Source organism: Camellia sinensis, chromosome 10, assembly GCF_055761805.1.
Source record: "Camellia sinensis isolate YWXY chromosome 10, ASM5576180v1, whole genome shotgun sequence".
NCBI lineage: Eukaryota > Viridiplantae > Streptophyta > Magnoliopsida > Ericales > Theaceae > Camellia > Camellia sinensis.
In genome coordinates, this window is record NC_138970.1 from 143,180,056 (window position 1) to 143,252,144 (window position 72,089).

Consider the following 72,089-nt stretch of genomic DNA (forward strand, 5'->3'; position numbering starts at 1 on the left):
ACGCTCGAGCATGGGAGTTCACACTCGAGCGACTAATCTGAGTGCGTGCACTCCGCTCGAGCGACCAAAAGTCTGCTCGAGCTTGAATTGCAAGCTCCCAGAAGTTTCATGTCTTTTACAAATCGCTCGAGCGTAGGAATGTGCGCTCGAGCGACCATTCACATTTTGCATGTCCGCTCGAGCGAGGAAAGCTACGCTCGAGCGTTGACCTCATTTTCTGAAATTTTGACTAAGTGTTCCAATTCATGTTTTGGCATCCTCATTGCATCTTAGGCATTCCTAAGACCTAATTAATCTTTGATAATGAGGTTATGGGTTAGAAACACACTAAGGAAAGAATGTACTAAGTCAAGGAATTTCAAGTATGTGTGTGTGTGTGTGTGTGTGTGTGTGTGTTTAAGCATTGTGATAAGAAAGAATAAGAACCAATGTAATGAGAGCTAAGCCTTACTGGCCACTTGAATGTGTAATGATAAGACATGCTTGTGTTATGTATTTTGTGATTGTAGGTCAAGACTCGAGGGCTGATTGACCATTGCTGGAACCACTGCGAGTAACGTTATTGTAAAGATACGTTCATATGAATTACGTTCCAAATGAAATATGATAAGTTCTGATTTTTGAAATGATATCTGTTTTCGTGAACGAATATTCCAAGTTTGAAATCTATTATGGCATCCATAGATAGTCCCAAGTCATGGGGGACGGCATGAAAATGCGGGTCCATGACATACAAGTTTACGAGATCTCGTTAGCCACTTCATTGTGGTGATACGTGTTTAATCGGTATCCGGAACTGATTACTCTAGTCGGAAGACATTCTGTGATGTGTTCTATGGGATGTACCATTATTATGTTATGATATGAGAATGATTATGCTCTGGTCTGTTTTCTGCTTATGATATATTCGGATTTCATTCACTAACCTCTTTACCTTAATGTTATTCATTGGGCTTTAACTCATTGTGTGTATATATATGTATAGGTGAGCATTTTGGAGCCCGAGCCTGAAGGCTTTTGTCTGGATCTGTGTTCTGTTGTTAGCCAACCATTGTGCCTCACGTAGAGGTTCCCAAAGCGTCCTGTGTTTAAGTTCTGTGGTTTCTGCTTATTTAAGACTTGATTTGATGTCGTTAGCTGCACTTAAAATACTGTAATGTGTGTGGGTATAATGTATGGTTAACAACCGGTTATTGTATATAAAGTTTTTAAATATTCTGTTTCATATAAGTCAGCACAACTCATTGGACAAATATATTTATGTATTAGCTTCCGCTAGCCCCTTAATCTTGTTAATCTGTTCAGAGGCCTTCGGTAATCCAAAGATTACTGGCCGGTTACGATGTTAAACCTACATGGGCGGGTTTGGGTCGTGACAGAGTGGTATCAAAGCACGAGTTATATCGCACACACATGTCCATATGAGCTATAGGATGTCCTAGAAATGAAATAGGAGCATTGCATTATCATGTGTAAGTATGTGAACTGTTATGAACACGTCCTTATTGAAAATACATTGAAATGAAATCTTCTGCATGATCAAAGAAGTTAAGTGGAATAACATGTAATGTTAATTGCAATATCGAATGTGGAATCTATGCGAACATGAGCGTATGAAAGTAAGGGATCATGTGATTGTATCTGAATTGAAATGAAAGTATAAACGCGTCTGATATGAAATGAAATGTGAGAACAGTGAGAACTTTCCTTATATTAATAAGCACCCTGTTTGTGTGTAGCCAATGGAAAGGACAAGGAATATAGACGAATCTGAATCTTCTGACGCTAGAATTAGCCGGTTAGAAAGAATGGTTGAAGCCTTAACCGAAAATCTGAAACAACAGCAACAAGGGCAAATACATGTACCTGAACCAACTAATTATGATATGATAACACTGGCACAGAAATACAATAAGATGAAACCACCATAATTTCAGGGGGGTATTGAACCGTTGGAAGCTAAGGCTTGGGTCTTAGAAACTGAGAAAATATTTGAGGTATTTCCATTTACTGAGGCACATAAGGTTTTGTTGGCAACATTCACACTTAAAGAAGAAGCTAGGAGATGGTGGATGTTAGTGAGAAATGATAATGAAGGTGTGACGTGGGAGAGGTTTAAAGAAATTTTCTTGGAAAAATACTTTCCCCAATGCATCCGGGATAGGAAGGTATCCAAATTTGAACAACTAAAAAAAGGCAAAATGACTGTGGCTGAATATGAAACAAAATTTACTGAGTTAGCCCGTTATGCACCCCACATGATAGACACTGACTACAAAAAGGCTAGAAAATTTGAAGGTGGGCTTGACTTAGATGTGTTTGACCGAGTTGGCATTTTAAAATTGCCAAAGTACGTAGATGTTCTTGATAGGGCCTTAATGTCCGAGGCAAACATAGCAGCCTTGAAAATATCAAAATCAACATCATCAACTGAATCTGAAAGAACGAAACAGAAGAAACAGAAAGTCGAAATGACTAGTAATTCGATAACTTCTGCAAATGAAAAATCTAGAGCGAAAACTGTGAACAAAGAAAGCCGGGGAAGCAATGTGAACAATGGTATACCTAGTTGTAAAGAATGTGGGAAACAACATTGGGGCGTTTGTCGCCGCCTGTCAGGGGCCTGTTTTAGATGTGGTCAGAAAGGGCACTTGGCTAAATCTTGCTCACGAATTCATCCGAACAACACCTAGAGGCAAGGAAGGGTTTACACCCTAGTTCCAGAAAATGCTCGGAACACTGAAACAACTGACGCAGGTATTACCATAACTAAGTGCAATTGTTTATATGGGAATTTGTGTGGAAGTGTACATTCCTTAACTTGATATAGATTGTGGACATGTTAATTGAACCAATTGAATTATTAGAATTATGAACCCCTAGTTATTGACTGCCTCGAAAACTTGCCACTTTTATATGAGATGCCCGAAGCCCTATAACGAATTACCTGAGCTTTGGGAATTGTTGAGACTTATGGACAACGAGAACTTATTGGGTTAAATTCTTGTACCGTATTGCAAAATTTAATATGAACTGTTAAGTATGACCTTTGAACTATGCTAGAACTACTAAACATGGGAACACATCATGATTGACTATAGTTTGGGAAATCTGTACGACCATGACTTGAACTGAACTGTTATATATTGACTGACATCATCGAATGAGTAGACCTGTGACCTCGAATTATATACATGAATCAGCCACGTGCGGAACTTCTGAAATTGAGAACCTATGTCAGTCTGGAAGAACGAACTTTTGCTTATGAATTGTGAACGAATGCCTAAATGATAATTGCTTTTGGACTCGTATCTGTCTGTATATTTCCATGCTTGTAATACTATTAAAATTGATGGGATTGAACCGTGGTTAATGAACACTTAGAGACTTAGTGGTTGATATGAACTATCGTGACTGACCTGTTGAACTATGCTCAAACTGTTAAATATGGAGACACACTATTATTGACCGGATATGGAACATGCTTGGACTTACATATGCCTATACCTTTGCGTGGGATGTTAATTAATTGAACTCGACACACTCTTTGTGTCTGCTGCATTTGTATCTAGACTGGGTAGACTTATGACTTGTTGCCTTAACTATTGTATATGGGGAAACTGTTTTGTGTTCATCTGTACATAGACCTCGTGAATCTGTATTGGGAAGGTTGTTAGACTCTGGACATGTATATATATATGACTATACCGTTGCCTAGAATGATTGATATGATTATTTGTTGATAACTCGACCGTTGGGATTATGACTCTGGGATTGTGTGATTAAGTAAAGACCCCGAGCGATAAACTCTAAATTGTGAACTACGATTGTTGAAAATTGACAAGACTGTTTGACTCGACTAGTGAGCCTATACTTTAGCGACTGTATGACCGATTTGAAACTTCTGTATAAAAATCTGCTATTGTGTACCATTGAGAAACTTTATGTGATACACCGTTGTGTACCTTATGCTTACATGAAAGACTCATTTGGGAAATTGCTATATTGACTGTGATGCTTACCTCTCGATATGAACAACTGCATACCTGTACACTTACATGTAAACTTATTAGGAGAATGTAGCATTGTATAGGACCTGGACTCTTCGATATGAACTATTGTGATACATGACTCTGACGTGACTGTGAGAATTAATAAACTTAGACTAATTGTGGAATTACTAACTATGCACCTAAGCGAATGGAGTATGAACTATAGAATTAATGTACCTCATTTGGAAATAATAAGGCTAGAACCTTTACCTGGCTTAATGTGATAGAACTATGGTTTGATGAGACCTTTGTTTACCTGAGAGAACTTCTGTTTGATGACTCACGCTTGAACCTTGACTTGATATGACCTGGTTGAACTTTCATTGATTTGATCTGAGGAGACCCTTATTGAGAGCTATTATCTGATTGATTACATTATGGGGGATTGTGAATTGCTTATGATTGAATAACAAGGCCATGTTGCTAAGGAAACTAACCGAATGAAAATTAGAATCAATCTTGAACCCTTAGGAAGAATGTGAACCGTCAACAGCAGACTATGTGATTACGAATAGCTTCTTACTATATGCCTATAACCGATTGGGAAAACACGTGAATGAGATTATGAAATTGGTAACTTATACTTGGAGAATATGGGAATACCGTGTATATGACACGTGGTTAATTACTCCGGTATTACTGTTACTACCATGAACTTGTTTGACTAAGAGAATGATTGCTTTTGTGTTACTGTACTTCAAAATTGATGGAATTTATTGATAGCAGACTGGTTCGATTATAAACTCTAATTACTTGGGAGGATATACAATCAGTATGACTGCTTCTGTATTGACACATAGTACGATTGAATCTGTGAAAACTGAGGCTGATAAATAGTATATGAATGATAACTTCAGAATGACCTGGATTAACTGTAATAAGATTACCAGATTGAAAACCAAATCGAACAAGGACCGGATGGATGACTCAGGAGTGAGTAAATCAAGTCTCTGTGACTTAATAATGGGAAACAGTGTGAATCTATGACCCCGATAAGTACTTGATAAGTAATGTGAATAATGACGTAGTAAAGTTGTGTTCAACTGTATTTGTTTTCTGTGTGTCTAAAGGGGATCTGTTTTCTGAAATATTATGTGTTGTGCAATGAATAATTGTCCAATCTCTGATATGTATTTGTGTGACTCTTGGTATTATGTGATATCTGTTGGCTGTTACCCGGTATCGGAGGTTCCTTTATAGAACTTATATCTGTCTGCACTCTGTTACCCATACCGGAGGTCCCGTCATGGGGGCTCAGCTTACCTGTTCTCTATTCCCGAATTCGGAGGTTCCTTTATGGAACTGGTTATTCATAGCCATCACGTGTCTGCATCTGTTCTGTATCTGCTATGTCTACATCTATTCTATATCTGCTCTGTTAGTGCTAATGAATGTATTACGTATGTTTAAGTAAGAATTGTGACATCTGTGTATGATCTGGACAAGAATGTGAATATGAACATGTATATGAATATGTTTCTGATTAAAATCTAAATGCGTATAAGACTCTGTTTTGATACGAACCCTAATCTCTATATATGATTTGTGATTCTGTTTCGGTACGAAGCTAAGGTCGAGATTGGGTTATGAGTATATTTATGAATATGGTTATGCTTCTGTTTTGTAAAGAATTGCAGTTATATTTTCGATGAACATCATTTCCTTTGATATAAGATAACTTGAGTTTGAATGACCAAACTTTTTAAGGTGGAGAGACTGTAACAACCCCTATCCGTAATTAGCTACTAATCCGTATTTAATGATGTTAATGAGTGGATTAAAATAAATTATGTGTTTATTCTGCACTTTGTACGATTTTGGTTTTCTATCTGTTATTTATAGAAATATCTGTTTGGAATTTCACTTTAATATGTAAATTGAAAGCCTTATCGACATCCGAAACCGAAATTGACTACACCGATACGTTATTTGGAATTTTTGGAACCATATGGAAAATTTTATTAAAAATTGATTCAGTCTGATTCGTTAAGTTGCATTTGGCAAGCCTTATGTTCTAATTAATGTATTTTAGCACCATAGCTATATATGTAACCCTTAAGCTCATTTGAGCTCATTTCTTTTATCTCCCTTGAGTGGAAAAATCTGAGAATTCATCTTAGAGAGAGAGAGAGTGCAATTCTAGAGAGAAAAAGGTAGAGATTAAGGAGAAATTGAAGGTTTTGTGTTGAATTCACCAAGATTGTACTAGAACAAGAGTAATTCAAGACTCTAGGTAATATTACAACCTCTGGATTATGTAACTAAGTCATATAATACGAAATTTCTTCAAGATTATGAGTTTGATGTGTATATTGAGCTTAGAATAAAGATTTGAGTTGCAATTCATGCATACATGTACATTTTCATACAAATTGAGCATGAACTCCAAGAATTCTCTTATGCATGTTTGAAATTCATCTTCATTTGGGGAAATCATCAAGTTTCAAGTTTTTTTGTAGTGTTTGATCATGTTTTGAGAAGGTTGATACAAGAAAAATTCATGCATGTTTTGTTCATAAACATTCTTGAAGTTTAAGTTGAAATTGGGAACTTTTAGCAAACCCTTGGGCCATGATTTTATGAAATAATCTGTAATTCTTCATGTTTCACAAGTTTACTATGTTATCTCAAGTTTTGGGGCCCAAGAGATGTATTTTGAAGGTTGGAATTCGAGTTTTGAGCTTAAAAGTGCAATCTGGAAATTCCAGAATTTGCATCTACGCTCGAGCGTGGGAGTTCACGCTTGAGCGACCAATCTGAGTGCGTGCACTCCGCTCAAGCGACCAAAAGTCCGCTCAAGCGTGAATTGCAAGCTCCCAGAAGTTTCATGTCTTTTACAAATCGCTCGAGCGAAGGAATGTGCGCTCGAGCGACCAGTCACATTTTGCATGTCCGCTCGAGCGAGGAAAGTTACGCTCGAGTGTGGACCTCATTTTTTGAAATTTTGACTAAGTGTTCCAATTCATGTTTTGGCATCCTCATTGCATCTTAGGCATTCCTAAGACCTAATTAAGCTTTGATAATGAGGTTATGGGTTAGAAACACACTAAGGAAAGAATGTACTAAGTCAAGGAATTTCAAGTGTGTGTGTGTGTGTGTTTAAGCATTGTGATAAGAAAGAATAAGAACCAATGTAATGAGAGCTAAGCCTTACTGGCCACTTGAATGTGTAATGATAAGACATGCTTGTGTTATGTATTTTGTGATTGTAGGTCAAGACTCGATGGCTGATTGACCATTGCTGGAACCACTGCGAGTAACATTATTGTAAAGATACGTTCATATGAATTACGTTCCAAATGAAATATGATAAGTTCTGATTTCTGAAATGATATCTGTTTTCATGAACGAATATTCCAAGTTTGAAATCTATTATGGCATCCATAGATAGTCCCAAGTCATGGGGGACGACATGAAAATGCGGGTCCATGACATACAAGTTTACGAGATCTCGTTAGCCACTTCATTGTGGTGATATGCGTTTAATCGGTATCCGGAACCGATTACTCTAGTCGGAAGATGTTCTGTGATGTGTTCTATGGGATGTACCATTATTATGTTCTGATATGATAATGATTATGCTCTGGTCGGTTTTCTGCTTATGATATATTCAGATTTCGTTCACTAACCCCTTTACCTTAATGTTATTCATTGAGCTTTAGCTCATTGTGTGCATATATATGTATAGGTGAGCATTCTGGAGCCCAAGCCTGAAGGCTTTTGTCTGGATCTGTGTTCTGTTGTCAGCGAACCATTGTGCCTCACGTGGGGGTTCCCGAAGCGTCCTGTGTTTAAGTTCTGTGATTTCTGTTTATTTAAGACTTGATTTGATGTAGTTGGCTGCACTTAAAATACTGTAATGTGTGTGGATGTAATGTATGGTTGACTACCGGTTATTGTATATAAAGTTTTTAAATATTCAGTTTCATATAAGTCAGCATAGCTCATCGGACAAATATATTTATGTATTAGCTTCCGCTAGCCCCTTAATCTTGTTAATCTGTTCAGAGGCCTTCGGTAATCCAAGGATTACTGGCCAGTTACGATGCTAAACCTACAGGGGCTGGTTTGGGTCGTGACAGTTCTTGACCCATTCAAGCTGGTTAGAACCAGACACTGCATACCCACAACCACTAAAGCTCAGTAAATCTCCAATCAGCGTTGCCGTCGGTAAGGTGGTTGCTGGTTAAGGTTAGAGTTTGGAAGATGAAGAAGATAAGGGTGTGCACACATTTTTTATTAAATAGGTATATTTGAAACGTAGGGTGTGTGGATTGAGATAAATACCTAAAAATCAAATTATTAAGTGAGTGGAGTGAGAAATGATGTGCACAAAGACAATATAGTGTGTGAAAATAAAATTTCTTACTTTTAATCCAGTTCCCAAAATAAGCCTTAATAAGATTTTATTTTGATAATAATTATAATAAATATTAAAATCGTAATCAATTTATCTTATCTCTCTTCTCTTCGCTTTCTTTTTATATCCAGCAATAACAAACAAACTTATAAACCCTTTTATTTTCTTCTTCTCTCTATTTAGAATCAATTCAATTTATTTTGGTTACAAATTCATTGAAAGACAGAGAAGAAGATGATCTTGAATGATTTGTCATCAACAATAATCATACGGTCTCTTCTTTCTCATCATCATTGCCTCTACCTCTACCTCTACCGCTGCCACCGCAAAACCACTAGTTTGATTTTTCAGCAAATTTTTCAACAAGCTTTGCTTTCCAAGAAAGCCCTCTTCGGCAAACCAATGCTGAAATTTCTCATTTTTGTCGGAAATCAACTGTCAAAATTATTATTTTTGTTCATAAATAATTTTTGAATTGAAAAAAATAGTTACATTCAGAAAATCAAGTTTTGAAATTTTAGAAAATTTTCAGAAGTTATCAACCAAAAAAACTAATCAGTGAGTTTGGTTTTAGTTTTCTAAATTTAGTTTTTTGAAAATTAAGTCTTTTGTTTTTTGTGTTTTTTTGTTTTTAGTGAATATTCTTAAAATTTTAAGCAAATTTTTTTTTTTACTTTTTAAAATGCACCTTACTTAGTTATATCTAAATAGTAAAATATTTGTGAAAAACATATTTAAAAAAATTAATAAATACACAAAAATATGAAAAATATACTGATTTTTTTTTTTGTATTTTTGGTATTTAGTGAATTTTTTTAAGACTTTTTTCACAAATATTATACTTTTTAAATGTATTTATGTTAGGTATGTTTAAAAAAAATTGTTTAAAATATTAAAAAAATCATTAAAAATCAAAAATATATGAAAAATAAAAACGTAGAATTTTCTGAAAAGTATTTTCTGAAAACCAAAACCAAACAAACTGAATTCGGTTTGAAAAATCAGTACCAAATTATCAAAACTTAATTCTCTGACTATTGAGAGTTACCTAATATTGATCATTGATGCACCCCATGGAATGGCCTTTCTAAACCATAGAAAAGAAAAAAGATTAGGACAAGTGGGGAAGAGTGCAAACCTTTGATATTTGCTTTTGAGTTGATGTCATAAAGAAAATGCAATTGCAACCTTTACAATGGGGTCTTTTGAGAAGAAGTTTAAAAAGTTAATTTTTTGATTTTTTAACTTTTTTTATATAAAAAAGTCACAAAAAGTCAACATTTTTAGTTAAAAAAGAGTCACCAAAAAAAATAAAAAATAAAAAAACTAAAAAGTTAATTTTTTATCAACTTTTTAAAACACTCCAATATAATACTCACTCATGTTGATCAAACTATCATCCATGTTAAGTGTCAGTACCCATTCCACTTAACAGCAACACGAACACCAATGGCGATGGCTGCACAGAGCAATAGAATTATAACTTTTCTACCTGTTGCAGCAGCTTCTCTTTCATCTTTATCTTCCAATGGCTTTTTTAGTAGCTGTGTGGGTGTGAGTTTGGGTAAAAAATATATGTACAATATTTAGGTTAAGGATTATAATTGAAATATATAGTGTATGAAATGAGACAAATAATACTTAATTAAATTCGTAAATATGTACATTAAAAAATAATATATATTAAGGCTTCGTTTGGAAATAAGCTATTTTAGTAATTTTTTGACTTTTTAGCTAAATTATAAGGTAAAAAAAACTAATATGTTTAGAATGACTTTTTGATTTTTTTACAAAAAGATGTGCAAAAAATAAAGAGAAAATAAAATTTTTGACTTTTTATATATATTATAGACTTTTTAATTTTTTTAATAATTTTTGAACTTTTAAACTAAAACAGACAATTTAGAAACGAGGCCTAAGATAATTAAGTGTGTAAAAATAAAAATTTTCATAACTTAGAGTGCGATTTTTTTTGGTATTAGCAAATGGGGTGGACTCTCATCGAGTAAGGATCGTCGGTCGCTCTTTCCTGCGGCCTTCCCTGCCGCACTCCGCAAAACGACTTCGTTTTGGAGAAAACGACGTCGTTTCATTTAGTTGATTTTTTCTTTTTAAAATTTTTTGTTCCCAAAATTTGAGTTTCCCGCTTGAACTTTGAACTCTTATTTGACTTTCATCTTCGTCCCTCTCTCATCTGTTTAGCCCTAACCACGCAGCTGGATAGAGAGAGAGAGAGAGAGAGAGAGAGAGAGAGAGAGAGAGAGAGAGAAGAGAGGCCGCTGGAGAGTAAGGATCAACAATCGGCGCCATCTGCAAAGACGGAGATAGATGGTAGATGGAGGCGACGGTGATGAAGAGAGGTTGGCCGAGGGACGTGAGTCCGGCTGTGACGCGACGGCAGGAAGGCGACATTGCAGCCATGACGAGGTCTATTTCAGTCTCTGTGTCATTTCTCTATATTTACATTTTTTTTGAATTTAGTGTTATGTATATATGTATTTGCAGCCATGTTCGAATCCTGAAATAAGGCGACATTGCAGTCTCTGTGTTATGTATATATCTATTTCAGTCTCTGTGTCATATGATGAAACAATGTATATATGACACAGAAATTAATTTTTATAGTTCAAATTAATCCTGAAACAGTGTTATGTATATATCTGTTTCAGTCTCTGTGTCATATGCTCAACGGCTATGCTGATATGGTTGAAATTAATCTGTTTCAGTCTCTATTTCAGAAATTAATTTTTATATATGTCAGTGCTATAATTAAGGATTTAGATATAATTGTGATCTAGATGAGTTTGTTAATTCAGAAATTACTAATTTTTAGATATAATTTAGATATAATTTTTATCTATAATTTAGATGAGTTTGTAAGGATTTAGATATAATTTTTATCTATTTCAGTCTCTGTGTTTGTGATCTATGCTGATAATTCAGAAATTAATATATATACATAACACTGTTTCGAAAGTAAGAATTTAGATGAGTTTCGAAACAGAGTAGCAAAGTAAGGATTTAGATATAATTGTGATGTAGATGAGTTTTTAAGCAGTGTTATGTATATATATAATGCAATTACATAATACTGCTTAATTATTTAAAGTAAGGATTTAAATGAATTTGTGTTATGTATATATATAATGCAATTACAGCAGTCTACACATACCCTCATTATGCAATTACAGTAGGCTACACATACCCTCATTATATAATTGGAAGCAAATCTGTGCTTTTATGCATAAGGTCACTTATATTAATTGGGAGATTCCATAAAGGGCCAATATTTTGTCAAATTTAATTATCCTCATTATGAAATTCAAAACATCCCTTTTAATCAACTGTCTTATGAAAATTATATAAATGAGAGAACTCATTAAAAGATCCAAGTAATAAATGAGAGAACAAATTAAAAGATATTGGTAAATGTTGATAATTTAGATAATTGGATGCACAGAGGTACTTTATTAAATTACAAAGATAGAGATAGAAAATTAAACACTGGCATACCTGCCCAAAAAAATCCAAGTCATAGATCGAAGTAATATAAATTGATTCATTGAACCTATAAATCAAATTGTAGGTAATCGAAGAAAATAATGTTGTTGATGAGTTGGCTAATTGTGGTTGGAAGCCGAAATTGGGCATGTCATTTGACTCTGAACAAGCTGCATATGATTTTTACAATACCTATGGCGGAAAGGTGGGCTTTAGTATTAGGAAGCTATATGCACACAAGAACAAACATACTAAGGAAATAACTTCACGGACTTTTGTATGTTACAAAGAGGGAACTCGGGGTATTGACAAGCGAGATCCACTAGTAAAATTTCCGAGACAAGAGGTGAGGTGTGGTTGTGGTGCTCGATTTAGTATCAAGTTAGATAGAAATTTAGGAAAATATGTTGCCATTGATTTTTTTGAACATCATAATCATGATCTTGTGCCTCAAGAGTGCATTCATATGTTGCCATCCCAAAGAAAAATATCTACCTCCTAAGCAATTGAAGTAGAATTGGCTTCAGAATCTGGAATTCCTCTTAGGTCTGCTTATGAGCTATTTGGTAGGGAATCTAGTGGAAGAGCATCACTTGGCTTCACCAAATTGGACCAAAAAAATTACTTGAAATCGAAGAGACAAAAAGATTTGGAATATGGAGAAGTGGGTAGTGTGTTGCAATACTTTCGTAAGAAAACTTTGGAAAATCCATCCTTTTATTATGCAGTCCAATTAGATTGTGAAGAGCAAATAAGTAACATATTTTGGGCCGATGCACAAATGATAATGGACTATGCTCAATTTGGTGATGTAGTGACCTTTGACACTACTTACAAATTAAATAACGAACATAGACCTTTTGGAACCTTTGTTGGATTTAATCATCATCGAGAAACAGTTATATTCGGTGCAACATTGATGTATGATAAGACTGCCGAATCATTCACATGGTTGTTTCAGATTTTTTTGGAGGCAATGTCAAACAAAGCTCCAAAAACTATTTTCACAGATCAAGATGCTGCGATAGCTAAGGCCATTCCAATTGTCATGCCTAGTACAAACCACCGACTTTGTACATGGCATTTGATGCAAAATGCTGTGAAGCATGTGAGTTCCCTCTTTGAAGATGTTAGGGTGAAGGGTGTGTTTTCAAAATTTATGCATCAAATTGATGATGAAGAAGAATTCAAAATACAATGGGACCAAATGCTTGATAGGTATGATGCACACAATAATCATTGGTTGGAGCAAACTTTTGGTGTGAAGGAGAAATGGGGATGGCCATATATTATGAATTCTTGGGCAGCTAGAATGAATAGTACTCAACTAAGTGAATCATTCAACGCATTTTTGAAGGATTATCTCAATTGTGATCATAACTTGATGGAATTTTTCATGCATTTTGAGAGGGTGCTCTATGACAATAGGTATAAAGAATTGGAAGCCGAGTATAATTTGTGTCAAAAATTGCTAAGGGTTTCCATTCCAACTGTGATGTTAAAGCAAATGGCAGATATTTACACCAAAATAATTTTTGAGGAATTCCAAAATGAGTACGTGCAGTCCATTGAAGCGTCCATTGTAGGCACTATTCATGATGGTGAGAGTACCATATTCACAATTCAAACGGATGTAGATGGAAAAAAAAAGATAAGAATGTGATAATGGATAGAGATGGTTTTTTGAGTTGTAGTTGCAAGAAGTTTGAAGTGAAGGGCATAGTGTGTCGACATTGTTTAAAGGTGCTTAGAGAGATAATCAATGCAAAGAACCTTCCTGCACAATACATACTCAAACGATGGACTAAAAAAGCAAGGGCTGAAAGTGTGAAAGATAGGCATGGGTATGATGTCAAGGCTGATGTGAAACTACATCAAAGCGACCGATATAGGTCATTGATGAATATGTTTAGAGCAATAGCAAGTAGAGCCGCCGAAAGTAAAGAAACTTATCATTTGTCACTTACAAAAAGTGAAGAACTGAGTGTCATGGTTGAAGACAAATTAAGTGTGTACACTTGTGGTCAAGTGGAGATCGCTGAATTCAGAAATTCCTTAGCTAACACATGCCCACAGAGTGATGAAGTAGATTGTCCAATCCAAGCCAAGGGACTCAAGAAAAGACAAACAACTAGTAAGGGAAGAAGGAGGATCAAGGGCGGGATGGAAAAATCTATTGCAAAAAAGAAAAGAATGCAATCTAAGCAGGTAATTAATTTTGTTATGTGTGATTGTTATGTGTTATCAATTTTGTGTTATGTGTGTTTGGAAAATAATGAATTAAATAAATTGGTTGTTTGCAGTGTGATGGTTTTTGTACTCCTGAAGGTCAATCTAAGCCTCCTGTCGCCATAGGTAATATTTCTAGTCAGGTAATTTTTAATATTGTGTGCAACCTTATATTAATCTTGTTGGATTGGTTATTCTTGCAACTAGTGGCGTGATATTTATTATTTTTGGTCTTTTGTGATGCATGTAGGGTGGTTCTTTTTCTACTTCTCAAGGTCAATCTCAACCTTCTTCTGCCGTGGGTAATCATTCAATACAGGTAATATTTAATTTTGTATGTAACCTTTGACATGCATAGACCTTAGGGAAATTGAACCTCATACGAAACCAACATATCTTGAATTGGTTCTTCTTGCAATATAGTCATCTGAATTTTTTTTTTTCGTGCATTGGTTGTGTAGGGTGTTACTGTTTACACTCCGCAAAGTTCATATTGTTTGTTTTTTAAAATGAAAATGTATTATTAACTTTTTTTTCTTTACATTGTCTTATTCTTTTCTTTATGTTGGTTTAGTTTAGGGTATTTACACTCCACAAGGCCAATCTCGACCTCCTTTTGCCATGGGTAGTAATTATGTTGAGGTAATATTTCATATTGTTTGTTTTTTAAAATGAAAATGCATTATTAACTTTTTTTCTTCACATTGTCTTATTCTTTGCTTTATGTTGGTTTACTTTAGGGTGTTTACAGTCCACAAGGTCAATCTCGACCTCCTTTTGCCGTGGGTCGTAGTAATTATGTTGAGGTAACATTTCATATTGTCTGTTTTTTAAAATGAAAATGCATTATTACTTTTTTTTCATTTCACTTCTTCTTTTCTTTATGTTGGTTTACTTTAGGGTCATGGTCGTGCAATCTATATTTTTCAATCTCAATCTTGACCTGAATCCGAATCTCAACCTTCTTTTGCCATGGGTCGTAGTAATTATGTTGAGGTAATATTTCATATTGTCTGTTTTTTTAAATGAAAATGTATTATTACTTTTTTTTCATTTCACTTCTTCTTTTCTTTATGTTGGTTTACTTTAGGGTCATGGTCGTGCAATCTATATTTCTCAATCTCAATCCGAATCTCGACCTGAATCCCAATCTCAACCTTCATTTGCAATGGGTCGTATCAGTGTTCATCATGTCATGTATCCTACATATGATGTGAGTTGTAATTGCTTACATACTTTACATTGAAATTGTAGTATAGATTCTATAAATATTTTAATACATGTATCACTATTGTAGGGAAATAACATGCCTCAGTCAATGTCGCCTCATTCAATGCCTTTAGTGTGTCCCACTCCGACATCGTTTCAGGAGTTGCTTCGAGGTACTAGTGCAATCCAACTGTCATAAGCCTCACATAGTCCTACTGACAGTCATGTGGATGGACATCCCTAGAAGGCTTGCACCGAGCGATGATGTTATTATATTTATGGATTTGGGTGCATTTTTTTTATGTTTGATGGGGTTTGGATATTTTTGATGGACATATTTTTTATGTTTTTTTTAATGTTTGGTGGGATTTGGATATTTTTTATGGACATTTTTTTTATGTATTTTTAATGTTTGGTGGGAATTGGATATTTTTGATGGACATCTTTTTATGTATTTTTAATGTTTGGGAAGAATGTTCTTTTTCATGGAATTGTGTGTATGCATATATAAAGTTCTTATTATTTTCATCTAGAATGCCTTTATTGTACAGATGACATTAATGTTTGTTTTAGTCAATATTTTCTAGTGGTTGGTGATTAGGGAAGTTGGACAGGTTAAATTCCTTGTGGCACAGGTTCAATTCAAGTGGCTAGGCATGGTGAGGTGATACAGGATGTTGATTTTGTTGACTCATGGTGAGGTGATACAGGATGTTGGAGTGATCATATTATTTTTAATATTTGGGAAGCTTGCTTTGAGATGCCTCTTTGAGGATTACTTTAAGATGCCTCTTTTATGATTTAACATGCGGATGTTGATTTTGTTGACTCATGGTGAGGTGATGCAGGATGTTGGAGTGATCATATTATTTTTAATATTTGGGAAGCTTGCTTTGAGATGCCTCTTTGAGGATTACTTTGAGATGCCTCTTTTATGATTTAGCATGCTAAAACCCATGGAAGAATTGCAGTACAGTACCCTGTGTAAAGGATTGATCATCCATCATGCAACATCATATTCACTTTGTACTTACATAACATCATATTCACTTTCTTTTCATAGTATCAATCTTCATACATCATATACATAACACTCAATTTCATTAATCAACACAATTGACATAGCATAGTCACTTCATTAATTAAACATTGTTTGGATTTTGCATGCACATATAAAAGTTTCAAAACTAAATACAAGTTCTACAAGTAGTGGTTTACATTCAGTAGAAATACAAGTTCACTTCAGCAGCACCACTAGCATGGTAAAACCAACCATCACTATGGTTGTCAACATCATGAATTTGATAGCTTTAAGTCGTTCTCGTTGGTTTGCCTCAAGTCGTTCCAAGATATTCACAACTTCATTGTTTTTTGCAAAATCATACCCGCTCTTTTGGATATTTGACCCATTCCCAGTAGGAGGCACTCCCCACGCAAAGTAGTCACAAGCCTTATTTGCACACTTAAAATACAACTTCCCTGGATTTTTCTCTGATTCTGATATGTACACTCCTGCTTTTTTCCCACATTTGCATCTTTTATTTTGAAAAAATCCAGCATCATTGTTTGAACTCATTGACATGTCAATCCTAATTACATGTAAACACAAAAGTCAATTTCAAATGCAACATAGATCTAACCACACTTGAAGTTAAGAGATGTAGGTAACAAGTTCATACATCAGACAAGCATACAAGTTCACTACCCATCAGTTTTCATCAGTTTTCAAATCCAGCACACTTGAAGTTACTACCCATCAGTTTTCATCAACATCAGACAAGCATACTCAAATTGTATTTTCATACATCAGACAAGCATACAAGTTCACTTCACCTGTTTACATCTGTTTACAAATTCTGTTCTCAAGTAATTCATCACAAAGATTTTCATTCTTTGTGATTAACTCATCATAAAGGGATTCTAACTCATGACAAAGATTTTCACTCAGTAGGGCATTCTAACTCATGACAAACATATGGGCATTCTATTCTCAAAGGTAATTAACTCATCACAAAGGGAATCCAGCATACACCCAGATTTTACACTCATTTGAAGTCAATTAACTCATCACAAAGATTTTACACCCAGATTTATTCTCAAATGGCATATGGGCATTCTATTCTCACAAATTCAGAATCATTTTTGTACATTCAGAATCACAAATTCAGATTTTACACTTATCACAAATTCAGAATCATTCTTCTACACAAATTCAGAATCATTCTTGTACACAAATTCAGAATGTGGCTGGTCTTCACACAAATTTACATCAGAGAAGCATACTCAAATTGTATTTTCATACATCAGACAAGCATACAAGTTCACTTCATCTGTTTACATCTGGAATTTTCATACATCACCCAAAAATATCTAATTCACTTCATCTGTTTACAAATCAGTTTTCATACATTAGACAAGCATACCAAAGGGAGAGAAACGAACCTCGTCACCCTCCCTTCGTCTCTCGCTAACTCTGTCTGTTCGTCTCTCGCCACTCCAATCGCCTCACCATCGCCTCGCCTCACCTCGCCTTGCCTCGTCTCCGTCGCCTCTCCGTTCGTCGCCTCGCCTCGCTTCCGTCGCCTCTCCGTTCGTCGGCTCAAACTCTCGTCCAGATCGTTGCCTCTTTTCCTTCTTCGTCCAGATTTGTCGCCTCTGTATCTAGGGTTCAAAAAAAGAAAGGGGAAAGTTGAATAAGAAACAAAAGAAGAAAAAAATAAAAAAGATAATATACAAAATAATATACAAAACGACATCATTTTGTAATGCTGCTGAGAGGGCCGCAGGAATGTGTGGCCGAAGATCCTTACTCTCATCATTCAACCTTTTCGTTTCGACTAATGAATGATTAATTAAAATATTCTTTCGAAAATGTGTGCTCTGAGAAAAATTATTATGTAAAAATAGAAGTATTCTTAAAATTACCTTATTTTTAAATTTATTTTTATCTTTAGTAATATTTTTTAATTATGAGTTGGTAAAAGATGATTTTCTAAATTTTATTATATATTATAAACAAAACAAAAAAAGTCCAAAAAACAAATTTAACTTTGTGCCAAAAAAAGCCATATTAATCAATATTAGGCAAAAAGTAAGCTAAAATACTTTTACCTTCTGCTTTTTTATTATTAACTTTGAACTAATAATAAATTCCACCAAATAGATCACTCTCAAGTCTCCAGCAATTACAAGATTCAAGCAAAGAAACACAAATGGTGCAGTGTTTAACATTTCCAGATCTATCAAAGTTGGGGGGGAAAAAAAAAAAAAAAAGACAAGCCCAAATGTCTGAGTAACCTAAACAAGCCATGTCAACAGCTGGCCGAACCAAAAATATCCATGCCAAGACACAAGTGAAATATACAAGTCAAATTTAAGTGCTATTTGGAAATATGGTTTTGAAAACAAAGAACATCCTCAAAATTTACAAGCCCACCCCTTTCATTATATGCACAGGGTGGGCCCTCCCCTCCCCGACAATCCACCTCAAAAAACAGAAACAGAAAATCCCAACACATATCATCTCCAAAAACTTCCGATGCTTGCACAGCCAACATGATCTAAATTATTGATTTTTGCAATTATGGAGAAAGGGTACAAAAGAAAATCAATGAGTAGAACTTTGTGAACCAGATTCCCTGGCAATCTTCTCAGCCTTAGCAATGACCTCTTCAATACCTCCGACCATGTAAAACGAATGTTCAGAAAGATCATCGTATTTTCCATCCAATACGCCCTGTTGAAATCAAGAAAACCATTAAGGAACCAATGCATCAACATCATGAACAACAACAGCAAAGATGAGCTATATATCTTTTCACCTCTAAAAGCATAATAAAGACAAGCATACAACTACTTGTCTAATTTGCATGAACACTTGATTAAGCCAATGTATGATGCAATTGTCATGAAAAGTAGTGACAAAAAAACAGGACAAATTGGCTGTCAGTAGTACACCAAGAAGTATGATTACATTTTTGGTTGGAAGAATCTTAAGCAACATGCAAAAGTTGAGTTGCTACATAACGTCTACCGTATCATAAAGTAGGAAGAAATATTTTGCTGCCTTAATATTTTTTAAGCACACAAAAAATGATATTTACAACATTGCTCCATTTGTTTTGGCAAAAAACAATTTCCAATGGAAAATATTTTGTACAAAAAACTTTTCCACAATTTTTTCCATAGAAGACATTTTCCTATGTTTTGTTGCAACTTTGGAGCTAATGTGCCTGTGATTGTATCAGTGGTGGCGGTGGCAGCAATGGCGCTAGTAGGGTGGTTGTGCGATGGCATTAGTAAGACTTTAATCCGAAAAACATTTTCCACCTTTCAAAAATAAAAAAACATTTACTGTCCAAATAAACTTTGTTTTCCGTTGAGTTGTGTTAGGGAAAATCGATGATTCCCACAAGTAAATCAATCAATTTTTCCTAACAACTGGTATCAGAGTTTACGATTTAATTGGGTTTATTTATTTATGTAAATCAATGTAGGGGAATGTGGATCGTATGTCTAACTTCAATGGAAGTAATTGGGTAACTTGGAAAACTAAAATGAAGAACCTATTATTTTTTAAAGATTTGTATGGGCTTATTGAGGGTGATAGTGGCAAACCCGAAGGTATGAAAGATGATGAGTGGAAGAGGCTTAATCGAAAAGTTGTTGGTGTTATCCGTCAATGGATTGATGACAGTGTGTTTCATCATGTTGCTACTGAAACTTCAACACATGATTTATGGAAAAAATTAGAAAGCCTTTATGATAGGAAACCAGCCACAAATAAAGCTTTTCTGTTTCGTAAGTTGGTTAATTTAAAATATAAAGAGGACAGCCCTATTCCGGAACATCTGAATGAAATAAAGAGTATTGTTAACCAACTTGCTTTTATGAAAATTATTTTTGATGATGAGTTGTAGGCTTTGATGCTACTTAGTTCTTTACCTGAAAGTTTGGAGACTTTGGTTGTAACAGTTAGTAATTCGGCGCCCGATGGAGTTGTCACAATGGACCAAGTCACTAGTAGCTTGTTGAATGAAGAAACTAGAAGAAAATCAGCATGTTTCTCTCATTCGGAAGCATTCGTTATGAGAGGCCGAAGCAAAACAAGGGGGAGGAGTAAGACTCCTCATGGTCGTGATCAAAGCAGTGACAAATCAAAAGATGGTTCTTTTTCAAAGAAAGACATTGAGTGCTGTTATTGCCATGAGAAAGGGCACATGAAGCGAGAATGCCGAAAGCTCAAGAACAAGGAGAAAAGGCGTGACAAAAGTGTGGATAAGAAGCAAGAAGACACGACAGTAGTTACTACCGATGATCTCATGGTCGTTTGTGAAGATGATTGTATCAATTTTGTGGGCTAAGAGAGCAATTGGGTGATTGATTCTGGTGCTTCTTTTCATGTGACTTCCCGGATTGATTTCTTCACTACCTACACCAAAGGAGATTATGGTTCTGTTCGAATGGATAATGAAGGTTTGTCCAACATTATTGGCATAAGTGATGTTTACTTGGAAACAAATTTGGGCTGCAAGTTGTTGCTTAAAGATGTGAGGCATATTCCCGACATTCGCCTCAATTTGATCTCTACTAGGAAGCTAGATGATGAAGGCTTCAACAACAAATTTGGTGATGGAATATGGAAGCTCACAAAAAGTTCTTTGGTGGTGGCTAAGTGCAAGAAGACTCGTACACTTTATTCGATGCAAGGAAAAATTTGTAAAGGTGTTGTCAATGCACTTGAAGATGATACTTCTACCGAATTATAACACAAGCGGCTTGGCCATATGAGTGAAAAGGGGCTACAAATTTTGTTCAAGAAAGAGCTTTTACCCGGTTTGAAAGGTACACATCTCAAAACTTGTGTTCATTGTTTGGCGGGTAAACAACATAGAGTTTTTTTTCATAAAAATTTTGCTTCTAGAAAAGAAAATGTTTTAGAGTTGATTCATTCGGATGTTTGTGGTCCTTTAAAAGTTAGAACACATAGTGGTGCACTTTATTTTGTTACTTTCATTGATGATTATTTAAGAAAAGTTTGGGCTTTTCTACTAAAAACTAAGGATCAAGTTCTAGAAGTATTTTAACATTTTCAGGCCATGGTTGAAAGAGAAACAGGACAGAAATTGAAGCGCATCCGATCAGATAATGGTGGTGAATACATTGGGCCATTTGATGAGTATTGTCGCAGTCAAGGTATTCAGCACCAAAAGACAATTAAGAAGACTCCTCAACAAAATGGCATTGCCAAGAGGATGAACCACACCATTGTGGAAAGAACAAGGTGTTTGCTTTCACAAGCTAAATTGCCAAGATCCTTTTGGGGTGAGGCAATGAGAACAGCGGTTGACGTGATCAATTTGTCTCCTTCCTATCCTTTGAATGGTGATGTTCCTGAAAGAGTTTGGACAGGCAAAGATGTGTCTTATGAGCACTTGAGAGTGTTTGGTTGCCGAACTTTTGTTCACATTCCAAAAGATGAGAGGTCCAAGCTTAATAGCAAGTCAAGACAATGCATTTTCCTTGGCTATGGTCGTGATGAGTTTGGTTATAGATTGTGGGATCCGGTTGACAAGAAAGTTATTCGAAGCCGTGATGTTGTGTTTTTTGAAGACCAAACAATTGAAGACTTTGGCAAAGGTGATCAACCGGAGCCAAAAATTAGTGATCTCATTGACATAGATCCATCTCCTTCATCTTCAGTTGATGATGAAAATGGAGGAGATGTGCAGCCACCTATTGAAGATGTAGATAATGATGCTAATCCTAACGAAGTTGAGCCAGAAATTGATGAAGAGCATCCAACTCAAGAACCGCCACCACAACTTGAGTTGAGGAAATCTACAAGGGACCGACAACCTTCAAGAAAGTATCCTCCCAATGAATTTGTGTTGTTTTCCAATCAAGGGGAGCTTGAGAGTTACCAAGAAGCAATTGAGCATACAAAGAAAGATGATTGGAAAAAGGCAATGGAAGAGGAGATAAATTCTTTACTTGAAAATCACACTTATGATTTAGTGAAGTTGCCTAAGGGGAGGAAAATTTTGAAAAATAAATGGGTCTTCAAATTGAAGAATGATAGCAAGAATCTGAGATACAAAGCACGTGTTGTTGTGAAAGGCTTTGGGCAAAAGAAAGGTATTGACTTTGATGAGATTTTCTCGCCGATTGTGAAGATGTCTTCTATTCGGGTTGTACTTGACATGGTTGCAAGTATGAACCTTGAAGTTGAGCAACTTGATGTGAAGACCGCATTTCTTCATAGTGACCTTGAAGAAGAAATTTACATAGAGCAACCGGAATGTTTTGTGGAAAAAGGGAAAGAGAAATTTGTTTGCAAATTAAAGAAAAATTTGTATGGCCTCAAGCAAGCCCAGTGGCAATGGTACAAAAAAATTTGATTCTTTCATGATGAATAATGATTTTTCTAAAACCACTTCGGACCATTGTGTGTTTGTGAAAAATTTTCCGAATAGTAAATTTATTATTCTTTTGCTTTATGTTGATGACATGTTAATTGTGGGTCAAGATTCTACCATGATAAACAGGTTGAAATTGGAGTTGCGCAAGTCTTTTGCTATGAAAGATTTGGGACCGGCAAAGCAAATTCTTGGTATGAAAATTGTTCGTAATCGCAAAAAGGGGCTGATTTGGTTGTCTCGAGAAAGCTACATTAAGAAAGTTCTTGAGAGGTTCAACAAGAATAAAGCAAAGCCGGTTGGTTGTCCACTTGTGGGTCACTTCAAACTTAGTTCGAATCAATATCCTACAAATGAGAAAGACAAAGGAGATGTTGAAAGTTCCTTATGCTTCAACAGTTGGTTCTTTGATGTACGCCATGGTTTTTATAAGACCGGATATTACTCATGCCGTTGGTGTGGTGAGTCGATTTCTTTCTAATCCGGGTAAAAAACATTGGGCAGCGGTAAAATGGATTCTAAGGTATTTTCGAGGGACTTCGAATGTGTGTTTGTGTTTTGGAGATGATAAGCCGATGCTTGATGGGTTCACAGATTCTGACATGGCCGGTGATGTTGATTCTAGGAAATCTATTTCGAGGTATTTGATGACTTTTGCAGGGGGAACTGTGGCATGGCAATCTAAATTACAAAAATGTGTTGTTCTCTCAACTACCGAAGCTGAATTTATTGCCATTACGGAAACTTGCAAAGAAGAGTTATGGTTGAAGAAATTTTTGCAAAAATTGAGTTTGAAGCAAGAAAGGTATGTGCTTTATTGTGATAGTCAAGTACTATTCATTTAAGTAAAAATTCTACTTTTCATTCGAGATCGAAACACATTGATGTGAGATACAATTGGATTCGTGATGTGTTAGATTCGAAATTGTTACAACTTGAAAAGGTTCACACGGATGATAATATTTCGGATATGTTGACTAAGACTTTGTCGAGGGACAAACATTTGAAGTGTCGAACTTTGGCGGGTATGGTTGATCTTTCCACCTAAGTCGGTAGGGAGAGAATTGTTAGGTATACCTCCTTATTAAAGTTTGAGACCCAATTGGTTTGTTAAAAGAATTTTAATTTGGTTTGGTTTAGGTATAATATATTTTAATATATTATATCTAATTTGTGGATCACAAAAAAAGTTTTCCTTTTAACTTTCATTTTCTGTCGTACTAAACGCCGAAAAACACAAAAAAATGTTTCTGCCAAAACAAACGAAGCGTAAAGAATGGGATTCAATTCTAGAACAAATCCCACAGCAAAAAAAAGGAGCACAGAGAAGTTCAAATTGTTAACAATTGTAATAGAAAAGGAATTATGAAAAATATATGATGTACAGACTTGAGAGTTGGCTCAACCATAGAAAGAAACTATTAACCTCCTCATCAAATTTCATGTTTTTGCACTTTGCACCACGTTTAATAAGAGTTATTGGTCAACGTGGCAAAGCTAAAACAAGTTCTTGACCAATAAAATGGGAGAAGAAGAATTAGGGCAAGATAATGAACAACCAATTGCATGGACAACAGATAATAATTTTACCTGAAAGCTTGCAATGCTCTCCTTCAAATCCACATACTTGCCAGGGGCACCAGTGAACACTTCTGCAACATGGAAGGGCTGACTCAAGAACTTCTGAATTTTACGAGCACGAGCAACAGTCAACTTGTCATCTTCGCTGAGCTCATCCATTCCCAAAATGGCAATGATATCTTGAAGGTTCTTGTAGTTTTGAAGAACTTTCTGTACTCCACGAGCAGTATTGTAGTGTTCCTCTCCCAAGATATGAGGGGAGAGCATACGAGATGTAGAATCAAGAGGATCGACAGCAGGATAGATACCAAGCTCAGAGATCTGCTCAACAACAAAAATCAATTGTTCAAGGTTGACACAGATTTGACTATTTCAATCACATTGTGGCAAGATGAACAGGAAGAGTTATTAAAATCGGGATCCTATGTGGCATCAGGAACTCATGGATCAGATTGTAAAATCGGAATTGAGAATCGTAAGGTTCTACTATCAATGAAAAATAAAATGGAAAAATGATCAATAATAATAATGTATGTTAAATAACTTAAAAACCATTAAAGAAAAATGAAATTTTAACGTAATGCATCTTCTATACTAACATAAATTAGAGAAGACGATTGGGGAGGGAGTTTGTAGTCAAAGATTTTATATAAATATATACATATACATACATATATACGAAATAAAAAAAAATAAAAAATGGTAGGATTGGGATCGTAGTACGATTCTACACGATTTTATGATTAAGATCATAGTCACTTGAAGTTTCAACAAAATTTAAGATCCTAGTTCATTCCAGATCGTTTGACCCAACTAAGATCATAAAATCACGAGATCCTACAATCTGGATCGGGATTCTGATAACCACATGGACGGGGGGAAAAAAAAAACATACCTGTCGCGATAACACAGTTGTGGCATCCAAATGAGCAAAGGTGGTTGCAGGAGCAGGATCCGTCAAGTCATCAGCAGGCACATAAATAGCTTGGACCGATGTAATGGAACCTTTCTTGGTAGTGGTGATACGCTCTTGAAGTCCTCCAAGATCCGTAGCCAAAGTTGGTTGATAGCCGACAGCAGATGGGATACGACCAAGCAAAGCAGAAACCTCTGAATTAGCCTGTACGGTGAAGAGAAAGAAAATGAGAAGATAACGATAAAGGCAAGAAGGGGAAATTTCTGGGCAAAATGAATAAAAAATCATCAAGCTACTCCATTAAGAGCATACCGACCTGGGTAAACCGGAAAATGTTGTCGATGAAGAGCAGCACATCCTGCCCTTCAGCATCTCGGAAGTGTTCTGCCACAGTCAAACCAGTAAGCCCAACACGAGCACGGGCACCAGGGGGCTCATTCATTTGTCCATAAACAAGAGCGCATTTGCTTTCACTCTGATATAATGAATACAAAACAAGGGGCATAGAATGAAAAAAGCCAACCAAAACATGAGTATGAAACATTATGGAGCTACCTAAAGGAAAGAAACATATACACTGCATTAACCTGCTTTTCACCAAGCTTAATAACACCACTCTCCATCATTTCCCTGTACAAATCATTACCCTCTCGAGTACGCTCACCAACACCAGCAAACACAGAGAAACCACCTGATCAAGGGTAATAATTAACCATCAATTAGAGAACATTAAAAAGATCAACGCCTTGTCATGAATATTAGTTTTACTAACCATGGGCTTTCGCGACATTGTTAATAAGTTCCATAATAAGCACTGTTTTTCCTACACCAGCACCACCAAACAGTCCAATTTTTCCACCTCTTTGGTATGGTGCAAGGAGATCAACCACCTGTCGATGAATATATGTGTATTGGCATAAAATCAGGTGGTCAGAATTATATAGGCTTGAGAGCCGGAGGCAGAGAAGATATACATAAACAAAAGGAAATTTGAAAATAATTTCAACAAAGTATGTAATATACTTTATGAAACAAAGGAAAGAGGGAAACCACCAGCATGAAAACTTTTAAATAGATAGATCACCTTGATTCCAGTGACAAGGATCTCTTGTTCAGTTGCTTGATCAACAAAGGCAGGAGCTTCTCGATGAATAGGCAAAAAGTGATCGGTTTCTGTAGCAATAATGAATAAAAATGACAAGCAATTCCAGGTTAATAAGTTGAGACCACATAATAGGGAATGGTAACCCATCATATCTAATTCATAAAAAGGCAGTTGGATTGCTTACTGATTTCGCCTCTCTCATCGATAGGCTCTCCAATAACATTCATGATACGACCAAGGGTGGCCCTGCCCACAGGTACCTACCATGATTAAAAGAGAAATTAACATTATCATTTGAATAAAGAAAAGGACAATGAAAAATATAGAAAACACAACAACATGCACCAAAAATGATACGAGTGTATACTACAGAACCCATGGAAAGAAAAAGGACAAGTTACAATGACCTACCTTAAGGTTTTTGTCAATTACCAAAAGCCCTCTTACATTGTGTTTGGTTGAGAGATTTGAGAAGGGATTTGGAAAAAAAAACAAAGGGAAAATGTGTGTAAAACTAAATGAAATGTGATGAAATGTAGGTATATTTTATTCACATTTCACCTATATTTTTTCTTTCCTTCTCCAAATCTCTTCTCAAATCCCCCAACCAAACACAGCGTTAGTGTGACAAAATTACAACAGCCTCCCCCTCCAGTAACAACCAGCAACAATCAAATAAATAGAGTTAATGATAATTATGAAATTACCTTTTTTGCCCTTGGGTTTGTTGTACACATTAATATCAAATCTAATTTTACTATCAAATTACAAAAATGCCTTGCGTACCAAACTAGCCTCTCTTCTCTCCCTTTCTCGTCTCCCTCGCTCCATTGCCACCACTCTCTATTGCCGCAACCCTCCACTACTACTGCCACAACCCTCCACTGCCACTGCCACTACCACCAGGGGCTGATGTAAGAAGGGCTTAGGGGGGTCACGTGCCCCCTCACTTTTTCATTTTTAGTTTTTTCTTTTTCATAAGTGTATTTTTATTTTAAAGCGAAAGGTCCACTTTGAACCACATCATTCTATATCAAAATTTTGTATGAATTTTTTGTTTATATATTATTTATGTTACTAAAATTAGAGATTTGATTTGTAGTCATTTGTGTTAAAATTAAGAAGTTTGATGTGCTGAAATTAAGAACTTTAATTTAGGGTGATTTGTGTTAAAATTATAAATTTTTGAAGGGGTTTTAGTTTCTTTATTTTTAAACAATCCTGAAGAAATAATTTATTTTTAGTTATGAATACTGTGAAGAATCAATTACGGAATCAAATGGGTGATCAATAGAATGAATAATAGTTTAGTTATATACATTGAAAGTGACAATTTTTTATAGGATTGATAATACATTTTGCCACTTGTGTCGTTGTAATCCTTACAATTTCAATTGACTCAATTTTAAGTCTTAATTTTAGTTTTTTCGTCAATTTGGTCTAATTGATAATGCCATTAAGGTTTTTAATGAAAAATGTCCACTAAGTCGACTGAGATTAAGTCACTGAATTGATCATATTTATAATTTTACTCCTATATGCATGACGCATCCTATTCATGTGAGCATTTGCCATTAACAAAAAATCTAACAATTAGAATCAATCGGACCAATTAGATACAAAGTCAAAATTTCATTTCAAAATCGGGTCAATAGAAATTAAAAGGACCAAAAATGACACAAATGCCAAAATACAAAAACTAGCAGTGTAAGACCGTCTCCAATAATAACTCAAACCTTTCATCAAATTTAAATTTGATGAAAAATGAGTTCTTTTCTTACTCCAACGGTTGTATCAAATAGGTATCAAATTAAGAATTTCACTTTTCTTTCATCAAATTAAGGACAAATGTGTCTTTCAACAAATCACTGCTCATTACCGTTGCTGGATGTCTGCCGAATAACTATCTCAAGGAAAAAATTTGTGAAAAAATTACACTAACCAGCCTCAAGGCAAAAAAAAAATTTACACTGGCCGGCTGACCGGCCAGACATCCGCCCGGTCGACCGGTGTTCTAATGAAGCATTTGATATCAAGGGAAGCTTTCACTCAAATTTGATCAAAAAAATTGATGCAACATTGGAGATGCTCCAATTTACCCGAACATATATTTACTTATGAACAGTACATACAATCAGATTTATCTAAAAAGAAAACATGTAATAAATCCAATCAATAACCAGAACCATATTTCATGACCAAATGAACCAAAATAAATGTAATCTACATCTCTCCATCACCATACCGAAATCCATCAAAACTCACGAATCCCTAAAAATGAACTCTATGACACCAGCAAAATCTTCAACAAATCAAAAACAACAATAAGCTTCACAAAAAGATCAAAGAACAGTGGTAACACTCACAGTGATTGGAGAACCAGTGTTAAGAACTCTCTGACCTCGCACAAGCCCTTCAGTCCCATCCATAGCAATAGTCCTCACCATCTTCCCTCCCAAGTGCTGCGCCACCTCCAAAACCAACCGAATCGAGTTGTCGAGGACCTCCAAAGCCGTCAGTATCGGCGGCAGGCCCTCCTCGAACCTCACGTCCACGACGGCGCCAATGACCTGACAGACGCTGCCGACGGCGCCAGCGCCGGTGAACTCGTCCAAGATCTTTCCGGAGGGGGCGGCGGTGGTCTTGGGCGGTGGAGAATTGGAGGGAGGGGCGGCGGAGGTGGTGGCGTAGTCGAGGGCGCGGTTGAGGAGGAAGGCCTTTGGAGAAGGGCGGTGGTGGGAGGGGCATGGTCTGAAGGTAGGTTTGGAGGGAGAGCGGTGAAGGGAGGATCGGAGGAGAGAAGATAATAGCCTCCGTGAAGCCATGGTCGTGTGGTGTGGATGTCAGAGAGAGAGAGACAGAAAAGGACTCCTAGCTAGGGTTTTGTTTTGTCTGATTCGGTGTGTCTCCACGGAAAAATTGGGATTTTGCTTCTTTTTTTTTTTCGGTTTTGTTATTGATGTCCGAAATGGAATTGACATGACGGCGTTTGATTTGTATAAGAAAAGAAACGTCATCGTTTTCATGATAAAAAAAAAAAAACTGACAATTTTGAGCAATAAGCCTAAATCCTCTCCTATTATCACCTAGTATTTATCTGGAAAAAAATACATAAGAAAGAAACTCCTGAAAGTTAGCGAATGGATTCTTTTTAGTTTTAAGCAATTTTTTAATGATTTTTGAATTATGAAAATACATTTCATAAGTAGTAAATTTTTTATTTTTTGGTAACTTTTTTTAACTTTTAAACTAAAATTCAAACTTACCAAATGTGGCCGAGTAAAACTTTTGCATTCTCCCCTTTATTAAAAATAAAAAATAAAAATAAATTACATTGATCTCTCTTCAGATTTAAAAAATATATAATGAATTTTATAATTTTAGCATAATTATATTAATTTTTTTAAAATTTTAATTTACATAACATTTAATTCTATTTTTGTTAATAATTAGTTAGTCATATGAATGAGAAGAAAAAAAAATGATGTTATCATCCTTATTTATCCTTGTGTTCTTAAATCTTTAGTATTGATTTTAACCATTTTAACCTTACTAAATGGGAAATCAATCTAATTATGTTAATATTGTGGAGTTATTTTTATTTTTTCTAAATCTTAAAAGAGATCATTGTAATTTTCTCAAAATAACATCAGAAGTGCTCGAGACTCAAATTAACCTATAATGATATAACAAGGGTGTTGGACCCTACATAATTGAATGCGTAACAAATTAAAAATTGACATTTAACATGGCACATCATTATAGATCAAATTGAAATTTTTTTATCAAGGGACTCAAACATTTTAAAAAATGGGTAGTAAAGCTTCTCTCCAGTCCACTTTTCCTTTATCTCTAACTTCTCTCATCAATCCATCATTTATTTCCTCTCAACAATTTGATGTATTCATATAGGCCATGTAAGTGGAGAAATTGTGGAAGACAAAGTGAAAGATTAATGGGGTATTTAGGAAAGATAATGGAGCGATAATGGAGCTAATGGAAAACAAAAGTGGAGCATTAGCTTCAATGGATCAAGCAGGATGAGTATACATGCATTTAACGCATGAATGGGTCAAAAAATGAGTTTGGGAAGTGTCCACCTGAACTAACACAAAACCTAGAGGAGAAAAAGCTTGGCTTTGCTCACTTAGCTCGGTTTTGCTCCGGTTTGGTCCAACTTTGCTCCGGGTGTCCAATGAGGCTCAAATACTTTACCAAAATAGGCTTAAAGTTGTGAAGAAAGCTCAAATTCTCTATCTCTTACTGAGGATTCTATGAGAAACACATTCTGAATTTCATCATCGGGTAATAAAAAAAAAAGATATTTATCGATATCAGAGAAAAAAAAGGTGTGGTCGTGGTCGTGATTGTGGTCGTTGCCATAGATATTAGAGAAAGAGAGACAAAGAGAAGAAATGAGGTGTATGGAAGAGAGAAAAAGACAAATGGGTATAGGATTTTTGGGTCTATCTTAAAAGTTTTGAAATTAAATAGAATATATATTTTTCAAAAAAGACTTCTGGGTGATTTGTCCTTATAAAATTAAAGAGCAAATAAATGTATCATAGAAAATGGAAGATTCAAAAAGAGATAAACTAATAGAATAGAATAAAAACTCTGCTAATATATATATATATATATATATATATATATATAATAATCTTACTATTCTACGTATTTCTTTTTGGGATATTTAATTTAACATCCCTCTCCGACTTTTACTAATGAGAGAGGTCCACAATATTTTTTTTTTTATAGCCTAAGGTTCCTCACCTATTTATGAGTCTGTATCCACACCCATATATCACACACACAATCTCATTTTCTTTCTCTCTCTCTCTCTCTCCTTTGAACTTTATCAATGGTGACTTCGATGAAAATTTGCAAGGTGTTTGCGTCAGTGTACTCAGTAATCACCATAATGTTCACCAGCGCCGCCAATTTCGTCGAAAATCATGTTTTCGTCGCCCTGAAATTAGGGGTGAGCATGGTTCGAATTGGACCGGATTTGGATAAAATCAGGACCAATCCGTTATCTACGGTTCCTAAAAAATCGAAACCAATCCGATCCGTTTAAATCTTGGAACCAATCCAAACCAATCCATTTCAACACGGATTGGATCGGTTTAGGACCACGGATTCACATAATTAAATAACAAAGATATATATATATATAACACTTTAATTTTATAAAAATAAAAACATAGCGCTATATTAGTTCTACAATAGCAACATGTTTTTCTATAATAGCGACATAATGTTCTAGAATTTAAACAATCATAAAAAAACTGGTTTCACCATAAGTATTTAGACCATTACAAATTAAAACTAAAAACTAAAAAATAAAAGCAATAAAAGAAGATATTATACGAGATTTAGGTTTGAGTTTAGATTTTATATAGAATAAGAGAAGATACTATGGGCGAGGATGTATAATAAAAATATAGACTATTTGTATACGGTTCGGATCGGTTCCAATCCGGAACCGTGGGGTTCAATCTGGAACCAATCCATGGACTAAGGATTTTTAATTCTTCAATCCGAAACCGAACCACGGATTCAAAAAACCAATCCAAACCTATCGGATTGGACTGGATTGGATCGGATTACGAATTTTACGGATTTCTTGCTCAGCCCTACCTGAAATGCCGTGGTGACAGCATCCTCGGACTTAACAACTTCAACAATTACTACGACTCTTCTTTGAAATTAGCTCAACAAGCTCTTCTTAAATTCACTGGTGTGTTCATTGTTGAAAGAGATATCAATAACATAGCTCTTTTGAAGAAGCTTTTTGAGGTAGTTGCTTTTACTCATGTAATGCATTTGGTTGATCAGGCTGGTGTGAAGTATGCAATGGAAAACCCTAACTCTTATGTTAATAGCAACCTTGATGGTTTAATTAGTTTACTTGAAGTATGTAAATCTGTTGATCACAACCTTCAATTGTTTGGATATCTTCTAACTCTATTTATGAACTTAACACTAGAGTACCCTTTTAAGAAAAATATAGAACGTACCAACCTGCTATCAAATAAGAGAAATTTCAAGGCGGAGAGAATTTGAAAACAGAGAAAATTAGAGAAATTGAGCAAACCAAAGAAATTTCAAAACACAGAGAATTTTGTTTGAAATTTCTTTGTGTTTTGAAATTTCTGTGGATCGAAATTTCTCTAGATCAAAATTTGCAGAGCCAGAAGAAGGTTGCAGAGGAGTTTATTAAGAAGAATAAGAGGAAATTGGTCATGGAAATTTCTCTGGTTTGGTATAAATTGACTGTAAAGAGCAATTGCTAGCGTTTGGGATGAATTTCCTTGTGATTATGTGCTTTTGTATAAACTGACTGTAAATATATTGTATGCTTTTGTCAATTTGTTTATTATATATATTATGATCATGGGAATTTCTTTCTAGGTTAATTGGTTCAAAACATAATTTTTTCTGGTTTGATCAAAACACAAAGAAAATTGTAGATAAACCAGAGAAAATTGATCAAAACACATAGAAAATTGTAAGAAAATTAGGGAAATTCCAACCTAGAGAAATTTCAAAACACTGAGAAAATTTCAAAACACAAAGAAAATTTCAAAACACAAAGAAAATCAGAGAAATTAAGAGAAAATTTGTCAAAATACAGAGAAAATTATGAGCAAACCAAAGAAATTTAAACATAGAGAAATTTCAAAAAATATTGAAAATTTCAAAATATAGAGAAAATCAAAGAAATTGAACAAATTAAAGAAATTTCAAATCAAAAAAATATCAAAATACAAAGAAATTTGTCTGGAATTTCTCAGAGTTTTGAAATTTCTTTGAATCAAATTTTTTCTGAAAAAATATTGAGGACTCAAACCGTTTATGAAAATATTGTGTGTCATTTATCTTATAAAATTTTAATACCAGGGACCTTAAACAAAATTTCCCTTTCTTTTTATGTATTACATTCTCGAAGTGGGTTTATTTATATAGGTAAACAAAAACAATACATGAAAGGGCCTTTTTTAGAAGATGGTTAAAAGTTAATTTTTTATTTTTTTTTTTGATTTTTTAAAAAAAATATATGTATAAAAAATGTGAAAAATGATGTAACTCAAAATCGAGATGGCCAAGCCGCAAGCCACTGTACCAAATGTTGACCTAATAAAGCAAATTTTCTTGGCTGTGAATTTTTTGTTCCATTGCAAAGTGTCCTCCAATAATTATTGTATAACACCATACTTTTATTTATTTATTTTTATTTTTATTTTTAATCTACAGTGTTGAAGCAACACTTTTTTTTTTTTTTTTAACAGATTGCGCAAAGTGAAATTTTAATTGAAAATGATAAACAAGACAATGTCTAAATACAAAAGAGCAATCTTACCATAACAACCCAAAAGAAACAAAAAAAAATGAAATATTGTTCAGCTTGTTTGGTTTTGATTTATAGAAAACACTTTTTAGAAAATTATATTTTTTTATTTTTCATATTTTTTTTGTTTTCAATGAATTTTTTTAATATTTTAATCATTTTTTTTTATTTTAATTTTTAGACACACTTAATATAAATACACTTAAAATGTATATTATTTGTGAAAAAAATCTGTAAAAAATTCACTAAATACCACAAAAATACAAAAAAAGAAAAAGAAAAAAGAAAATTTAGTATATTTTTCATATTTTTATGTGTTTATTAAAATTTTAAAATATTTTTCACAAATATTTTGCTATTTAGATACAACTAAGTAATGTGCATTTAAAAAAGTAAAAAAAAAATTAAATTTTAAAAATATTCACAAAAAATAAAAAATACAAAAAATAAAAACTCAATTTTTAAAAAACCAAAACTAAACACACTGGTTAGATTTTTTTTAAAAAGAAAATTGAAAATTAAGGGTAATATAAGAACTCAAGTGTTACACATCCCTAAGAAATTGGAAATTGGCAATTGGCAATCACAACTTTATTTTATTATTTTGCTCAACATGATATTTCTTTTAGGGATAATTATGTTTTATCAATTGGGCTTATTTACTCATAAGTTTTGAATATTTTTCCTTTTATATATTTACTTCTCATTTTGATAATGAATTTTTTTTGGAACTTTCTATAATTCTTTTTTTTTTTTTCGTAACATGATCATTTGATATTAGTAATAATATTTATAAATTTATCAAAGTGATAAATGGTTGAGACATTTCAACTTTTTGTTCATGAGTTTTATATTAATTTTTAATTTATTTGTGTTAGTCTGTATCGAAATATGATGTAAAAACTGCAAGTGGTTGAATTTATATATTTTTTAAAAAATATTTTTATAGTGATAAATTTATCATTGAAAGTCAAAATATAATTTTTTAATAAATTTATTTGATTCATTGCTTCTCTATTTTATTTTAGGATAAATTACAAATGCACCCTTTGAGATTTGCTTAAAATACAGATTGTCTCCTGTGGTTTGAAAAATTACAAATACCCCCTTATTAAAAAAATTTATTCAATAGAATTAACTAAAAAAATGAAATTCATAATTGTTCTCCTATACAATAATAAAATTACCTAAATTATTAATTGAAACATATTTTTAACATCATTAAAAACTGTTAATTGACTTGATAATTTATTAATAAAAGGGATCATTTGTTATGAAATCAAAAATCTCAAGGAGTAAGATGTAATTTTCAAAACTATAAAGGACAATTCATATTTTGATCAAACTTTAAGAGTGTATTTATAATTTATCCTTTATTTTATTTTGGACATGAATGGACTCTAGTGGTGCATGGTTAAAGAGTGACTGACTGTTATTGTTGTCTTGACATAAGGGAGAATAAGTTGAGTGTAATCTATCCCATATAGGTCCCGTCTGGTAGAGCTGTGGAAAAGTGATTGTAACTTACAGTCTAAAAGCTTATAGCTTATAGCTGTGAACATAAGCTGATTTTTGACTTACAAAAAGCTATAAGCTGTATTGTTAAGCTGAACCAAACATATCAAAATAGTTTAAATTAAGCTAAAAGCTGAAATAAGTTGGAAATAAACCCTACCAAACAGGGTCATAGTAGTGTTAACCGATTGATAACAAATTACAAATGGGTGTAAAGTCTTATCTCCTAATAGTCCAACAACGTTGCGGTGTTTGTTTAGATTTTTTTAAGTCAACTAATAACTTTTAGTTTTTGAAAAATTATTTTAGATTTTTAATTAAATTTATTTCAAATAATTTCTGATTCTAACAATTTATTTAACTCAAAAAAATTAATTCTGAAAAGCTGCTTACCTCTTTTTTCTGATTATCAGCTTCTGCTGTGGATATACTAATTTACAATTATACTCTTATTTTTTATTTTTTTTAAAATAGAAAAAGACCCAAATGGACTATAGATTATTATTATTATTTTTTATGAAAAATATAAACAAGTATTGAATAATGAAAAATAAAAGTTAATTGAAAAAGTTACTTCATAGCTTATTTAACAAACATTACTTAGCAACTTAAATCTATAATCCAACAATTACACCAAACAGATTAACAGTTTCTGATTAAAATAATATTCTATAATCTGTTAAGGTATAATTTATAATTTGTTTTAACAGTTACACCAAATGGAGCTATTATGATCCCTATCATAAATTGAAATTGCTTATTAAATGTAATATTGCCAGATCATATCATTGTTATATCAAATATTTACTCGAGATCATGATATTCATCATATTTTTTTCAATTTCAATGGTGATTTGCCAAATGACTATTTTAATTAAGAGTAAATTGTTGAAAAGTTCAAATTAAGAATGGTATAAGGTATTAAGTCTAATAGATATTTTTTTATTGGTGAGAGGTCCACTATTTGCGAAATAATTTGGTAAAAAGTCCTTTTGTTAATTTTGGAAGTATTTTATTTTCAATTTTACCCATTAATTTATATGTTGACTTTTCGTTAGTTATCTATTCAAATTTATATCTATCTGTTCAAATTATTTCTATCTATTCAAATTTATATCCATCTGTTCAAATTTTTTGACTATTTGCTAAATTTTTCCTCCTTATCTGTTCAAATATATGGCCAAATTTTATTATCTGTTCAAATATATGTCCAAATTTTATTATCTGTTCAATTTTTTTTTCTACTTGTTGAAATACCAAGCAAACCAAATCCTATCTGTCAAAATAAATACCCAAACCAACCCATATATGTCGTAATACCAAGCCAAACCAAAACCTATTTGTTTATTTTCTTATCTATTCAAATTTGTTTAAATTTTATCTATTCAAGTCTTGAACCTATCTTTCAACAATAATAATAAATACTCTCACCTGTTGAAAATAATATATTTGTGTCAATTTTTTTATCTATTGCAATCATCATCATTAACAACCACAACAACAAAGAGTATTATCTGTTGAAATGCTAATCCTCTCCCAAAGAATAAGAACAAGAACAAACACATATCAATCTAAGAAAATATATATAAAAAAAAAATGTAGAAAATAGAACAACACAAAAAACTGAAGATGTTGATGATGATATATTTGATCTGTTTTCTTCAATGTGATTGCAGAGGCGTCTTGTAACAATATGAACTCAAAATCAAATCCCACTCTTATATGAGTGATAAGTAGTACTCATACTAAGTCCAAAAAAGAAGATTACGTACTAGACCAAAACATTCAAATATATATATATATATATATATGTATGTATTTATAGATAGTTCATTGATTTGAGAAGAAAAAAAATAAAAAAACCATTGAAATATGACAGATAGTTTGCAAATCTGCATCGCGGTGAAGAGATTGGCCTCTGATCTGTTCAAGCCTGAATGAGAACACAAATCTCTTCAACAATGCCAAGGTAATGCACCTCCACAACCATCACGACATTCTCGCCAACAATGATAAGGACTCCGCCACTCAAAACCAACAACAGATGTGCGATATGGTTCCTCTGGCCTCCATCGTCATCGCAGAGTACTAGTAGCGGCGGTGAGTGGTAGGAGAAGAGAGAAAGAGAGAGAGAACGGTCTTCAAGGTTGACAATCACATCGGCGCTGCAATCGCCGGACTCATCGTCGCTGTCACTGCCGCCGCCTAGAGTTTTGCTAGCTTTTAAATGCTTGCAACATTATCATTGAGGCTGGAAAACTCAATCCGACTCCACTGAGTGTGTGTGTGTGTGTGTGTGTGTGTGTGTGTGTGTGTGTGTGTGTGTGTGTGTGTGTGTGTGTGTGTGAGAGGGGCCGTGGGTGAGAGCAACATTAGAAGCGACATCGATGGCTAGGGTTTAGATCAAATGAGAGTGAAAATTGAGAGAAAGAGAATACACAGAAAAACAGAAGGAGAGAGAGGGGGTTTGGTTTAGGTTTTAACCCCGTATACGGGAAATTATTCAATGATCCCGGAACTCCACGTCAACAACCTTAGGTGGTACTCCAAACCAACTGCAATGTGCCATTTCAACATAGTATCAGTAGGCTAGCCACGTTAACAAGGAACTAACATGTGGTAAGGATCACTTGCTGAATTTTTGGACCAAGCAACTGGTTCTTGTGCTTTTTTGTTTGTAAATTGATGGCTTTTAAATGGTGTTGTACCTCATCAGTACCAAACAGAATTGGCGGAATTAAGAACCAAAACCTTTTTTGTTTCTTATTGCTATATAAATATGGAAATATTACAAGGACAAAAAAACAAGAGGAAAAAAACAAAGAAAACATTCCTGATATAACTTTATCATTGACGATTATTTGACCCAAACAAAAAGGGTATATCATGTTCAGAAAAAAAAAAAAAAAAACACACACACACACACACAAAAAAGGGTCTATTGATTGCTTATTATACTGATAAGATATTCCTTTGTAGGTTGTTTCCTCTAGACTTAGAAAAGGCATGAGCCGTAGTGAGCCGACTTGGAGGCATTATTGGAACTTTGCCCATGATTATCTAATGGAGCCAATTCCACATCATCTGAAGTTGGTGGTACAAAAACTCACCTGCCAAGAACAATATATAGAGAAAGTAGAGAAGAGGCCCAACTGAGTCTGGCAAAAGAATTGAAGCCAGAGACACTAAAAGAAGCCAACCAAACACCACTATCCCATAGCGAGCATAAGTTTGCGAGCTATGGTGATCTTCATAAGAAGAAGATTTCAGTTTGGCATAGTAAGAAATACCATAGAGAAGCAAACTAGCAATGGAAACACCCAAAGATTTGGGGTATGTGTCGAATGGGGATATGCCGTTCTTCCCTTGATACTTGATTTGCAAAAAGCTGAGGAGCGCTGGAATAATAACAGCCAAAACCGGGTGACAGGAAGCAAAGGAGGAGGAAGTACTCTGTTGTTGCGACAAGTAGTAGAAGTGTGTTGTAATGCTGAGAAATGAGACATTGATCTGTCCAAACAAATATGTTTGCGCGCCTTGCTGAGGCATTCTTCTTCTTGTTGTTGCCATTGATATAATAATAGTAACACACACAGATAGAGAGAGAGAGAGAGAGAGAGAGAGAGAGAGATCTGCATCAAAATAAGGAATTAGTTAGTTATAAAGAAAAAATAGCAAGTAGATAAGATATGAAAAGGAGAAAATGTATTACCTTTGATATACAAAATCAAAGTAGATCTATATCCAAAATCAAGTGTACAGGACTTGAAGAAAGGGATGTTTAAATGTAGAAGATTGAAAGTTTGATGGGAAGTTTAATCACTAAAAGGGGTTGATGTGGCTGATGTTGTATGTTTTAATGTTAATTACCAACAAAAGATGCTAGCTTTTTAATATTTCTTCTTCCTTCCAATTAATTTTATTGATAATTTCTTTTTCTTAATTTGCTAGAAAATGTTTGGTGAGAACCGGTTTTATTTGCTTCTACTATTCATGATTTCTTAGGGGCTTAAATTTTGTTTGAAACATCTCAAAGTAGTTCACAAATAAAAAGTTAATTACTGTCAGAACAAAAGATATTCATGTTTTCTTCCCTGAGCTGAAGTATGGAAGTTGCATGACAAGGCACCACATAATCCAACTACATTCTTTATCAAACCCCTTCTCAATGGTGATCTTCAGCAAATCCATTAATCAAAATCAACTTGGGGAAACAATATTCTTCTTTCCAGCAAAGCAATTGCTATGTGTTTTGACTCCAAAACAATATCAGCTCAGCTCCAAATCTTTTTGACTAGGTAATATTTGAAACCAAGTTTGAGCAATGCATGATTAGCACCGGTGACCAAATCATCAACTGGAAAATACCATCAAATGCCCAGTTGCTTGCCAAAATCAAAGAAATAGTCATCATACAAATAAGAATTGCGTACAAAAAGATTTTATTGTTCCTTTCCTCTCATAAGCATTTTTACAAACAGATGGTGGACATGTGCAATACACGATATAAATGAAAGAAACAACCATATATTTGTTACCGAATTCAAGTAAAATTGAAGCAAACAATATGAGAATGACTTCAGGAATTGCGGGTACAACAAAATTGTTGGTGGACATCGATGATCAAATTGGTTGTAATAACTGGTGAATGGCAGGAGACTCGTAAAGAATAGATGGAGCTCAGTGAGCCGTTATGCTAGCGGGGGCAACCTTACATAGTATTTGTCAAATGGTAGCAATGATGTTGCTGGTAATCGTTGTTTTTTCTCTAACCACAGTGTTGATAAAAATGGAGAGATGACCTGTGAGAAAGAGAGAAAGAAGAAACACAGGCGTTGTTTGGTTTGTTTTTCAAAAAAATTTTTGAAAAAAATTCTCTACAAATAAATTTTAAAGAATAATCAAATCAAACAAATTTTTCTAAAAAAAATCTCAAAATTTTGTTTGGTTACTTATTTTTCAAAATTTCTCTCTTATACACATCAAATCAATCACTTTTTTTAAAACTCTCCCCAAAATAATTTTTCAAAGTCATTTCTGAAAAAAGGCAAACCAAATAAGTTTTCGTACTTTTTATTTCAAAAACTACTCTACAAACATAAACTAAATACACCCACAGTCGTCAAAAATGAAGAGATGAAATGTGAGAAAGAGAGAATCAAACATTAAGAGGAACCACTTTAAAATTCAAACTTCAAAATTTTAAGCGGGAATATGAAATTATTTAATGTTTCCGAACTCCACGCCAACAGCCTTAGATTGTACGCCAACCTAACTGTAGTGTGCCACCACAGGCGGCATCACCTGTCATATAAAACAGTAAAATAACTTTAAAAAGTTAAAAAGTTAATTTTTTATCATCTTTACAAGACACCATTACATAATAAACTATTGTCTAGACTTTTAAATTTTTTTTAATAAAATTGAATGTTGCGTCTAAGACTCTTTAATTAAAATGTTATCAAAAAGGTTAAAAAAAATTAATTCATACAAAAAGTAGTTAAAAATTCATTCTTAAACATTTTAATTTTTGTAATTTTTGTTTAAAAAGTTAAATAATCATTTTTAGTCTTCGTTTCGCATTTGTTTTTTTAGTTAATTTTTTTGTGTTAGAATTTTTTTAACCTAACTTTTTTAGTCTCATTTGATTTGTTTTTTACTTTTGTGAGAAAAAAATATAATGATTATAATTTGAATGTGACATTTTATCTTATTGACTTATGTAACCAAATTTGTCTTTCGCATTTTTTTAGCTAAAAATCTAAAACCAAACGAGCTTTAGGCTCCGTTTGGTAAGCCTCTCAAAATATAATTCTACTCATTGATTTAAGTGTGTTGTCTGTTTGGAGCTTTCAAATCATAATTGTACATTCATTTCTCAAAACTCAATTCAAAACATAATCATTACTATTCAAAACTCATAACCAAACACATAATTCAAAACTCTTTTCAAAACTCAATTCAAATCAATATTTTAATTTTTTAAATATTTTAATATTTTAAAAATATTTTAATTTTGTTAAGATTTTAAATATTTTAATATTTAAATATGTTACATTTTTTTAATTTTTAAATTTTTTGAATATTTTTAAATATTTTAATTTCAAAATATTACGATTTTAATTTTTTAAATTTTAAAATATTTTATAAAAATAAATTCAAACTCTATTTTATAAAAATATTTTTAAATATTTTAATTTTTTTTAATGTATTTGGTTACGATTTGAGTGCAGAGTTGCGAAAGTAGTATGAAGTTTCTAGTTATATGTTTGGTTATGAGTTTTAAAAATAATTTCTTAATTGAGTTTTATTTTATGTGTTTGGTTACGATTTGAGTGTAGTGTTGTTTTTAAATTTAAAATATTAACATTTTAAATTATTTAAAATTTTTGAATATTTAAATTATTTAAATTTTTACGATTTAAATTTTTTGAATATTTATTTTAATTTTTTACTTATTAAATTTTTTAGATTATTTAAATATTTATGATTTAAATTTTTTGAATATTTATTTTGAAAAAAAATTATTTCCTTTGTAGTATTTTCAATTAAAAAATTGATTAATGTTATTTTCTGTTAATAATAATTTTTTTGATTGAATTTTAAAAAGAATTTGGTTATGAGTGTTGATCAAAATTTTCAATAGTGTGCAAGTAGTGTGTTTTGTTATGAGTTATAATAATTTGAATTAAGTTTTGAAAACTCTTTTCAAAATTCATAACCAAACAAATTTTCTTATTTCGCATGTCAAATCGAACTTTCAAGACTCAATTCAACATTCTATTAAAAAATCATAACCAAACAAATTTTCTACACTCAAATCATAATTCCACAACTCACAAACTCAAAATACAACTTATACTCTTAAGCCTCCGTTTGGGAAGTGGATTGGCTTTTTGGCTTTTTGACTTTTTTGGCTATTTTAGCCTGGGGCTAAAAAGCCTGGTTTGGGAAGGAATTTTTGGCTTTTTTAACTTTTTGACTTTTTGGTGAGGTGTGTTCCTATTAATTTACCAAAGTGCCCTTCCCAAAACACATCTACCTTAATTGCAAGGGCCATGTCGTCCACGTTAGCAAGCCAACTGTCCGAAATAGGTGTTGTTCTTTTTTATTTGTTTAGTTGTTTATTTTGGATTTTGATTTGACGTATTTTGCTTAATTTTTGTAATTTTTTTAAAATTTATGTTTTTGTCATTTTTATTTTTTTATACATTGAAATTAGTTCTTGTTCTTTAATTTACGTTTTTTGTAATATTTTGTTTAAAATTTTTTATTTTTTTTTCATTTTCTGTGAAATGATAAAAAGTGAGGTTTTATTTTATTGTCCTGTGCAATTTAAATAATTTAATTTAATTTAATTTTAAATATTTAATTTTAATTTTAATGTAATTTTAATTTTAATTTTAATTTTATTTTAAATATTTAAATAATGTAAATAATCTAAAAAATTTAATAAGCAAAAATTTAAAATAAATATTCAAAAAATTTAAAGCGTAAAAATTTAAATAATTTAAATATTTAAAAAATTATTTTAACAAAAAATTTAAATAATTTAAATATTCAAAAAATTTAAATAATTTAAAATGTTAATATTTTAATTTAAAAACAACTCTACACTCAAATCGTAACTAAACACATAAAACAAAACTTAATTAAGAAATTATTTTTAAAACTCATAACCAAACACATAATTTGAAACTCCATACTACTTTCATAACTCTACACTCAAATCATAACCAAATACCTAACAAAAAAATTAAAATATTTAAAAATATTTTTATAAAATAGAGTTTGAATTTTTTTTATAAAAAATTTTAAAATTTAAAAAATTCAAATTGTAATATTTTGAAATTAAAATATTTAAAAATATTAAAAAACGTTTTCCATTTTGCTGTTGACATGACTTGGCTGGTTGAGGTAATACTTTAGTGCAGCTAAGTAGGACACGTGGACGGTAGTGGCTAATTGGTTTAACATTTCCAACGTGGGGCATTTTGGTAATTTAACCCCTTGTTGTATGTGAGCTACCATTCAAATGGAAGCTGATTCATATTTTGTCGCCTTGTGGCTAATTTAGCCAATTTTGTCGTGTTTTGGCTAAATTAGCCCACAACCGGCTTCCCAAACGTACCCTAAATCATATTTACAAAACTCTATCAAACGCAATCTTAATTTTTTTTTTCCGCTTCATATTTCAACTAACAAATAAAACGGTACTACAAGCTATTTTGGGAAAATAGCTTTTAACTCATTTTGAGTGACGTTATTTTTCACATTTTTTTCAAAAAAAAATAAATTAAAAAATTAATTTTTAATCATTTTTCCAAAACAAGTCTATAAAAGTCATTTCTCAAATGGCCTAATTATTGTTTTCCTCTGTGAAATCCAATGCACCAAATTACTAGTTTTGACACAAAACATAGGAACACAATAAATTTAGGGGTTTTTATTTTTTTTATTTATAATGTTTTCTCATTTAATATTTTTAAAAACATAAAAATCGTTCCACAAGCTAAATCAAAAACCCTGTTTTCCATTTTTTTTTAAAAATTTATCCATTTTATATTATGTTTGCTTTTGAAAACTAATTTTCAAGTGAATTAAATATTTTATTTTCTAATTTTTAGGTTAGTTTAAACCATCTCCAATAGTTCATTTTTTTTATATCAAATTTAAATTTGATAAAAAAGTACTTAAAAATCATCACCAATAATTTCGTTAAATGTTCATAAAATCAACAGAGTTATTTTTATATCAAATAAATAACTCATCAAATCTTTTATCAAATTTAAATTTGATAAAAATTTTAAAAAAGAAACATTTTATTTTGAACTGAAATTTTTTCATTAAACATTGAAGATAAAAAAAAAATTCATTAAATTTGATGAAAAGGGAAATTTAAAATAAGAATTTTTTCAATAAAAATTTTGATAAAATTTAATGAAAAAAATGCTCTTACAATACAATTACATATATTAGGCCTTGTTTGCAAAATTAGTTATTTTAGTTAACTTTTTGACTTTTTAGCTATTTTAACTTGACTAAAAAAAGTAATGTTTGGGAAGTTTATTAATTTTTTTCTAATTAATTTAATAATTGTGAAAAAAAAACTTATAATTTAAATAAAACATTTTTTTTAAAGAAAATTTACCTATAAATCCCATATTGAGGAATGGTGATCCATTTAGTCCTAAAAATTTTCTTATAAACCAATTACTTCCATTGATTTTGGAAAGATAGATTTAGTATATTTTTAAAAAATTAAATTTACGGTTATACCCTTATTTCTATTATACTCCCTTTTTTTTTTTGGGTGCTAAAAAGGTAAGGTATACAATATATGGGAATTTTATTTGGAATGAATTTTTATATAAAAATCTTTTTTATTTGGAAAACATTTCAAAACAAAAATGACTTAAAATATGAGATTTTTCAAACATTTCAAAATGATATGAGATTTTTCAAACATTTCAAAATGAGTACAAAAACTACTTGGTAAGTTTTGGCAAAATGTATAATTTCAAACTGTAATATTCTAATGTAACACTCAAATGTAACACTAAAAAAAAAAAACACTTAGTGTAATACCTTAATGTAACACATAAAAAAACTCTTTACTATATTTTTTTCAAACGTAACACTCTAAAAAAATACTTAGTGTAACACTCTAATGTAACACACATAAATTTTTTTATTGTAACACTCTAATGTAACACATAAAAAAACTTCTTAGTATATTTTTTCCACATGTAACACTCTAATATAATATTTCAAAAAAACTCCTTAGTGTAACACTCTAATGTAACACACAAAGAAACTTCTTAGTGTACTTTTGCCAAATGTAACACTCTAATATAATATTTTTAAAAAAAATTCTTAACGTAATACTTTAATGTAACACACGAAAACTCTTTAGTGTAACATTATAATGTAACAGACACAAAAAAACTCATTGGTATATTTTTTTCAAACATAAGACTTCAATATAACACTCCAAAAAAAAATTTTAGCGCAACACTGCAATGTAACACACAAAAAAACTCTTTAGTGTACTTTTTCCAAACGTAGCGCTCCAATATAATACAAAAAAAAAACTTCTTAGTGTATTTTTCCTAAACGTAACACTAAAAACAAAAAAGAATGTGAGATTTTTTAAACCATTCCAAAAGGAGTACAAATATTTCTTAGTAAGTTTTGAGCAAATGTATAATTTCAAACTGTGAGCTTTATGTTTAGAAAAAATATATTAAAGAGTTTTTTTTTAGTATTTTTGTGTGTTACAGTAAAGTATGTTATATTGGAGTGTTACGTTTGGGATTATAATAATTAGAGTGTCATTTTTGGGAAAAATACAGTAAAGAAATTTTTTTTTGGTATTACATTGGAGCGTTACGTTTAGGAAAAGTATACACAAAAGTTTTTTTTAAGTGTTACGTTATTACGTTTAGGAAAAGTATGTCAATGAGTTTTTTAGTGTGTTAAATTGAAGTGTTATGTTATTGAAGTGTTATATTAGAGTGTTAGGTTTTTGTTCGTAATGTATGATTTGTTCTAGAATGAAAGAAAATCCAAAACTTCTATATTGCAAATTGACCAAACAAAGCAGATTCATAACTTTAAAAAACAGAGCACTAACCAGCTCTAATGAGCTGGAAATTTAACAAAAAAAAAAAAAAAAGGCGCAGCCATCACATCAATGGGGGCCAGCTCATTAGAGTTCCCCTAGTACTCCATTTTTAGTGCTCCCAAGCATTTTTTATTGACCAAATATGTAATTTTATATTTTGAGAAGCCCTACTTTTATCGTTAAAAAATTAAATCCAAATATGTAAGTAACTATCATTTTATATAATTTTCACTTTAATAGGACTTTTGGATTCATAAAAGAAAATAAAAGACTAAACGATTCGTAAGATCATATTTTAAAATTTATTGACATTCTACCCATTATTTTATTAATTATTTTAACTTATTTTATCTTTTAAGTGCTTATTTTAATCCAACATCCTTCGCAAACACTCCTGTACTTAGGTCTGGGCGGTTTCACTGTGAACAAGAAGTGTAAAAAAATCCCGCCAAATCGCGTTATCCCTTAATTCCCTCCACCGTAACCACCGGCTATTGCTGGTAAACTGTATATATACATACATTTTTCTTTGAGTGCTACTATTAGCACCTACCTTTCTTCTTTGCCCCCCCCAATTTCTTTGAACCCCCACCCAACAAAATGAAACCTCTCACTTTTTTCTTTAAACCCCCACTTTAATACCAATTATACCCCTCATCTTTTTGACTCCAAACTGTTTTTCTGTTATTTTCCTACCACCACTGGCAGTCTCACCTCTCCGGTGACCTCTCGATCGGCGACCCCCCCTCTTTTTTTTTTCTTCTCCCCCATATCTAGTCTATCTCTCTCTCTCTCTCTCTCTATATATATATATATATATATATATCGATTCAAGGTTTTGAATCTCTTCAATCAATCTGTTGCAGCTGTTCTGATCATTCCTTTGTGTGTTACGATCATTTCAATTCTTCTATTACTTGATTTTGATGCGAAGATTAGCATTAAAAAAAAATCTTTTATGATTTTTTTTTATAAAAGTTTTCTTATATCGGATTTCAAGTTGTTCATCATTCTAATTAAATTCAATAAAAATTACCTATTTCTGTCTTGAATCTCTCTCTCTCTCTCTCTCTCTCTCTCTCTCTCTCTCGCTATGATTGGAATCATCTATCACGTATATACGTGATTCGATCAGATCCGAATCGGTACTCAAAAATCGTTCCGAATCGAGTAAAGTTGATGATAGGTCAACTCTGATCTCGAATCTTGTAATGAACTCAGACAAAGCACGCGAATCGTTGAAGAGGAAAAAGAAGAAGAAAGTCCAAGCCACCAGAGATCAAGCTCAGAATCCTAACACCTCAATGCCGTGGAGTCGCGGGAGGCGGTGGTGGTGGTGGTGGTGTCAGAGGAGGAGGATGAGGTGCTGGAGAAGGAGATAAGGAGGGTGCAGACCATGGAGAGGCGGGGGGAGAGGGGTTGGGGGAGGAGTTGGCCTTGTAAAAGAGCTCGTTGGTGGGGCAGAGGTGGGTTTGGAAAATTAGGGTTAGGGTTAGAAAGTTAGGAATGAGGGTAAAAATGTAACTTCATATTTGGACAAAATTGGAATAAAAAAAATAAAAAAAAATAGAGGGGTCCAAAGAAGAAAGGTAGGTGCTAATAGCAACACTCTTTTCCTTTCTTTTTTATCAGCATATATACATACACATGGATGTATATATATACTTTTGGTGTCTGTTGTGTTTGTATTTGCCTCAAATTCTCTGCTTTCGTTTCAAATTCGTTTTCGACTTTGGTGAAGGTTCTAGAATCTAGAGTTTCGATTGACTCTTGTATTGGTCATCTCATCGGAGAAGATGAGCGCAGTCAACATCACTAACGTCACCGTATTAGACAACCTAGCTTCGTTCCTAAACCCTTTTCAATTCAAAATCTCTTACGAGTGCTTAACCCCCCTCAAAGACGGTACATATATATGCTTGTATCAATCTCTTTCATGTCTATTTTTGATTCGATTGTGCTTGATCATCAATTTGATTTTAAAATTTTTGTTGGGTTTTTACTATTTCAATATGATTTGAGGTTAATCTAGGGTTTATACAATAAGAGGCTTTAAGACTGTGTTTGGTTGAGGATTTGAAGAGAAAAATGGAATGGGAAAGAGAGATAGAAAAAAAAGTAGAAAAAAAAATGATAGGATTTGAATTCCAAATTATATTTGGTTGAGTTTGGAAATGGAGAAAGAAAATAATGTAAGTAAATTCTAAAAGACAAAATGTGGGATTATATTTTTCTCTCATTTTATTTTTTCTTGTGTTTTCATTATAACCAAATAAAAAATGGAATTGTATTTCCTTCTCTCTTTCCATTTCTCTAATCAAATCCTCCAACTAAATACAACGTAAGTGATAGCTATTTGGATTATTTTATGAACTGTGATACATTTTGTCATTGATCATGCAAGTATTTAATTGTTGGGGAAATAAATGGTTTCAAATTGCTAGGGTTCTGGTTGCCTGGTGTAGATGTCCCCGAACGTACCGGGGGGGAATCCCCCCCCCCCGGTTTTGTTCATTTGGGCTCACTACAGTTCAGGACTCAATGTGTGTCACGGTCCTGTATCAAATCTCGCAGAGTGCAATGCAAGACTGATGAATCATCAAAGAGTCCAAATTCGACAAATCGTGTTTGAAAACAGATTTTTTGAAAGAAGTGCCAAACATGGACTGCTTTTCCAGATACAAAGTCGCCACCTAAATATTTTATTTTTGGAAAATTTAGGAAACCCTGACTCGTTGCCTAAGGCCACGTGTCCGTCATCACCAAAGTTGCCTCGGCTCGGGAACTTGGGTACGATTGGGGAAGGTCACTTCGTGAGCACCCCCGCTCGCCCGATCAAAGATCGACCTCTACTAACCATGATATCTAGTTTTGAAAACATTATGCGTTCTTATTCCGGTTATTAGCCTAGATTTACTATGTGATGCGCACAGCATATAAGTATAGACTGGATCGCCTGAATTGGAACGAAACATCTCATGTTTATTTTGAAAACGGCTTGCTACTCGCAAGTAGGCTAAAATGTGGATTTGCCACCCTCAGGTGGGCTTAGAAAACAAGATGATTTGCCACTATCTAGTGGGCTTAAAACTCACAATTGATGGATTGTTCCAATCCAAATAACCCAACCTTCACCCACAGGCATTCAGGCATGTATATCACATAAGCACATAGCCTCATAGTAAGCATGCTATCATGGCAGTCACTCACACGCATACAAGGATGCTAAAGCATAAAACTTACCGAGTACTCCAAACCAAAACAGAAACTAGTTAGTGAACATGCATGAACCCTAACTATGCTGAAATGCCTAATGCAACACATGCAAAATGCAACTAAGATAGGCTCGGCTATTCTAAAGATGACATGTGAAATGCTACAACTAGCAAGTATTCAACTCGAATTTGAAATACAAATGCAGTTAGTATGATATGCCGAGGCCGGTGCATGCAATACAAATGAATGATGCAAACATGCTATCATAAGTATGCTATTTGAAACATGCCCTAATCTAACCATCATAAGCTGGTAAATAAAAGGGAGAAAGACGTGGGATTGGAAGACATACATCACACTCACGCACACTTATTACAATTGTGCCCTCACTCGGAGGGTCCGAAAGAATAATACAGTCTGAATGAATAATACAGTCTGAAATGAATAATACAAAATCCTAATTAATAACAAATTAATCTAGGAAAGCAGGTAAATTGGCACGCAAATCCATGGACCACCTCAGCTCTGTTCCGAATGATGAATGATGCATGCTTGAGTTGCCTTGCGCGGAAATCCATTGCGATGCCCCGATTTGCCTCTGTTTGCAATTGTTCTTGGAATATTGTGCAACGCTCCAGAAGGTCGCTGATTTTTGATTTACTGCAACAGAGAGCAACAAAGGGACATGGCAAAGTATTTTCACATATGTATGCATGACTACTCTTCAAGGAGTGTAGTCCTCGATCCTCGTGCCACCAATCGTGCATATCGATGCATGATGGCCGAGGGGTCGAATTGCACGACTCAATATGAAATGAATGCACATGAAAACACAACAAGACCTAAACTCCATCATGGGTAATCCGGAGTGTCGGGGACAGGGAATTGAGACACGTTCCGTCACTCGGAGTACGAAACGTCCCTCGTTTCCCGTGCTTGGGGTAACTCCTATCCCAAACATAATGCAAATGAGATGGCATTGTCACGACCCCAAACCGCCCTTAGTAGTTTGGTGCCGTGATGGCCAGTAAATCCGTAATTACCGAAGGCCAGCTTTCAAAAACTTAACACAATCAGAGTATGGATATAGGGGCTCACAAATGTGGAAGCAATAATCTAAAATACAAGTGGTCCTTAAGAGCTGTGCATAGATCAAATGCAATGTCATTCATCTTACAACTTGAATACAACAAAACAAAATGCGTATTACATCTTGATCAAAAGGCTTCTTGAGCCGACATATACAAAATACAGTAAATACAAGCCAAGAAGCATGATTTTCAAGATTCGCCGACATGAGATAAATGGCATCGCCGACGTGAATACAAAAACAAAGCCGACATAATCATGAATCCAAATAAGCTTTCAAAAACAGTCTAGGCGTCGCCGACGTCCTGCTCATCACCTACATATATATAGAGAGGGTGAGCTTGGATACTCAGTGAATGATACTAATAATAAAGGTTTTTGCATGAATATAGCCGGAGTCTTTCAAAACAAACGCATCAAACTTTATCAAGACAAGGGATGAACCGTATTCATCAATCAAATATTACAAGTATCAAGGGATGCTTACTGACATCGGCGAAACAAGGGATGAACCGTATTCATCAATCAAATATTACAAGTATCAAGGGATGCTTACTGACATCGGCGAAATAAGGGATGAACCGTATTCATCAATCAAATATCACAAGTCTCAAGCTTTCCGAACAAACAAAGGATGAACCGTATTCATCTGTCAAGTCATACAAGTCTCAAGGGATGCTTACTGACATCGGCAAAACACATCAAGCTCATCAAAACAAGGACTGTACGATCCGTAATCGTGTATTCAAAGGTACTGCGAAGGTTTATAGTCCTCCAGCACAAAGGACTTGTGTTACTTAGGCCCGTAGCCCGATTTAACAAGGACCGTATCCTTTTATACTTAGTGCTGCGAAAGTTTAGAGTCCTTCAGCACAAGGGACTTTTGCACTTGGTACTGCGAAAGTTTAGAGTCCTCTAGTACAAGGGACTTTTCAAGGATGACATCGAAACAAAGCTTATACTTGATACATCAAAACAAGGCTATTCATTCATGCTTATCAAATACTTTCGTCAAGATAAAACAAGCAAGATTTATCAAAACAAGTGTAACATAGCTTTATCAAAAATACCACTCACATAGTTTTCCTCGGGTGTAGGCTCAAAGCAAAGCTCAAGGTCCTACAAATCACATGGCAATCACATTCTCAAAACAAGCCTCATAAGTATGCAGATGATCTTGGCATTCTCACCAGATCCAAGTCAATAACAAAGCAAAACATGCTGGGAGTTCAAACACTGCTCCCGTCCCATGAAAACACACTGGGTACCAACCAGGTCTTTGCCGAGGTCCCACACATCCTTGCCGAGGTGTGGTCCCGCTGGCCTTATTCAAAAGCAAAGTCGGGAAAACCTGGGTTCCCCTTTGAAGCACATAAAGAACAGGATGAACATGATCACGAGAAAGATGAATGCAAGTTCAAAACTCGTTACAAAGATCTGAGGTTTCATGCCAAGAGTTCAAAACATGGACCAGGGTACCCATACAAGAAGGTCATGCAAGAACAAACACAAAAACATGGCTTTCGTTCCAAACTTTCGGATCAAAACGAGACTTTCTTCAAGAACACATGAACACCATTTTCTCTTTTCAAAACCAACTTCAGATCGATGCATGACATGCAAAACAAATCCGATCATGCAATGCAGCTAGATGATCAACAACAACAACCAAAGTAGATCAAGATTCTAACCTCAAAACTCAAATCCAACGGATCAAACCACGAAGATCAAGCTTGGAAGACTTGCTCTCACTCAAGAACTTCTCCTCCTTCTCTCTAGAGCTTCTCTCTCTAAAACAAAGATTTGAGACCAAAATGATTTGTTTCTAGGTCTGCCGGCTATCTTAACAATCAGCTCGGACACGTGGCGCTGCTGGGTTGGTTCAACTCAAAAAGGTGATTGATAGATAAGACAAGTCTCTGACAAAGCGTATGCAGCAAGCTGGGTAAGACACATCGGCAAGAAATGACATCGGCTCAAATCAAGGATCCGGCAACAGGATAACAAAGACGTCGGCTAGGGAGGTCGACACTTGACTAAGCTGTGCCACACCTTGGCCGGGGTGTGCCACATCTCGGCCTAGGCCATACCTGCCTGCGGACAAGGTTCACTAAGTGCAAAATATCTCGGCAATAAATGCCCGAGGTGACGGTGGGGGTCGACCAAGGTCTCCAAACAGTTCTAAGTACGAGGGTTCAAAGGCGAACTAAGCTCAAGATGACCTCGGCCACACACACACCGAACAAGGAACAAAACCACGCAAGCAATACAAACAAAACAAGGCAAGCAAATCCTTTCGATTAACACAACAAGGCAAGATCATGCAGGAATGTTTGCAAGTATGACAAGAGTAAGGTGAGGGTTGTTACATCCTACCCCCTTAAAGAAGTTTGGTTCCCAAACTTAGATTACCTTGTTCCTTGAACAACTCCGGATAACGGATTCTCACATCCTCTTCCTTTTCCCACGTGGCTTCTGTGCCATAATGTTCCTTCCATTCGACCTTTACCATCGGTATTGATTTGTTTTTCAACTGCCTCACTTGTCTGTCAATAATCCTCATTGGCTTCTCCTCGTAGTCCAAATTCTCATTAACCGTGATCTCGGAATGATCAATTACATGTAGTGGATCTCGGATGTACTTCCTCAACATCGAAACATGAAACACATTGTGGACTTGGCTCAAATCTGGCGGCAAAGCAAGTCTGTAGGCAACGGGGTTAATTCTCTCAAGAATTTCAAACGGTCCAATATACCGAGGTGCTAATTTACCTTTCTTTCCAAATCTGGAAACTCCTTTCATTGGTGAAACTTTCAGGAATACATGATTCCCAACTTCGAATTCTAACTCATTCCTTCTCTGATCGGCGTAGCTCTTTTGTCGGCTCTGGGCAGTTTTAATCCTCTGTCGGATAAGTTTAATCTTCTCTGTTGTCACTTGAATCAATTCGGGACCAAGCAGAGCTCTGTCTCCAATTTCGGTCCAACATATCGGCGACCTACATTTTCTTCCGTACAAGGCCTCATACGGCGCCATGCCAATGCTAGTTTGATAACTGTTGTTGTAAGCGAATTCCACTAAGGGCAAATGTGTTCCCCAACTCCCTAGGAAGTCCAATACACAAAGTCTAAGCATATCTTCAAGTGTCTGGATTGTCCTCTCTGTCTGCCCATCCGTCTGGGGATGAAAAGCTGTACTAAATCTCAGCTCGGCTCCGAAAGCTCTCTGAAGACTCTGCCAAAATCTAGAAACAAGTTTAGGATCTCGGTCTGACACAATTGACATCGGCACTCCATGAAGTCTGACAATCTCGTTCACATATAACAAGGCAAGTTGATTGGCGTTGAAGGTAGTCTTAACAGGTAAAAAGTGTGCTGACTTAGTTAATCTATCAACAACAACCCAAATCGAATCCATACCTTTCGATGTCTTCGGCAAACCAATCACAAAGTCCATGGAGATGTGTTCCCATTTCCACTCAGGGATCGGCAAAGGTTGAAGAAGTCCTGCTGGTCTTTGATGTTCTGCTTTCACTTGTTGACAATGTAAACACTGGGACACAAATTCGGCTATCTCTCTTTTTATGTTTGGCCACCAGAAGGTCTGCTTCACATCTTGATACATTTTGGTGTTCCCTGGATGAACAGCAAACTTAGAACCGTGAGCTTCCCGCAAAATTTTCCTTTTCAACTCTGGGATATCGGCCACACATAACCTTCCCTCAAACTTGAGTACTTGTTTTTCGATTGTATGCCCTGATCTCGGCTTTGTACCAATTTCCTCGGCTATTTTCTTGAAGAAGTTATCCTCCATCTGTCTTGTCTTTACCTCATCAACAATAGTCGGCTCTACTGTTGTCATGGTCAAACACGCCAAATTCCCATCTGACTTTCTGCTCAAAGCGTCGGCTACACCGTTAGCTTTACCCGGGTGATATCAAATTTGCATATCATAGTCCTTCAACAACTCAAGCCACCTTCTCTGTCTCAAATTCAATTCCTTCTGTGTGAATAGGTACTTTAAACTCTTATGATCTGTAAAAATCTGACAAGAAGCTCCATACAAATAGTGACACCAAATCTTTAAAGCAAATACTACGGCCGCTAATTCTAAATCATGGGTAGGATAGTTCTTCTCATGGGGTTTCAACTGGCGAGATGCATAAGCTATAACTTTACCCCCTTGCATCAACACACAACCCAAACCCTTATGCGATACATCACTATAGATATGAAACTCTTCAGTACCTGATGGAAGTACGAGTACCGGTGCTGTAACAAACCTCGTCTTCAGTTCCTGGAAGGCTGACTCCCGATCTTTAGTCCATTCATACAGTGTCCCCTTCTTAGTCAGTTGCGTCAATGGAATTGCAATCCTTGAGAAATCTTTCACAAACTTTCTGTAATAACCTGCCAAACCCAGAAAACTACGAATCTCGGATACATTAGTCGGCCTCGGCCAATTTACTACGGCTTCAATTTTGCTAGGATCAACCGAGATACCCTCTTCATTAATCACATGACCCAAGAATGAGATAGTAGAAAGCCAAAATTCACACTTGTTAAACTTAGCATACAATTTCCGTTTTCTCAAAATCTGTAAGGCAAGTCTCAAATGATATTCATATTCAGCTTTACTCTTGGAATAGATCAATATATCATCAATGAAGACAACTACAAACTCATCTAAGTATGGCTTGAAGACTTTGTTCATTAAATCCATAAATGCAGCAGGGGCATTGGTCACTCCAAAGGCATCACTAAAAACTCGTAGTGGCCATATCTTGTCCGAAAAGCAGTCTTCTCAACATCTTCGGCTTTAACTTTAAGCTGATGGTAACCAGACCTAAGGTCGATCTTAGAAAAGACTGGTGCTCCTTGTAATTGGTCAAGCAGATCATCAATCCTAGGTAACGAGTACTTGTTCTTGATAGTGACTCTATTAAGTTCCCTATAGTCAATGCAAAGACGGAGTGTGCCATCCTTCTTCTTAACAAATAAAACAGGTGCTCCCCATGGTAAAGTGCTCGGCCTAATAAATCCCTTATCTAACAACTCTTGCAATTGCAGTTTCAATTCTCTAAGTTCAGCTGAGGCCATCCTATAAGGTGTTTTGGAGATCGGCTGTGTTCCCGACATGATGTCAACAGTAAACTCTATTTCTCTATCGGTCAAGTGGCCAGGCAATTCGTCTGGAAAGACATCAAGGAATTCATTAACCACTGGGATGTCGGCTAGATTAACATTTCCATTCTGATCACTCAGTATACTACACAAGTAGCCTCGACACCCTTTCTGAATTAACTTATAGGCCTTAATGGACGAAATCAAGTAAGGTGGGGGCACTATCCCTTTACCCTGGAAAATAACCTCGGCTAGGTCTGGGGGTCTCAATGTGACACTTTTCGAAACACAATTAATAGATGCATGATTTGCGACTAACCAATCCATTCCCAGTATAACATCAAAATGAATCATGTTCAGAGGCATTAAATCTACCAACAGTTCAACATTCTCAACCACAACAACACACGCTCTATAAATGGACACAACAATCATAGGTCTCCCAGATGGAGTAGACACAGATAATACGAAATCAAGGGGCTCTAGTTCTCTATCAATTTTCTCGGCAAACTTAGTAGATATAAACGAATGCGTAGAACCCGAATCAATCAACACATAAGCATCTTGGGAGCAAATTAGGAGTATACCTGACACCACTGCCTCGGCATTCTGAGTGTCTCCTGGTACTAATGCAAATACTCTGCCCTGTCTCATCTGTCCTTTTCCAGCATTTCCCTTCTGAACAGAACCCGAGGTATTCTCACCTTTCTTGTTGTTATCAGCCTTTGTCTTGGGGCAATCTCTCACATAATGGCCCATCTCACCACATTCATAGCAGGCTCCAGACGTCCGACGACAGATCCCGAAATGTTGCTTCCCACAGTCCGAACACGTCGGCTTAGCACTCCCTTCCTGTCTTAGGTCACTAGTACTGCCCATGTTCGTTCTCTTCTTGGTGCCCAGCTGTCCTCGGCGATTGTCATAGTTCTGCCTTTTTCGCTGGTTCTCTCCCGAGCTCTAGTATCGATTCAAATTAGCTTCGGCCTGAATGGCTTTGTCCAATACTTCGGCATAAGTCGGCATATCGAGCAAATTAACCCGGTCTTGAATCGGTCCACGAAGCCCACACTCGAACTTCCTGGCCTTCATATATTCATCGTTGGCCATGTGAGGTACAAACCTCACCAATTTAGTAAAAGCGCGGTCATATTCCGCCACTGTTCTGTTGCCCTGCGTCAGAGTATGAAATTCGGTAGCCTTGCGGTTTCGAACACTTAGGGGAAAATGTTTCTTGTAGAACAACTCTAAGAATCGGGTCCAGGTCAAATCTGGATTGCTCTCTCTAACCATCATCCACCACCTGTGAGCGTCATCATCTAATGTGAATGCTGCCAACGTCACTTTCTGAGCGTCGATGCTAGGGAAGATCTCGAACAACTTCTTCATTTCTAAAACCCATGCCTCAGCCTTCATCGGCTCTATACCCCCAGAGAATCTCGGCGGTTTCATTTTCTTGAACTCCCGAATCAAAGCTATCGTGCCATCCCCATATAAGGTAGGCTGCGGGGGAACTTGCGGCACTGGAGGAGGTGGAGGCGGAACTACATTTCGGCCGTTGGTCTGCTCGGCCTGAGTCGACGTGGCACTGGCGAACTGCTGTCTTGTTTGCCTCAACTCGCGGGCCAAACCCTCAACTAATCTTTCCAGTCTATCCATTCTGTCTTCGGGCTGATCCCGGCCAATTGGAGGTCTACCTCTCCTCATGATGCTATGAGCATGCAAAGTGTGACTTTAAAACAATTAAGCAAATAACCACGTAGGCAAGCAGCAAATGGGTATATCAAGACAATGCACACCTCGTTCAATTAGCAAACACCATGATGCAACCCTAACATCTTTCTAAAGGAAATCCTATGCTCTTTAGGACTCAAAGTGTGTGAATAACGTACTATAAGGATCTTGTGCTCTGATACCATTCTGTCACGACCCCAAACCACCCCTAGTAGTTTGGTGCCGTGATGGCCAGTAAATCCGTAATTACCGAAGGCCAGCTTTCAAAAACTTAACACAATCAGAGTATGGATATAGGGGCTCACAAATGCGGAAGCAATAATCTAAAATACAAGTGGTCCTTAAGAGCTGTGCATAGATCAAATGCAATGTCATTCATCTTACAACTTGAATACAACAAAACAAAATGCGTATTACATCTTGATCAAAAGGCTTCTTGAGCCGACATATACAAAATACAGCAAATACAAGCCAAGAAGCATGATTTTCAAGATTCGCCGACATGAGATAAATGGCATCGCCGACGTGAATACAAAAACAAAGCCGACATAATCATGAATCCAAATAAGCTTTCAAAAACAGTCTAGGCGTCGCCGACGTCCTGCTCATCACCTACATATATATAGAGAGGGTGAGCTTGGATACTCAGTGAATGGTACTAATAATAAAGGTTTTTGCATGAATATAGCCGGAGTCTTTCAAAACAAACGCATCAAACTTTATCAAGACAAGGGATGAACCGTATTCATCAATCAAATATTACAAGTATCAAGGGATGCTTACTGACATCGGCGAAACAAGGGATGAACCGTATTCATCAATCAAATAGTACAAGTATCAAGGGATGCTTACTGACATCGGCGAAACAAGGGATGAACCGTATTCATCAATCAAATATCATAAGTCTCAAGTTTTCCGAACAAACAAAGGATGAACCGTATTCATCTGTCAAGTCATACAAGTCTCAAGGGATGCTTACTGACATCGGCAAAACACATCAAGCTCATCAAAACAAGGACTGTACGATCCGTAATCGTGTATTCAAAGGTACTGCGAAGGTTTATAGTCCTCCAGCACAAAGGACTTGTGTTACTTAGGCCCGTAGCCCGATTTAACAAGGACCGTATCCTTTTATACTTAGTGCTGCGAAAGTTTAGAGTCCTTCAGCACAAGGGACTTTTGCACTTAGTGCTGCGAAAGTTTAGAGTCCTTCAGCACAAGGGACTTTTGCACTTGGTACTGCGAAAGTTTAGAGTCCTCCAGTACAAGGGACTTTTCAAGGATGACATCGAAACAAGGCTTATACTTGATACATCAAAACAAGGCTATTCATTCATGCTTATCAAATACTTTCGTCAAGATAAAACAAGCAAGATTTATCAAAACAAGTGTAACATAGCTTTATCAAAAATACCACTCACATAGTTTTCCTCAGGTGTAGGCTCAAAGCAAAGCTCAAGGTCCTACAAATCACATGGCAATCACATTCTCAAAACAAGCCTCATAAGTATGCAGATGATCTCGGCATTCTCACCAGATCCAAGTCAATAACAAAGCAAAACATGCTGGGAGTTCAAACACTGCTCCCGTCCCATGAAAACACACTGGGTACCAACCAGGTCTTTGCCGAGGTCCCACACATCCTTGCCGAGGTGTGGTCCCGCTGGCCTTATTCAAAAGCAAAGTCGGGAAAACCTGGGTTCCCCTTTGAAGCACATAAAGAACAGGATGAACATGATCACGAGAAAGATGAATGCAAGTTCAAAACTCGTTACAAAGATCTGAGGTTTCATGCCAAGAGTTCACAACATGGACTTGGGTATCCATACAAGAAGGTCATGCAAGAACAAACACAAAAACATGGCTTTCGTTCCAAACTTTCGGATCAAAACGAGACTTTCTTCAAGAACACATGAACACCATTTTCTCTTTTCAAAACCAACTTCAAATCGATGCATGACATGCAAAACAAATCCGATCATGCAATGCAGCTAGATGATCAACAACAACAACCAAAGTAGATCAAGATTCTAACCTCAAAACTCGAATCCAACGGATCAAACCACGAAGATCAAGCTTAGAAGACTTGCTCTCACTCAAGAACTTCTCCTCCTTCTCTCTAGAGCTTCTCTCTCTAAAACAAAGATTTGAGACCAAAATGATTTGTTTCTAGGTCTGCCGGCTGTCTTAACAATCAGCTCGGACACGTGGCGCTGCCGGGTTGGTTCAACTCAAAAAGGTGATTGATAGTTAAGACAAGTCTCTAACAAAGCGTATGCAGCAAGCTGGGTAAGACACATCGGCAAGAAATGACATCGGCTCAAATCAAGGATCCGACAACAGGATAACAAAGACGTCGGCTAGGGAGGTCGACACTTGACTAAGCTGTGCCACACCTTGGCCGGGGTGTGCCACATCTCGGCCTAGGCCATACCTGCCTGCGGACAAGGTTCACTAAGTGCAAAATATCTCGGCAATAAATGCCCGAGGTGAAGGTGGGGGTCGACCAATGTCTCCAAACAGTTCTAAGTACGAGGGTTCAAAGGCGAACTAAGCTCAAGATGACCTCGGCCACACACACACCGAACAAGGAACAAAACCACGCAAGCAACACAAACAAAACAAGGCAAGCAAATCCTTCCGATTAACACAACAAGGCAAGATCATGCAGGAATGTATGCAAGTATGACAAGAGTAAGGTGAGGGTTGTTACAGGCATACACAATGCAACTAACATACAACCTAGCATACGCAATGCTATGAAATGGCATACACAATGCTCGATGTAACATGGCATACACAATGCACTAACACGCAACCTAGCATACGCAATGCTATGAATTGAAAAGGCATACACAATTCATAATGGACTTACACCAACATGAGTGGACCTCAGTAACACTCACATCAGTAGCCATAAGATGGAAAAGAGACAACCGAAATACGTGCACACGTGCACGCATATCGAGGACCGAACCTAAGGCATAAAATGCCACTCTACCAAAGCATGGCAAGGGATGAAGGATGGCATACAAACATGTAATTTCTAGCACTGAAACATGATGCTAAATGGTCCCGAAACATGGAAATATGGCACCCGATGCATGGAATAAGCCCCGAAACTCAATACTAGACACATGCATTGAACCACAAGTATACAAAGCAAGCATTATTTGATTATGAAGTCTAAAGACAGAACCAAGGCAGTCCCAAAACATGCATATTTCTAGTTTAGAGCATGGCCAAAAGATGCTAAAATGATAGACTAAAATAGCATGTAACATTGACTAGCAAACATGGTTTATATGGCATGTGTATGAATCAAATGAGAACTCATCAAACCAGCCAAAAACAGTGAACAAAACATTCCAAAATACGCCCAAATAATCACTGAAATGCAGCCAATACATGAAAAAATGAGGGGCTTCTTTGGAAGGTCATTCAAGGGGTTGTTAAGCACATATGAGATAGACACTTAGCATGACCAAACCAACTACGGAAATGAGTTATGACAGCCCTAAAACTCACAAAATTGGCCCTGAAATCAGTTTAGGAAACATGCCAAGAAAGGCCCCCTCAAAAGGCCTTGAATGAAATTGTTCTACACATGCGCTATAGACATAAAATATGATCAAAAGGGCCCTGGACAGACCTAAGGCAGACCTTAAAAACCACAAAATTGGGCCCAAAAAGTGACTTCAATACATGCAAAATAGGGTCCTTTTGGAAGGCCCAAAAGATCCCCAAACAAGACAAGGAGAGAGGGGGTCACCCCCCTCTAATTTTGGCCCTCAAAAATGCATCAAAGCTATTGAAAATCTGCTGGATTTCAGTGGCTAAGAGGCCAAACCATGGCCAATGCAAGTGCTCTAATGCATGGCCTTAATCGTGAAGAGATGAAGCATGCATAGGGGGAAGATGACCCCAAACAGAAATGGGACCTTAACCAAAATTGAAGAAGATGTCAAAATAAGACTTTTTCCAGTTTATGAAAAATCTCGAAAATGCTCACAAGTAAGGCTAAAACATGATGCAAGAATGGCCCTAAAAGAGAGATAGGGGGCAAGGGGTAGTGGATGGCCTCAAACAGCAAAGAACCCTTCAACAAAGTTGAAGAGGGGCTCAAAATAAGATACTTTACAGTTTGGATCGAAGCCCAGAAATGCCCAGAAATAAGGCTAATATATCATGCAAAATAAGCCTTAAAAGAGAGATAAAGCACAAAGGTGAGTAGAAGACCTCAAACGGAAAAAAGTTCTTGATCAAACATGAAGATGAGCTCAAAATAAGACTATTTTCAGTTCAGGTTGAAGCCCAAAAAAATAAGCAAAAGGAAGCCCAAAAAAATAAGCAAAAGGAGCTAAGATATAGGGCAAAATAATGCAAAAAAGGGGGAAGTGAGGACTTACCCTTGAAGAGCCGACCTCCAGCAGCTTTTGGACCAAGTTGGTGAGCTTTCAACCTCTGCAAATGGCTTCCAAGGTACTGGAATGGATGATGGAGGTGTGGTGCTAAGGGTTGTAGTGTAAATGGACCAAGAAAGTTAGGGTTTTGGAGCTTGGAATAGTAGCAATAGAGGTGGGAGGTTATGTGCCTTGGCCAAAAATGTCTAACCCTTAGAAAACAAGAGGAGGGCCTCTCTTCTGTATAAGAGAGGCCAAAGCTTCTCTTGGAAGCTTCAAATGGAGGATGCACCAAGTGCCCCCCAGCTGGCACAGCTGTAAAGTACTCAGAAAGGGCAAAAAGCAAGAAGCAGGCCCGCCAGTTCAAGTGACCGGCCGGCCACTCCCCCTGGTCGGGCGACCAGGGGTCAAAAGGTTCAAGCCCTAAAGCTGGTCGTCCATGAAGCCCTTGAAGTTAGCTTTCCAATGCTGTAAACCTTGCATTAAAATTCCTCCTGTGTAAAAAGTTATGCCAGTTTTGGTGAAGCCGCGCAGATTCAGTCCAAACAGACTTCAACCAACCATATCTCCCCCACCCGGACTTGTCCTTAGGAGATTCTTGAGTGAAAAATGAAGCCCTGGAAGTAAGCTTTCCAACGGTGGTGGCTTCATATCTTAATTCCTCTTGTGCAAAGAGTTATGCCAGTTTCGGTGAAGCCACGCAGATGTTTTATCTCCTTCCCGGATTCATGTTGAACCACTTTTGACCAAAAAAGCTGGTCGGCCATCTGATTTTCTGGTTTTCCATGTGGCCACATTGAAGCCCCAGAAGTTAGATTTCCAATGGCGCCAACCTCGCATCAAAATTCCTCCTGTGCAAAGAGTTATGCCCGTTTCGGTGAAGCCGCGTAGATTTGGTCCTACCCGGATTCATGCCGAACTTCTCCCAAACTAGTTTTCCTGTCTCTTCTCCCCTTTTCTTCAACTCCAAACCCTTGGACAAGGTGTTTTGAAAGATTTTTCAAAAATTTCATCTCTCTTTCGTTCATTTCCACTTTGTCCTTGCTCGGTTTACCGAAAAGCGCAACATTTGACAAAATACGAGCCTCGGAACATCGCAAAAACTTTATTTCAAAAACGTTTTGAAAGAGAGGGTTTTAAGGTCTAAAATATTTTGATCAAGATTGTTTTGGTCAAAAAAGGGGTATGAAGTTAAGATTTGACTCTCCTCTTGCCGAAGAAATCGACTCTTTGCACTGCACAACTTCCAAAACCATCAGTCGCATCCAAGTCTTAAAGGCGGTAAAAAATGGGGTGTCTACACCTGGATGTATGGCCTGCATAGATGCAATATGTGTGACATATTTTATTTTTATTTTATTTTATTTTATTTTTTTGTTTTGTTTGTAAAATATTGGGGGGAATTGTGTTGGGTGCATGTGAATGTTTGAAAAAGTAGATATAAAATAGTTTTTAATGATTAAAATGAAAGATTTGTTACTTGAACTTTTATGTCTCAATTTTCATAAACATCTACAAACTCTAGTATATATATTTTTTTATTCATTTCATAGTTGAGGAAAAAAAATGTGTTTTGCTTCTAAATCTTAATGAAAAGAACTTTTTGTTGTGGTTTCTCATGAAGCACATCTGTCACGACCCAAACCCACCCCTGTAGGTTTAGCATCATAATCGGCCGGTAATCCGTGGATTACCAAAGGCCTCTTAACGGATAAGCATATAATAAGGGGCTGCGGAAGCAATTACGCAAAATAGAAAAAGTCCAATGAGCTGTGATAACATACATGGGACAGAAGATTTCCAAACTTATATATATACATAAGCATGTCGGTCGAAGGACATCAATATTTACAAAACATTTACAAAAGTGTAATTCCCAGGACCCGACTTTACAAACAGACACAGACTAGCATAAGTACAAAAACAACCATGTAACTAGACTTCGATCGGAACCTCCTCGGGAGGCACAACGGTTGGCTGACAAAAACAGAAATGAAGGCCGTCAACTCTGGCCCTAATCACGTGCCGGCTCACTTACATACATAATATAAACTGTGAGCGAAAGCTCAGTGAACAATAACAGAGTAAAGGGGTTTCAATGAATGAGTCCGTACAGATTCAGAAATCAATATTCAGTTTCATATCAAATTCATAATTTGTCCAGATCATATACAGAAATCATGAGGTATGCTTAAGTATACATGATACATCCATTAGCATTAACAGAGCAGATACAGAACAGATACAGACACGTGAGGGTTACGAATAACCAGTTCCATAAAGGAACCTCCGAATCCGGGTAATAGAGAATAAACACGTTGAACCCCTTGACGGGCCTCCGGTACGGGTAACATAGTGCAGACAGATTAAGTTCCATGATGGAACCTTCGATACCGGGTAACAGCCAACAGATATCACATGATGCTAAGGATGTCACGAACATATATCAGAAATTGGACAATAATTCATTGTACCAAACATATCATTTCAGAAAACAGATCTTAATTCATCATACAAAAAATAAATAAAGTTGAACATAGCTTTACTATGTTATTACTCACAGTTGGCCTTGAGACAGACAGACGGTGTATATTGGCCAAACGGTACGCAGCACGTGACCTACATAACACATAACAAACACACACTTGAAACACACGTTCTAATTGTACATAACTTACTTCGTTGGCTCTTAGTGTGTTTCTAACCCTTAATCCTTATTATGGAATCTTAAACATGGCCTAAGAATGCCTAGGATAGGATGAGGATACAAGAATGCATTGAAAAATATTTCTTGAAACTTGCTGAAAATGAGGTCCACGCTCGAGCGTGGCTTTCCCCGCTCGAGCGGACACGCAGACAATGAAGCTCCGCTCGAGCGTGACTTTTCCTGCTCGAGCGGACTGTAAATTCTTGAAAAAGTGTTGGATGCATGATTTTCACGCTCGACAGGCGCTCGACCAACGCTCGAGCGTGAGACTCAGAACCTCGCCCGAGCGTGAATTCCCTCGCTCAAGCGAACTATAAAACACACAAACTTCTGGGTATATGCATTTCACGCTCGAGCGTAAATCTCGACGCTCGAGTGGAGTGCATGTACTCGGAGTGCACGCTCGAGCGTAAAGTTCCACGCTCGAGCGTGGATCAAATTTCTGGAATTTCCATATTTGATCACCAAGCTCAAATTCAACCCCAAATGCAACAAACTCAATTTTTTGAGCCCAAAACTTGAGAAAATACATGAAAACTCATAAGACAACATGTTTTGAAGATCATTTTACAAAATCAAAGCCCATAAGTATGCCAATTGAGCAACATTCAACTTGAAACTTGAAATTAATTCATGAACATAACATGCATGTACATTTTTGAGCTAAGGCTCTCCAAAACATGATCAAATGCTACTAAATAACATGAAACTCATTGTGTTTCCAAAATTGGAGTGAACTCAACACATGCATGAAGGAATTCTTGAAAATCAATCTTCAAAATGCTATGAAACATGCATGCATACATGGATCGATCTACTTCCCTACTCCTTAAGCTTGATTCTCACATCTTATAGCTCAAATTACTTGAATTCATGCATGAACAACTTAAATCCACAATTATAAGGATTAATTTCCTACCTTAGATGTTTAATTGGGCTTTAGGTACTAGAATCTTGAACAAGACGAGCAAGCTTCAAATTTTCTTCTAGCAATTCTCTCCTTGAATTCAATTCTTGAGCCTAGAACCCAAATCCCTCAAGTCTCCCTCATTCTCATGTTTTCTCTCTCTGAAGGCTCAAGTGTGATCAAATGAATAAAGGGGGTAAGTGGGGCTCAAAATGGCCTATTAAGTAACAATTGATCAAAAGTAATCAAATAGCATTATTTTAATCGAATTTAATCGCCCCGAACCGAATTTTAATTAAACCTACCATAAAATTTTATAAATCTTAATTAGCACATAAATCAAGTCAATTTCTGATTCGAACGCCGATAAGGCTTTCAATTCGCAAATCGAAACTAAAGCGTGAATAGATCTTCCTACGCCTAACAGATATAAACACAATAATGCAACACACACATGCATTTTAATTCAGAATTTCTCCTCAATTATTAATTAGGCATACATAATCATAGATCAACGTTAATCAGAGGTCGGGGTTGTTACAGCATCCCTCTTTTGATGACCAAAATTTAATCTGAAGTTGAAACTTAAACCTTGTTCATTTACTGTATTTAGATTAGTAAAATCTTCATATGGTTTGTTTTCCTAAGAAGACAGATTACAAATTGACTTGAGTATTACATGAGGTATGCCTTGTGTTGTGGGTCATAAAGTTTTATTTAGGCAGTGCTTGATATTTGGGTTGGAGAAGTTGTTTAAGCCTGAATGAGAACACAGATGTTTTCCACAACGCTACGACAGTACACCTCTGCAGCCATCACGACATCCTCTCCAACAACGATAAAGGCTTCGTCACTCAAAATCGACAGCGTAGGTGCGATATGGTTCCTCTAGCCTCCGCCGTCGTCGCAGAGCTACTAGTGGCGGTGGTGAATGGTAGAATAGAGAGAGAGAGAGAGAGAGAGAGAGAGAGAGAGAACGGTCTTTAAGGTCGATGATCACATCGGCATCGCAATCGTCAGACTCACAGCCGTCGCCACCTAGAGTTTTGCCGTCTTCTAAATGCCTGCAACATCATTATTGGGGCTGGAAAACTCAACCCGACTCCACTGAGAGAGAGAGAGAGAGGGGAGGCGTGAGTGAGAGCAACGTCAGAAGCGACGTCGATGGCTAGGGTTTAGATCGAATAAGAGTGAAAATAGAGAGAGAGAGAGAGAGAGAGAGAGAGAGAGAGAGAGAGAGAATACACGGAAGAGAGGAGGAGAGAGAGGGGGTTTGGTTTGGGTTTCAACCGTGTATACAGCAGGGAAATTATTCAATGATCCCGGAACTCCACGTCAACAGCCTTAGGTGGTACTTCAAACCAACTGTAGTGTGCCATTTTAGCATAGTGTCAGTAGGCTAGCCAGTGATGGAAGTAATGAAGTCCCGGGAGGTCACGTGCCCCCTTACATTTTGGAATTTTTTAATTTTTTTTTTGTAAATATAAAAAAAAATATTTTCAATAAAAAAAATTACAAAAATATTATTAGAGTGAAATGTCAATGACATTTTAAAAATTATGAGAATAATAATGTTTGTTTTAATTGAAAATGAAGAGACTACTATAAACCATATTATCTGTGAAATTTTTTAAATATAACGGTGATGTCATTATTATTAACATGGAAGTATAAGTAATCTCACTATAAAGGTATGCAATTTATTGGATTGTTAGTTACATTTGACATGTGAGGTTCACTCTCTATGTGTTTATGTACTATTAGTTGGTGATATCACATATCAATGATGACGTGGTATAACCATTATATTGAATTTTTAATCAAATTTTGTATACTTTTTTTTATCATTAAGTAATTTATTTTAAAACTTATATCCATATTTTTTTTTGTATACACTAGTTACAAATAACATTATTTTTTTGATATTCCTCTAAATCAATCGTAAAAATTTGCGTGAAATATTTTTGTAAATTTTTTTGATATTGTAATTAATAATTACCCTTTCTAATTTAATTTTTTGGCTCTGCCACTGAGGCTAGCCACATTAACAAGGGACTACTACATGGTAAGGATCACTTGTTGAATTTTTGGACCAAGCAATTGGTTCTTGTGCTTTTTTGTTTGTAAATTGATGGCTTTTGAATGGTGTTCTGCCTCATCAGTACCAAACAAAATTGAGGGAATTAAGAAAATAAATACAACAAAACCCTTTTTGTTTCTTATAGCTATATAAATATGAAAATATTACGAGGAAAAAAAAAACAAGAGGAAAAAAACAAAGAAAACATTCCTGATATAACTTTATCACTGACAATTATTTAACCCAAACAAAAAGGGTCTATCATGTTCACACACAAAAAAAAAAGGTCTATTGATTGCTGATTATATTGATAAGATATTCCTTTGTAGGTTGTTTCCTCTTGAGTTAGAGAAGGCACGAGACGTAGTGAGCCAACTTGGAGGCATTACTGGAACTTTGCCCATGACTATTTGATAGAGCCAGTTCCACAGCATCTGAAGCTGGCAGCGCAGAAACTCACCTGCTAAGAACAATATATAGAGAACATAGAGAAGAGGACCAACTGAGTGTGGTAAAAGAATTGAAGCCAGAGACACGAAAAGAAGCCAACCAAACACCACTGTCCCATAGCGAGCATAAGTTTGTAAGCGGTGGTGATCTTCATAAGAAGAAGGTTTCAATTCGGTATAGTAAGAAATGCCATAGAGAAGCAAACTAGCAATGGAAACACCCAAAGATTTGGGATATGTGTCGAATGGGGATATGTTGCTCTTTCCTTGATACTTGATTTGCAAAAAGCTGAGGAGCGCTGGAATAATAACGGCCAAAACTGGGTGACACAAAGCAGAGGAGGATGAGGTACTCTGTTGTTGCGACAAGTAGTAGGAGTGTGTTGTAATGCTGAGAAATGAGACATTGATCTGTCCAAACAAATTTGTTTGCGCGCCTTGCTGAGGCATTCTTCTTCTTGTTGTTGCCATTGATATAATAACAGTAACACAAAGCAGAGGAGGAGGAGGTACTCTGTTGTTGCGACAAGTAGTAGGAGTGTGTTGTAATGCTGAGAAATGAGACATTGATCTGTCCAAACAAATTTGTTTGCGCGCCTTGCTGAGGCATTCTTCTTCTTGTTGTTGCCATTGATATAATAACAGTAACACACACAGATAGGGAGAGAGAGAGAGAGAGAGATCTGCATCAAAATAAAGAATTAGTTAGTTATAAAGAAAAAATAGCAAGTAGATAAGATATGAAAAAGAGGACTTGAAGAAAGGGATGTTTAAATGTAGAAGATTGAAAGTTTGATGGGAAGTTTAATCACTAAAAGGGGTTGATGTTGCTGATGTTGTATGTTTTAATGTTAATTATCAACAAAAGACGCTAGCTTTTTAATGTTTCTTCTTCCTTCCAATTAATTTTATTGATAATTTCTTTTTCTTAATTTGCTAGAAAAATGTTTGGCGAGAACCGGTTTTATTTGCTTCTATTATTCATGACTTCTTAGGGGCTTAAATTTTCTTTGAAACATCTCAAAGTAGTTCACAAATAAAAAGTTAGTTACTATCAGAACAAAAGATATTCATTATTGATTTCTTAGTTAGCCCCTGAGCTGAAGTATGGAAGTTGCATGACAAGGCACCACATAATCCAACTACATTCTTTACCAAACCCTTTCTCAATGGTGATCTTCAGCAAATCCATTAATCAAAATCAACTTGGGGAAATAATATTCTTCTTTCCAGCAAAGCAATTGCTATGTGTTTTGACTCCAAAATCATATCAACTCCAAATTTTTGACTAGGTAATATTTGAAACCAAGTTTGAGCAATGCATGATTAGCACCGGTGACCCAATCATCAACTGGAAAATACCATCAAATGCCCAGTTGCTTGCCAAAATCAAAGAAATAGGCATCATACAAATAAGAACTGTGTACAAAAAGATTTTATTGTTCCTTTTTTCTTATAAGCATTTTTACAAACAGATGGTGGACAAGTGCAATACATGATATAAATGAAAGAAACAACCATATATTTGTTACTGAATTCAAGTAAAATTGAAGCAAACAATATGAGAATGACTTCAGGAATTGCTGGTACAACAAAGTTGTTGGTGGACATCGATGATCGCATTGGTTGTAATAACTGGTGAATGGCAGGAGACTCATAAAGAATAGATGGAGCTCAGTGAGCCGTTATGCTAGCGGGGGCAACCTTACATAGTATTTGCCAAATGGTAGCAATGATGTTGCTGGTAATCGTTGTTTTTTCTCTAACCACAGTGTTGATAAAAATGGAGAGATGACCAGTGAAAAAGAGAGAAAGAAGAAACACAGTCGTCAAAAATGAAGAGATGAACTGTGAGAAGGAGAGAATCAAACATTAACAGGAACCACTTTAAAATTCAAATTTCAAAATTTTAAGCGGGAAATTTTAAGGGGAATATGAAATTATACCGGTGCCGTTTGGTAACACTTTTACGTTTTTAATTTTCTGTTTATATTTATAAAAATTTAAAAAACTCAAATAAAAATTTGTTTGGTAAATTTTTGATTTATAAATCAGTGATTTTAGTTTATAAATTTGGCCAAAAAATATAAACTCAAAAAATGTGTTTCCGTTTTGAGTTTTGAGTTTTTTTTTTTACCACCCGCCACCATTTTCCACCACCGTCTTCCGCCACCACCACCTACCACCCACCCCCCACCACCACTCGCCACCAGCCGCCTGCCACCCACTCGCCACCGCCACCACCACCCACCATCCACCTGCCATCCACCTGTCACCACTCGCCACCGCCCGCCACCATCACCCACCTGCCACCACATCCACCCACCTGCCACCACCTCCCACATCCACCCACCTGCCATCACCTCCCACAACCACCACCCGCTACCCACTCGCTACCACCCACCACCCGCCACTATCACCCACCCATCACCACCCACCACCACTCGCCATCCGCCACCTACCTGCCACCAGCACCCACTCGCTACCACCCACCACCCGCCACCGTCACCCACCCATCCACTACCCGCCACCACCCACCACCACCCGTCATCCGCCACCCACCTGCCACCACCACCCACCGCCATCACCACCACCACTACCCACTCGCTACCACCCACCACCCGCCACCACCTGCTACCCACCACCCACCGTCACTACTTTCCACCACCACTTGCCACAACTTGCTATTTCTCACTCTTTTTTGTATTTTTAAATTTTTTAAAATATTTTGTCAATTAACAAACGCGTTTGTAGCTTATGTTTTTCTAAAAATAAACAAAAATCAGTTTATAAAATTTTTGTAAATATAAACTGAAAACGTAAACGTTACTAGACATAGCAACAGCCGTATGCCAAACCAACTGCAGTGTGCCATTTCAGCATAGCGTCGGTAGGCTAGCCACACGTCACATCACTTCTCACATAAAACAGTAAAAAGAATTTAAAAAGTCAAAAAATTAATTTTTTACCATCTTTCCAAGACACCATTACATAATAAACTATTGCCTAGACTTTTAAAGAAAATTTAATAAAATTGAAATTTTCATCTAACACTCTTTAATTAAAATGTTATCAAAAAGGTTAAAAAAATTTATTTCATACAAAAAGAAGTTAAAAATTCATTTTTAAACATTTTAATTTTTGTTTAAAAAGTTAAATAATCATTTTTAGTCTTCGGTTGGCATTAGTTTTTTTAGTTAGTTTTTTTGTGTTAGAATTTTTTTAACCTAACTTTTTTAGTCTCGTTTGGTTTGTTTTTTTGACTTTTGTGAGAAAAAAATGTAATAATCATGATTTGGATGTGACATTTTATCTTATTAGCTTATGTGACCAAATTTGTCTTTTGTATTTTTTTAGCTAAAAATCTAAAACCAAACGAAGCTTTAATTTTTTTTTTCCGCTTCATATTTTAACTAACAAATAAAACGGTACTATAGGATATTTTGGGAAAATAGCTTTTAACTCATTTTGGGTGACATTATCTTTTACATTTTTTTCAAAAAAAATAAATTAAAAAATAAATTTTTAACTATCTTTTCAAAGAAAAATGCTTTGGAGCTCTAATTTTTGAGATCTAAAGTAGCTCTAATGAGTTGACAGTGGGCTCTACTTACAGTAATGTGATGTTTTGGTCTTGGTTTATTTTTATTTTATTTTTTTTGTTCATTGTCATATTATTAGTGCTCTATTAGAGCACCAAAATTAATGGTATTAATCATTGCTGCTTTCCAAAACAAATCTATAAAAGTTATTTCTCAAATGGCCTAATTATTGTTTTCCTCTGTGAAATCCAATGCACCAAATTACTAGTTTTGACACAAAACATAGGAACTCAATAAATTTAGGGCTTTTTTTAAAAAAATTATTTATAATGTCTTCTCATTTAATATTTTCAAAAACATAAAAATCGCTCAACAAGCTAATTCAAAAACCATGTTTTCCATTTTTTTTTTTTAAATTTATCCATTTTATCTTATGTTTGATTTTGAAAACTAATTTTCAAGTGAATTAAAATATTTTATTTTCTAGTTTTTAGGTTAGTTTAGACCATCTTCAATATTTCATTTTTTTTATATCAAATTTAAATTTGATAAAAAAAAGTACTTAAAAATCATCACCAATAATTTCATTAAATGTTCATAAAATCAAGAGAGTTATTTTTATATCAAATAAATAACTCATCAAATCTTTTATCAAATTTAAATTTGATAAAAAATTTAAAAAAAACGAAACTTTTTATTTTAAACTGAATTTTTTTTCATTAAACATTGAAGATAAAAAAATTTCATTAAATTTGATGAAAAGGGAAATTTAGAATAAGAATTTTTTTAATAAAAAATTTGATAAAATTTAATGAAAAAAATGCTCTTACAATTACAATTACAATTACATATATTAGGCCTCGTTTGAAAAATTAGTTATTTTAGTTAACTTTTTAACTTTTTAGCTATTTTAACTTGACTAAAATATGTTTGGGAAGTTTATTAATTTTTTTCTAATTAATTTAATCATTGTGAAA

General features: G+C 35.2%; 2 protein-coding genes and 1 long non-coding RNA gene across 3 annotated transcripts; 1 reads left to right on the top strand and 2 right to left on the bottom strand.

Moving 5' to 3' along the window:
• The first annotated feature begins 9,861 nt into the window (after positions 1-9,861).
• Positions 9,862-13,576, top strand: LOC145800736 (protein FAR1-RELATED SEQUENCE 5-like). The gene is made up of 3 exons (XM_082890467.1): positions 9,862-9,966; positions 11,999-12,264; positions 12,460-13,576. Exons 1-3 carry the CDS (start codon positions 9,862-9,864, stop codon positions 13,574-13,576), a joined length of 1,488 nt encoding a protein of 495 aa, XP_082746593.1.
• A 2,891-nt stretch (positions 13,577-16,467) lies between these two features.
• On the bottom strand, positions 16,468-18,396 carry LOC145801350 (uncharacterized). The gene is made up of 2 exons (XR_014342693.1): positions 17,794-18,396; positions 16,468-16,940 (listed from the first exon to the last, which is right to left on the bottom strand). It is a non-coding gene; the product is annotated as an uncharacterized LOC145801350 (long non-coding RNA).
• Positions 18,397-18,421: 25 nt separating this feature from the next.
• On the bottom strand, positions 18,422-29,342 carry LOC145801349 (ATP synthase subunit beta, mitochondrial-like). The gene is made up of 9 exons (XM_082892483.1): positions 28,738-29,342; positions 26,556-26,631; positions 26,351-26,439; positions 26,039-26,156; positions 25,854-25,957; positions 25,583-25,741; positions 25,246-25,470; positions 24,360-24,671; positions 18,422-19,087 (listed from the first exon to the last, which is right to left on the bottom strand). Exons 1-9 carry the CDS (start codon positions 29,194-29,196, stop codon positions 18,959-18,961), a joined length of 1,671 nt encoding a protein of 556 aa, XP_082748609.1. The 5' UTR covers positions 29,197-29,342; the 3' UTR covers positions 18,422-18,958.
• Between the last annotated feature and the right edge of the window lie 42,747 nt (positions 29,343-72,089).

Coding starts and splice junctions, on each gene's coding strand:
- LOC145800736 (XM_082890467.1), top strand. CDS start 9,862: ATGGCGATGGCTGCACAGAGCAATAGAATTATAACTTTTCTACCTGTT. Junction 9,967..11,998: donor TTTTTAGTAGCTGTGTGGGT/GTGAGTTTGGGT, acceptor ATCAAATTGTAG/GTAATCGAAGAAAATAATGT. Junction 12,265..12,459: donor TTTCCGAGACAAGAGGTGAG/GTGTGGTTGTGG, acceptor AATTCCTCTTAG/GTCTGCTTATGAGCTATTTG.
- LOC145801349 (XM_082892483.1), bottom strand. CDS start 29,196: ATGGCTTCACGGAGGCTATTATCTTCTCTCCTCCGATCCTCCCTTCAC. Junction 26,440..26,555: donor CGATGAGAGAGGCGAAATCA/GTAAGCAATCCA, acceptor TTATTGCTACAG/AAACCGATCACTTTTTGCCT. Junction 25,471..25,582: donor ACATTTTCCGGTTTACCCAG/GTCGGTATGCTC, acceptor TTCACCGTACAG/GCTAATTCAGAGGTTTCTGC.